At 40.9% G+C, this 60,948-nt stretch overlaps 3 protein-coding genes across 5 annotated transcripts; 1 reads left to right on the top strand and 2 right to left on the bottom strand.

The window, feature by feature from the left end:
* Positions 1–23,597: 23,597 nt before the first annotated feature.
* igf2b (insulin-like growth factor 2b) lies at positions 23,598–31,974 on the bottom strand. Its single transcript, XM_063904433.1, has 4 exons — positions 31,772–31,974; positions 30,748–30,902; positions 29,045–29,222; positions 23,598–27,549 (listed from the first exon to the last, which is right to left on the bottom strand). Exons 1-4 carry the CDS (start codon positions 31,844–31,846, stop codon positions 27,310–27,312), a joined length of 648 nt encoding a protein of 215 aa, XP_063760503.1. The 5' UTR covers positions 31,847–31,974; the 3' UTR covers positions 23,598–27,309.
* A 1,602-nt stretch (positions 31,975–33,576) lies between these two features.
* On the bottom strand, positions 33,577–39,556 carry th (tyrosine hydroxylase). The gene is made up of 13 exons (XM_063907553.1): positions 39,361–39,556; positions 38,883–39,086; positions 37,971–38,145; positions 37,788–37,876; positions 37,602–37,669; positions 37,459–37,509; positions 36,736–36,881; positions 36,497–36,632; positions 36,157–36,226; positions 36,005–36,061; positions 35,219–35,314; positions 34,982–35,115; positions 33,577–34,377 (listed from the first exon to the last, which is right to left on the bottom strand). Exons 1-13 carry the CDS (start codon positions 39,442–39,444, stop codon positions 34,218–34,220), a joined length of 1,470 nt encoding a protein of 489 aa, XP_063763623.1. The 5' UTR covers positions 39,445–39,556; the 3' UTR covers positions 33,577–34,217.
* An 11,744-nt stretch (positions 39,557–51,300) lies between these two features.
* nap1l4a (nucleosome assembly protein 1-like 4a) lies at positions 51,301–60,611 on the top strand. Of its 3 annotated transcripts, XM_063904352.1 has the most exons (15): positions 51,301–51,407; positions 52,372–52,409; positions 52,662–52,734; positions 53,482–53,626; positions 54,451–54,537; positions 55,027–55,161; positions 55,249–55,320; positions 55,422–55,561; positions 55,781–55,926; positions 57,398–57,417; positions 57,526–57,645; positions 57,802–57,837; positions 57,987–58,031; positions 58,505–58,540; positions 58,908–60,611. In XM_063904352.1, the coding sequence occupies exons 2-14, from the start codon at positions 52,394–52,396 to the stop codon at positions 58,508–58,510; spliced, it is 1,041 nt and encodes a 346-aa protein (XP_063760422.1). In that variant the 5' UTR covers positions 51,301–51,407; positions 52,372–52,393; the 3' UTR covers positions 58,511–58,540; positions 58,908–60,611. The 3 variants fall into 3 exon arrangements, with proteins under 3 accessions (XP_063760422.1, XP_063760413.1, XP_063760430.1); XM_063904343.1 differs by lacking the exon at positions 58,505–58,540; XM_063904360.1 differs by lacking the exon at positions 58,505–58,540 and having other exon boundaries at positions 51,377–51,471.
* Positions 60,612–60,948: the final 337 nt, after the last annotated feature.

The following is a 60,948-nucleotide window of genomic DNA, read 5'->3' on the forward strand; positions in this document are numbered from 1 at the left end:
TTTGCTGTTTTTGGTTATAGACAGATGAGAAAAGACCCACTCGTCTATACTCTTCATATATCACCCTTATAGCTCAATTAGACGTAGTTTGCAAACTGAGCATTTGCAGTACCATAATAAATTACGGGTGATCACTGTGTGCCCCTTTACTCTTGCCCTGTCCAAGTGGATCATTGAGCCAACAAAGTGGTCAGATATTGCTAAGCCTAACATCTATAAATATTTGATTGAATCATCAGAAAGGCCAACAGTTTCATTTAAACTGGGATTAAGATTCAACTAACTCATTCAGCTGACTAATGACATTGACACCTTTCACTTCGGCTATCAGATTTTCCCCCAACCCTTAGTGAGCCAAAAAGCTATTTGTTGTCACGTTTGGTTGTTTTTATGCAACTGTAAGTGTAATTCTGACCTGTCTGTAACCTTAGTTTTTGCTGGAGCCAGCTGTTAAATGGGTTTCTCCAATGAGCTCATCAGGAATTATGTTCCATTACAACCATTCTGTGCTTTAGCTATGTTTGTTTTTTATTACTTCTCCACCACCAGTGTCTAGACCCCATCAGTGGCTTATTCCTGTACATGGCAGTTTAAAAAATAAATCAGTTTTCTGATTTTACCCTGCCGTGGTAAAGATATGGTTAGGTTTAGGCACAAAAACAACTTGGTTAGGGTTAAGGGAAGGCCATGGTTTGAGATAAAATTACAACTTTGAATTGGTTAAAGGGAAGTTTTTTGTTATATTTAAAACAATAGAGAATGACCGAGGTCGAGGTTAAAAACAACAACAACGTTAGCTGTCTGTAGGAAACACAAAATAACAGAGGTCTCCCATGTTAAAGTTCGTCAGTTTATTGACCTGTCCAGCCACCCCGACCTCCTCCCTCTGTTGACTATGTGGCACTATAATTATGCAACAGAACTTCCTCTGTTGCTCCAAACAGACAGGCATCATTTCTATGGCCACTAGAGGGCTTTGTTTCCTGAACGTAAACATAGGTTGTATTTGATGCTTTTCGCTGAAATGACTGATCAACTTGGGAGGTCTTGAAGACAAGTGCCAAAAGATTGTGTTGTAAAGTATTTCTTTAACGTTTCCCACATAATCTCAAATAAATGTTTTTTCTTTTGCCTGAGTTTTATTCATGGGTTTAACAGATTGGCCAACAAAACGTATTAGGATGGAATGAGTCAAATTAAGATCGTTGAGTGTGTACAAGTATGTGTTGGACATGAGGTGTGAGTTTGAGTGAGCTGGACATTATTAGGGTGAAAGGGCAGGAGCTCACTGCAGGATATTTCTTAGTTTATGGTCTGTGGCTTCAGGTGAGTAAGGCGCCTACGCACATCCACAGCGAGTCACAGGCTCCCTGTTATCATCAGCACTCTGTTAAAACTGTAAAAAATGTATCTAATTAACAGATTCAGTTTAACGTCCTGGTTTTTAGCAGCATAGTTTGCACCCTAGAAGATCATATTACTATAGTCACAGTGGGCAGCTAGAAAACGTATTTACAGCCAGTCGTTTAACTTTCAGAAAGCAGGATGCTTCATAGATTCAAACACTTCCTGTTGTGGTGTTTACTTAGGATCCCTCCTCATGCATTATGTGAGTGGCCATTTGAGGTGAGTGCTCTTTTCTTCCCGGCACACTTACTTCTTTGGCATCTCAGGAGAGCACAGGAGAAGGTGAAAACCAATCAGACGGCATGCTGAGACAAGGGAAAAGGACAGCATACAGTAGGAAGTTTTCATGCAGCCTGCTCTGTTTATGTTACACTTTTAAACTTTGAATAGCTTTTTAAATATTTCATGAGATTTGAAGTGAATATCCACGTCTTTGCACAGAATGCTACTCTCAGGTACAGCAACTGCATCTCATGCACAAAGTATTTCTTCCTCATTTTAGAATGTCAGATGTGAGTAAGTTGCTGTATTTATATGCAGCATTTTTATCTGGTAAGTGTTATCTTGAGTCTATCTCTAAGAGCTGAACGATCTACAAAACACAACTTCCACTAAGGTTCGGGTTCAAAAAAATAATTACATGAACAGAATTATTTTGAGATTGTTTTCTCTTTCTTTCCTAACTGTTAAATTGATGAAATGTCTGGTCAGGCTGCTCTACTTGCTCTAGGTCTAAGGGTGTAGATGAGTGGTTCAGCACCATGGACAGAGACTCAGACAAGTGCACAGTCTGTTAATGGATGTTCTGCTGCTGGAGCCGCCCTCTTCCTCTTATCATCATCACTAATACCATGAAAGGTGATTCAATTCCATTAAAGGAGACCTGAATGTGCCCAAAACTAATGCCGCTGACACTCAAATGTTCAGGTTCAAAATCGTTGTTATGTAAATGAAAACGTCTCATATATTGATTTATATGTTATGTCATGATTATGTCACATTTTCCCAGAAAGTCAAATAGACAATGATAAAAATGGAACAGACTCAGATAAGATATTTGTTCTGAGCCCCGGTCTGTCCTGGCCTCTTGTTTGATTAGCAACATTGGGCCAGGGTTGGTGCCCTAAACTTTTATTTGCTCTCATGTAGACACTTTGCTCGAAATGTCTGATTTACATTTTTTAAATTATGATTTCACAGATTGATTCACATTATGTCAAAAGTTTATTCATACTAAAGCAGCAATGGATTGCTCAATAAGAACCACAGGAAGCGAAAACTGAAGCGACTGCTGAATGTCATTCTCTCACATGATGAATCACTTAATGAAACATGCTATCTTTAGCTCCATCTCTTGCGCCACTGAGTAAATGGCTTTTCAGGAAGTGAAAACACTTTAAAATGGCCCCCTAAAATGTTACTCAATAGTTTCACCATCTTGAGGAAATTCTGCAACAGAAATTTTGCTGATCTCAAAGTTAAAAAGTGCAATAGCAAAGTTAAATAGAGGATATCTTATTTTGGGAGGGGAAAATCATGTCTATTTTGCATTATCAGTGCTTTAACTCGTGAATAAATATAAATATTTGTCTTATGGAAATGTATTTACTTTTTTATACATAATGATGTCAGAAAAATGTGCAGACGTGTTTAAAGTAGATTCCCTGATCAGTGATCTTTGAACCCTGGAGCTCGATACCAGGGTAAGAACTGTCCAGCAGTGGCTCAGTAAGTAGGGGCTTGGACTGGGAATCGTAGGGTTGCCGGTTCAATTTCCCGAACAGAATTGAAATATGGAAAATGGACTGCTACTAGGAGAGGTCCCAGTTCACCTCCTAGGCCCTGCTATTGTGCCCTTGAGCAAGCTGCCCCCTGCTCCTAGTACTAGGATGGGATAAATGCAGAGGCCAAATTTCACTGTGTGTGCTCTGCTGTGAGCATGTATGTGACTAATAAAGAGGGTTTCATCCTCCGATTCTACTTCTACTTCAAAAAAGGCTTTAACAAGAGTTACACAGCGGTGTAGACATCATCTGTCCAGAGGGAAAGAGCCCAAACTCTAAAAACATGTTAGATTTTTCTTTCCCTTTTTATGTCTTTCTTTTTCTCCTTTTCCTTTCATTCCTACTACTAATAATTTTTTTCTCAATCAAAATTTCAATGGAGTATTTCATATTGCTGACAATGAATTCAATGCAGGAAGGTCCGCGGCTGGATGGGGTTCATGTCCAACCTAAACAGTGATTGAACATCCCGCAGTAGATCCTAAGCTCTCCGACCAAGTGAAATAATCCTTAGGATTTCTATTTTTGTCTCCACAATAGGATCTGAATAGCAATTGCCAGAGGCCTAACAAACTCCAACGTATCATGCACAAAACAGTCTTCCTCTTCTTTGTTGAGGTTCAACTCAAACAAAACTGTCTTCAAATGTTGTTGTTGCTTAGAAGCATGGAAAACAACTTTCTTGCCCACTTTTGGACGAAATTCACTTGAACTGAGCTTTGGCTTACCAAGTGTCTGCATTATGCCCTGCAACGAGAGTGAAGAGCACATTTCTGAAGGCAGCTTAAGTCCCAGGCCACCAGGGTGTCCACTTGACAGGTATTATGGCAGGATATGCAGTTACACAGCTCCACTAAGAGCTCTACGTTGTGCACCTGCAAAAGACCCTTTAACTACTCATCTCCCCTAGTCCTTCAACAAAAGACATTCAGTTCAACCGTTTCACTCCGTTCATCAATCTCGTCTTCCATGCCTGGGCACAGCACAGCTCTCTGTTCACCGCTGGGGAGTCAGTGCCAGAGCCACTGCTCATTACAGCTCAACATCTGCACTCAATAACAGGCCACACTCTGCATGAATAACGGCAGTGTTGCAGACATGAGCGAAATGTCAGTCGAAGGCTTTATTACTGGTGGGCAGAGAAGTGTGTGTGTGTGTGTGTGTGTGTGTGTGTGTGTGTGTGTGTGTGTGTGTGTGTGTGTGTGTGTGTGTGTGTGTGTGTGTGTGTGTGTGTGTGTGTGTGTGTGTGTGTTTATGTGTGTGTGTGTGTGTGTGTGTGTGTGTGTGTGTGTGTGTGTGTGTGTGTGTGTGTGTGTGTGTTTGTGTGTGTGTGTGTGTGTGTGTGTGTGTGTGTGTGTGTGTGTGTGTGTGTGTGTGCGTGCGGGCATGCATGTGTGCATGTGTTTGTGTGTGTGTGGTAGGCCTCTCTTCAGGTCCCCACCGCTCTTGTGCAAAGGCTGGGGGTAAACTAGCTTAACCTCTGACCCTGCTCTTCCCCCTGTGTGACCCTGCCCCTTGCCCCTTCCTGAACCCCCTTTTACCCCCTGTGCCCCCTCGGCTTCTGGCAGAGATGGATGAGAAGGAGGCAGACAAGAGATCACACGCATTCTGCACCCCTCCTCAATGAAAATAAAGCGTGTGGCATTTAAGAAAGACTGGGAGAGCAAAGCTTTAATCTGACAGGCTGACAGGCCACAGTGGCCTCAGACAGACCTGGGGAACAGCTGAACAACACAGCGGTGCCACACACAGAGGGGAAAGAGGAAGGTGGGGGGTGAGCAACCTCTGATAGAGACGTTCCACTGCATTCCTCCTGTTGTCCAAGTGAGCTGTAAATATTTGTCAACGACCCGTACATGCATTTACCTTTCCCTACTGTTTCTGTAGGATCAGTCACATATCAGAGATGGCTGTCTAAGCATCAGGACCCGCAGTGACAGCTTCATTCCCTTTATTGCAGTGTTTGGTTTCCCAAAAAGCCCCTCCGGCTTCTTGTTTGCCCTTCAAGTAAAGAAGTAAAACATGGCCTTTCACTTTTACAACATGAAGTTGTGGGAATAATGGAGCAGAGGCGGAGGAGGATGTGGAGTGCTGACCCGCCTGTCAGGACGTCTAAACAAAGAGGGAGTGGAGGGTCAATCAGACAGACGCGGCCCGATAAGCCTGGTCCAGGCCTCCGTTAGCCACTGTTTACTCTGCAGACATACCACTGACCCACAGTCACTTCCTTCCAAGTTGGTCTCAGAGATGGAGAGGGATGAAAGGGAAAAGGGACTAAAATGGAGCGAATTGTGTTGGACAGAAGTTGGACTGGAAAAAACTGTGACTCAAGAATAAAAAAAAAGCAGGAACACTTCTAGATATTGCTATGATATTTCTTTTTTTTAAACGCTACTTTGGGTTTTACAAGCATCGTATGTCAAATAAGGTTGCCATTTCACACGTTGAATAAAAGAAATCTAGCAAGAAAAAGGAGAAGGAAAGAGAAGTACACAAAGGAAATGCAATGAAGGGAGCACCAGCAGCAGCTGAGAGTCGGTTTCGCTGGTGGGATCTGGAAAGGTGATGTAATTTAGAGAGAATGGTTGCGGTTGCCTGAACAGAGAGAGGTTTACTGGCCCCAGGCTGGCCGTCTAGAGGGCACACACATCTCTGTGCAGATACTGGGAAACACAGGACCATAAAACCAAACGAGTTCATGTGTGGAACACCTCGTAAATTAGGCCAAATAGCTATGAAATAATACCCCAAAACATCCATATTAGAGAGAAATCTGTAAACATCTTTTAGGTCACTTTGAGTAAGAACCTGGCAGCGTCTTGAATTACCAGCCCTTTTGATAAAGGGCTGATTTGCCTTTCTTCTCTTCGCTCATGCTTTAGATCATGACTCCACCAATTGAGTCTCCTCATGCCGTTTTAATGATTACCGCTGCGCACATAAACCAGCAAACATTTATCACTGGAGGAGACGTCTCACTTAAAAGGTATTTCCTCAAATATATTTTCTACTCTCACCGTACGGGGGAAGGGGGATGCTGAGGCTGCTCTTATCCCTGATAACATATTATCTATTGGCTTAAGACGTTGACAGGAAACAAATTCCCAGGGATGACAAAAGCCTGGAATGCGCTACAAGGAGGTTGTCTCCCACACTCCCTCAAACCCCATCCACCCCCCCCCCCCCACTTTTTAACCCCCCCATCCCCTTCCCTATGAAGGATGTTTTTGTTGGGTAATTGATGCAAAGGTGCTATTGATAAGAAGAATGAAACATCAAACCACCTCACTAAGGAGTAGACAGGTTGGGAGGGGGGCTTGCGCGGTTGAATCAAACGTCTTGAGAGCACCACCAAAGGGAGGATTAATGAGTCTTTCTTCCCTGTTTCTGTTCTCACGTTTTCTGTTTTCCTTCCCTCTAACCCCTCCTCTATCAGTATCTTTTCCATCCTCGCATGTGTGTGTGTGTGCATCTACAATTGTGTGTGTGTGTGTGTGTGTGTGTGTGTGTGTGTGTGTGTGTGTGTGTGTGTGTGTGTGTGTGTGTGTGTGTTTGTGTGTGTGTGTGTGTGTGTGTGTGTGTGTGTGTGTGTGTGTGTGTGTGTGTGTGTGTGTGTGTGTGTGTGTGTGTGTGTGTGTGTGTGTGAGTGAGCACAGAGTCTGAAACGTAAATAAGGTTGTTTCGTTAGTGCAAATTAGATTATGCAACAACAATGCCGATTTGAAATCTTGTGTAAATCACATTGATGGAGACCTATTGGTTTAATGTGGGATGTAGGCAGCAAAAGGTTTGGTTAACGTTAAGAAACTGAAATTTTAGATTGTCAGGTTTCTGGTTGTGGTTTGAGTTTGGAAGCCTTTGGTCAGAAGATAAACATACCACAACATTTTTTTTTGGCTACCTTGGATCTGGTTCAGGTCATGTCTCAGTTCTGTCATCTTGGCATTCATTCTCTCACTTTTGTGCTTTTTTTTGTCTTGTTGGTATATGCTTATGACAAATGGACAGACAAACTGACCAAATTTTTCCACCTGGACTTTATAAGGCCCAATGCCCGACAGAGTTTGGCGTCTTTCCTGCAGACTGATGTCATAGGTCGAATTCCTGTGCAGAAGTAGGCCAGGGCCCTGTATGATAGCAGATTGCTGACTAATCATAGGGAACGAGTCGGGCAGTAGACAATGATCATGCTCAAAGGAGCTTTGTATTGACAGCGCCTCACCAAGCGCCTCAGTGCTGCTGGGCCCTCAGCAATGGACAGTCCTCATCCCGAGAGGTTGATGCGATTTCAGGCTGGCCTTATCTACAACGTTTTCTGTATGTTTTTGCTTATTCTGCTGGAGGCTACATGTGTAAGCCTTATCTAGTCCTTGTACAGAAGAATCTGTTGGCCGACTAAAGTCCAAGGTAGGCGCACAGCGTCGCCAGTATAGATTCTTTTTATTGTTCTTCCACTGAGCAGATCTCTCACTGCGGCCTCTTAGAAAGAGTGGAGATGCCATTCCATTGTGAGAGGGGGAGAAGAGAAAACAACAACAACAAAAGGAAGGGGGTAGGGGGACTGTCTGCTTATTGTGTGTATTGTGTGTGAGTGTGTGTGTGTGTGTGTGTTGCAGACATGTTGTGTATGCTGAAGTTGCCCAGAGGGGGATCTGGGCTCGCCTGCTCCTAGGGCTGGGCATGTTCCTCGAATGCTGACCCTGGAATTCCACGGCCTGGGGTCAGGACTTTTATTTGCAATCCCACCATACACTATTCCCCCAAACACAAACATCACAGACCTACTGCTGGCCAGGGGAGCCAAATTGCTTCTGGGATTGAGGTATTTACTCATATGCTAAGGCTAGTTACAAAGAATGTGTTGCCAGCAACGACATATCTCCACCAATCATACATACTGATACAGCAAAATCAGATAAAGGGCTGCAAGTACTCTCATGCAAATTATGGTGCCAAGGGTCATTTTGCAGAAAGAAAATGTGAAAAATGTAGATTTTTTAGAATCCATTGATAGCAATGCCTAAAGGCTTAAAAGCCTAGGTGAAGTCAGCTGCAAACTTCAGATGGAGGCAGTTAACAAAGTAGTACATTTTGTTTTTGTTTGCTAAGGCAAAAGTCAGGGTTATGACCCAAAAGAAACAGCGTGAGCTTTGTACGCAGGCAGGCACTCGATGAAAGTGAGAACTACATTGTCACCTGCATCTGGTCAACTGTTTGATTGAATGTTAAAAGTCCATTCACAGTTAATACTACTTTTTGTATAAAATATATATAAATAATGTTGACTTATATGTACATCTTGTTCTGAGAACTTCTTACTGAATTGTTAGCTCCACCGGCTTGAAAAACATTAAACAAACCAACCTCAAGTTGCATTGAGTACACTGGCTTTTGCACTGATTTCAACATCAGTCTGCAAAGCCAAATGTTTCCAAATTTGATTTTGTTTTGAGTACTCTGTCAGTCTATATGGAAAGCAAAGCACCAGAGTTAAACATTCCCCCACAGGACCTCAGGCTGTTTGACCTGTTAACCTGCTCAGTAAGATATACTGTATTTCAACAGTGATGTCTTAGTTATGGTTGTACTGTTCCTTTGCTGCATCTGGTGCAATACATATCTATAGAGCATGTGCTGTGAATCACTGTCAGATGAGAGGTTGTTGTAAATGTCAGCTATAGGGCGGCCAGCTCTACCGCTGTCTGTGTCGGAAAGCTATTTGGGAACCGCTGTAGAAGTGAAACTCCCAGTAAACTGGGCTGGGGGTCAGTGAGCACAGCCCAGCCATATGAGGACAGCCAAGGGTACATTGGGATATGCAAAGCCTCATATGGAAAACAACTTTGACAATGTCGACATAATGGCTTCTCTAACAAGGACCAGACATTTAATGATGCTGAGACGACCTGGCTTTGAGGCAGTAAAAATGGTGTTTATTATATGATCTGGCACACAAGAAAGAGTGTGTCTTAGCATATTCCATAAAAATATATGTGTTGTATTTGTAAGAGGGCCTGCCAAATGTGTCACAGAACATTAAGATCGTATTTATATTCACTTAACCTTATGGGAAAAATCTCACTCTGTAAGGAATTATATTTTATGCATTGTTCTGCCACAAATCCTCCCTGCTTAACTGAACTGTATGGTTCTATATGAACAGTATATCTCAATGACCTCAGTTGCACAGGAGAGAAAAAAACTCATTTAATGATTTCATGTGAAAGAACAGCTAATAAGATGGGAGTGCAGTGATGTACGAGGAGGTAAAAAATAAGTTTATGTAAAGCTTTCTGGATCCAAACAGCTGTATGGTACCTTCTAGAGTTACTTGGACAGACACAGTCAGCAGCTAATACCCTGCATATTGCCTGAATATTGGAAAGAAAATGGCCCACACACAGTATGTACAGTATATGATGTTCCAGCACACCATTGCACCACAGTGAGAACATTTTCAAAGGTCATGCAGGTTCTTACTCGTCCTGCGAATAGCATATTTTCACCAAAGAATATGCAAGGCCCAAAATCTATGTCACCCTCCACAGAGACAGCAGGGAAATAAGAAATGTGATATATGGGTACATCGGGCCACACAAATATGAGGTGATCCACAAAAGAGTCTAAATCTGTTTTGTGTGTTGCTGTCAGTGATGCCATACTGACAATGTTGACAACCAAACCTCAAAAGCTGCACAGGGAACACTTTCCATACCTCCTACTGTTTCCCAGGAATTTGTGTTTAAGCAATGCAAACACACTCCAGCACATGGACACACACTCGCAAGAGTTGTAGCCTAATGAACATAGCAGAGCAGCAAGCCATTACACATACCTCATTCATTTCCTCATACTGTTTTCTGTTATTGCACGCGTACAGCTGCAGACACACACACGCACACACATACATAAACATGTACATCCTCCCAGGCACACAATTTATCAGACAGACACACATAACATCACACATAGTCACAAAATCGCACCGGCTTGCTCAAACTTATTCACCGTCCATTTTTTGTTTGTGGCGCTGTGTTAGCGGGAAGCCCGGCTGTGAGCTAACCCTACCATGTTTTTCTCGTCTCATCTGTTATGTTTGGCACCTGTTGTGTGCAACATGCACAAAAATGCACATCGCTCTCACACAGTCCCACACACTACAATTTTGACATGTGCTATTAATAAATTCAAGAAATATAAATTCTTTCTATTCCACTGACAAAGTATTTGGACATAAATCATTTCTCTTTATGTCCATTCCTCTGGATATTTCCACCATATTTCCCATTATTGAAATATTTTGCTATTTATTAGATCACCCTGTATCCTTAAAGCATCTTGTTTCCTGGTAAAACACTTTAACATTTTCAAAAAGAACATAAGATTTTAGATTTTTCTGATGTATGTATGTAAGTGAGCTGCTTGTTTAAAGGAAGACAGGGGATCAAGCAACATTAGAAAAACAAAGTGACCGCTGGGTGTTATTTTACTCCAAAGTGTTGTTTTTATGGGCCTGTGGGTCTTGCTCATTTTCAACCGTAGAGTGGACAAAGATAATGATAAAAAGTGTTATTGTGCGCTTTAATCTCCCTGTTTTTCTGCTGTTGTCCCCCCACCCTTCCCCCCACTCGACAAAACCCCACACTGATGACACATTGAAGCTGAGCTGGCTGACACATCATCCCTTATAATCAGGCTGCTGGAAAGCACAGGACCCTAGGACCCTCTGGACTCTATAGGGGACACGGAAGAGCAACTCATACTGCTGGAATGTGGACTGGCACAGGTGGAGGGGGACGTTTATGGGAAAAAGGCCTTAAGGCGTCATCCCTGTCCCCTCTGCTGCACAGTTTCCTTCAATAGCATCTGCTGGCAAACCTCCGACAACAACTCTGGATCCTGCGCCATGTTTTGTTTGGCCGCTGTGATTATTTTCTTAGAAAGAACATCTTTATTGATAAAACTGTGTCTGTTGTCCGGAGCTGTTTTGCTCACTTTTCTGTTTGGTTTGCCAGTCCGTGGCGAGAACTCTTTCTCCCCCCTGACTTGCTGAAGATACATAATTGTAACAGTGATGTCTTTGTTTTCCAACTACATGTAGGAACATAGAAATTATATTTAAAAAAGAAACCCACAGGAAGTTCCAAGTCTGTTTGCAATTATGATTCTTGTCATATTTTAAGGATCTTTTCTTTTCCCATTTTTCATTTCATCTTTGTCGGGAAAATAAAGATTACCAAAAATGAAAGAAAAGCCTTCTTGTCTTTTACTTTAGGCATCCAAAATGACCCGCAAAATACTTTCAAATAGTTGAACAGAATTCCTGTTACTTGCATCTTTGAATAGTCAAATTTTTTGAGTTATTTGACAATAAATCAGTTTAAGTCAGTTTGTATCAGGTCTGCTTTTGTATTGTGTTTGTTTGCAACTTGCTATGCTTCCATCTTGGCCAGATCTCCCTTGCATCAGAGATATCCAGCTTAAATTGCATGGGCCTCATTTGACAAAGATAAAGTGAAAGAAATTATAAAAACCTTGGTACCTTAAAATAACACACTAGACATGGATGTGCACGAGGCTGAATTACCCAATTTGCAACCTATTTGCCCTCTTTGGCTGAGCTTCCTGTCTGGAGAAATACTTTTTAATTTTAATATCAGACCAGAAAACACCATTTCACACTAACTTCTATTACGTTTTTTAAACATGACCCAGAGGTAACCCACAGTTGTAAAACAAATAAATAACAATATGATGCAAAGCAATGCCCTATGTCTTTAATTGAACAGTTCACAGTATCTAAAACAAATAAGACAGGGTAAGTGCTAAGTAGACGGATGTATTAAATGTACAACAAGTAGTGTTTTTTTATTTTTTATAAACTGGGTTTAATTAGGACATTGGTCTTAATGCTAACTTTAAAAAAAGACAGTGCCACTTTTTTTTTTTACTTTATTCAACTTTGAAACAATTCACCAATTTAAATGTATTTCAAAAAGTATTATATTTAACTGCATTTAGGTACATACAGAGGAGTGGCATCTAAATTTGGGAGGTTTAGGTTAGAGCAACAGCCATTTGAACATCTCTGCTGTGCCACCAGCAACTTATTCTCCTTGGATCTGGCATTCAATATAGCCTTAGTACAGCTGAGCAGCCGTAAGAGCAGTAACAGGTGTTAAAATAGTCCAGAGCTGATGCACAGGTACAGTTTGTCACAAACAGAAACTCACAGGTGGCTCTCAGCGCTCTCATTGTTTATCAGGTTGCAGGTGGCCCGACCTACAGGGCTAATAACTGACATTATTATTAAACACACATACTGATACAGGAGAGAGATGTCTGACACTCAACACAATATTTATTTTAAAACATTTGAAAAATAAATTTGTTTCAGCATGGAGCGGCAATAAAGACAAATTGTTATTTGCAGCGATGGCCTGGCAGTAATTGCTACAGGCAGCAGTTGATTCACTGAGCACTCGTGGAGCTTGTAAGCATCAGTTTGTCTGAAGTAACATCTCCCTGTTTGACCTGGCCTCAGACGGCGAGCTAACTCTCGCTTTAATGATAATAATAAGACTAACATGGTATAGCCTCTTTCCCTCGGAGCCCACAATTACTAGCCTGGCACACTGCGTACGCACACAGTCTGTCTGGGGACCAAGCCACTGGATAATTCCTGGTTACCTGTCGCTGCCACTTCTCACAAACACACTTAACACACATAAACCAGCGAAAATGGTTATGAACACACATGCACAGACATGCGTTCAGGAGCATGTAGGAATTATCCCAACATGTATAGAGAGCCAAACATGGGTTTGCTGCTAATTTTCCTACCCAGAAAATATCTAGTTAAGGTGGAAGCACCACTGTTACCTCATGTCAAGGGGTCATTCAAAATCCCAGAGGTTATCTGCAATGAGTGAGTCATGGGAAACTACTGATGATGTTCTGTGTTAATTGACGATAAAACAAAAGCAATTTCTTTTTTTTTGGAGCGTTGTGTTTTTATCGTGATTACTCTCAAGTAATATTATTTAGAGACTGACTTTGATGGCTAAAGTCGGATTTCTCCTAACATCCAATAGTGACTGAGCCAGAAGCTGATTGTGTGTAGTCTTAAAAGTGACTGAATATCAGGTTTTTTACTTTTTTTTTAACAAAAAATGTTGTTAATATGTTTCGGTTTCATTCTGACTTTTTTTTACTCTTTAAGTATTACAAATAAAGATATCTAGAATCTATTATGACCAACCAGGGGTTTGCAAGTGCTGACATGTAATATTGATATCATTTTAGTCCTAATAAATAACGGTAAAGATGACTCCATACATTTTTGGCCATGATTATTGTGTATACTGTAGGATTTGGTGTTATCTTTAATTCTGACATGTTTTTTTTTAAAGTTATGGAACACAACACAAGTATATGAACACCTACCCTTTGACTATAAGTGTCAAAACAGCTAATCTTATCTAAAAATCACATGAGCTTGTGAACTCAGGTCTACAAAAGGGCTGTAAATCCATATCATAATCTCTTTCTGTTAGTTTTATGACCCAGTCATATCCGCTAATTTAGCATTATCTGGCTGAACATTAATACATCCATTTCTCGTGGCCCACTTGCCCAGTTTATCTCAAGCTATATATTTACTTTTCTCAACAGGACAGCCGGTGGAAGTGATTATTGACTAGAGCAGGTGTAAATATTGAACCATGGACTGGTGTCCAATGAGGTTGTTGGCTGCGTGCCGTTAACCTCCAGCGCTCACTAAGGTAATGTGGGAAGACCCAGGGAGGGCAGGGTGCATAAAGTCGTACGAGCCAAACTGCACTCATACAAACAAAAAAAAAGCACTAATAAAAGAAAGAAATAAAAGCACACACTACTTTCATATTCTGTATTTCATTCATTTTGTTGTTCTTATTAGCTTTGTCACAGAAGATTAAACGCCTTCAAAAGATTTTCCACCTCACAGTAGCGGACAAAGCTTGTTTTCCTCCCTCTTTGTTATAATTAACATTTTTGTTGTTTCTGTTTGCTTTTTATAATCTTAATGTTAGTTCATGTCCTTTTACGATCCCTCAAAGTTTTTTCATCCCCCATTTTCATTTTATGTTATAGTATATTTCCTCTCATAGTTGTATTATTATATACACAAAGAAAGAACTAAAGAAACTCCATGAAAAGCTTGTGTTGCAACATTGGGATAAAAAAAAAAAACTCTCTGATCTGAGGTTGCCCCTTATTTTTACCACATGTTTAAATGGATTAATTCAACTTGGTAGTTCTGCACACACACACACACACCAATATATCCACAAACAGTTTCTCTTCATTGTACAAACTTCCAGGTTTTGAACTCGGTAACACCAGTGGTCAAAAGTGCGTCTAGCCCTTTTGGATGTACGCCGGCTTTTTCTTTGATCAATGCAGTAAAGATCAGAATGGTGAATGCTTTCAGTCATAATATCATCTTTTCTTTTCCATCATGTCTTGCATCATTGTGCATATATTCTCCACTGTGGCACAGTTTACTGGTCTCCCATAGGCAGACCATTAATTGCTTGGCGCCTCTCAAGAAAAAAACTGGAAAAAAGCAAACAAAGAAACAGTTTTGTTAATTGCCTGCTGCTGTTGGCTGCTGATTTGGCCCAAGTAGTAATGCCAAATCTTTTGGAACACACACAAACATCATACTGCCACCCATCATTAGCAGGGCTCCGTGAACTTGTGTGTGTGTGTGTGTGTGTGTGTGTGTGTGTGTGTGTGTGTGTGTGTGTGTGTGTGTGTGTGTGTGTGTGTGTGTGTGTGTGTGTGTGTGTGTGTGTGTGTGTGTGTGTGTGTGTGTGTGTGTGTTTGTGTGTGTGTGTGTGTGTGTGTGTGTGTGTGTGTGTGTGTGTGTGTGTGTGTGTGTGTGTTTGTGTGCATGCATTCATATTTAAATGTGTCTAAAAGTGTGTTAATGTAGGTATGTGTGCTTTGGATGTAAGTTTGTTTTGACATGACTGTTTGTTTATGTTTGTGTACCTGTGAGAATACGCGTGGGTTTTCACAGAGAAACCTTTGTCATCACTTGTGTGCCAGACTGGTGGTGGCACTGCCATTGTATCTAACTGCACACACAAACACACACACACACACACTCACACACACACACGTATATATATACATAGTCTTTCAGTTGTGGCATTTCTGGATAAGTTCCCATCCGCATTACTGAAGCATGAGAAGGAAATTGACAGTCTTGGGCTGAAGGATGGCACAGCAGACACAAACAACTGCTGCCAGCTTCCATGGCAGGTCTCACAATGGTTTGTTGCAGCCAAATGGCACAGTTGCAATGTCCTTCTCCAGCAATTTCTTCACAAATATTTGCACTCTTCTGACGTGTTTTTGTCTGAGTGTGTGTGTACGTGTCTGCGTGTGCTTTGACAATATCTGAAATGTCTGCCATTCTTAGACAAAGTAGTTGTTTTGACATTTCAAGCAAAAGGTAATCATGTCATTTTTTCACAGTGTAGCATCTAGGGGAAGTATATCAATGTAGTACCGGATGATGCGCACTCTGCCAGTTCCTGAATCCTGCAGAAATCTTTACACAGAAGGACAGGAGTTGCAGAAAAACAAAGAGGAAAAGGGTCAAGAAGAGGAAGAGAAAGAGAGCGATAAAAGGAAACAACTCGGTAACCCCTGGACCCTGGCAAGGAACGAAGAAATGGAGCTTATCTTGTTTATGTGGCAAAGATAACTAGAATGCTCATCTGGCCAGGGAGAGAAACCTCCAACATAGCTGTATGCTGACACTGAAGACTAAAGACTGGAGCCTGTGTGTGTGTGTGTGTGTGTGTGCGTGTGTGTGTGTGTGTGTGTGTGTGTGTGTGTGTGTGTGTGTGTGTGTGTGTGTGTGTGTGTGTGTGTGTGTGTGTGTGTGTGTGTGTGTGTGTGTGTGTGAGAGCATGACAGCTGGACATACAAATGCTGGCACACGCTCAACTGTTGCACAAAAGCCCAACTCAACACTTGTCATTCAAAAGCATGTAATAACATCCACAGGGATCCGTGTAGGAAAATGGAAAAACATGCCGAAAGTTAGCAGAGTCTGCAACCCCCACATCGTTGTTGACTTTTCATTTTAGTCAATCAAGTAGGAAAATTCTGTGTGGTTAAGATTTAGTAACTTGAAAAACAACAAATCTTGTTGTGAATGGAATTTTTCCAGCTGTCGTCAGTCCATAGATATGAGTTTAGAAGATGGCCCTCTCAGTGCTACTTGTGTTGTTTATCTCTACCTGAACAGAAATAATATTACCAGCTACTCCAACAGAGAGTCATCCAACAGAGTTATTTGAAGTGACGGATAGGTATGGATCATGGTCTGCCTTGTAATTAAGAGAGATTGCTATTTTCCCCTAAGAATGGGCTCTCCTATCCTGATCTGTAATTATATGTTGTTCAAACATAGAGGGGAGTGTCCCTGGTTATTGTGCAGCCCACTTTACCACCACAACAAGCGCCAGCATCACTGATTGTCTGCCTGTTTTTTAAGTGTTGCACCCTTCACTGTCTTACAATGTGCCTAATGGATCCTAGCAGGAAAGCATTGCCTGTTTGTGTGTGTGTGTGTGTGTGTGTGTGTGTGTGTGTGTGTGTGTGTGTGTGTGTGTGTGTGTGTGTGTGTGTGTGTGTGTGTGTGTGTGTGTGTGTGTGTGTGTGTGTGTGTGTGTGTGTGTGTGTGTGTGTGTGTGTGTGTGTGTGTGCCCAAGGTCGAGCCCCGGTGACCTTCACATAGTGACATTGACGTGCAACAATGATGAATGCCCTGATAGAGTGAAGTAAGGACACACCTGGATAATGTTAAAGTGAGAAACTCAGAAACTTAAACGTTACAAGATGCTGACCTCCTTCTTTAATTAAGTGCAGCGTTCTGCTTTTAAACATTTACTGCCACCCACTTCACTCTTCCTGCAACACCTTCAGATAGATTTAGCCTTTAACTAATGCATGAATATTTCACAAAAGCAGAAAGTGATAAAGGTAAGCTGTGTTGGAAATGTATTTGGTGTTGGCTGATGTCTTTCTTTAGTAGGAAAATACGAATAGTTTTATTTCAAAGCTTAGTTTCCACAGAGTGTAATATTTGACCCCTGTGAAAAAGTATAGCCCAGGCGGTCTCTGCACCACACACAGAGTATGTTTCAGTGTAAAGCTGTGACCCCCTTGTTTTCCAGTCAGAGGAAATTGTCATGCAATGACACAGTGACCACACTGGAAACCACTTCCCCCTTTGTTATGATTTTGTATGGCTTAACCACCTTTCCCATGTTCTTCAGAATTCAGTATACTCCACACATATTGTTACATCCACATTTGCTGTTTCTCCCATCTCTGAACTTTCAATGGTAGGTTGACCAAAACACCAAAAGCCCATTATTGCAAAACTTTACAAAAATAGCGTCAAAGGCACTCATGTGTGAGAGGGCAGAATGGATCCCTCTCGTGCTTTCAAGGCGATGATCAGTGTGATGCCCCTTGTGGGTTTCATCATTAGTGTCTCTGCCTCTCACCTGCAGGTCACTAATTAGATGAAACTCAGCTCACTTGGGCCCAGTGTGCTACTACTTAAGCTCCTGCAGTAGCTCTAGTCTCCCTCCTCTCACTCCTGGCTGCCTTAACAGACAGAGTTTTGTTGGCCCTTTTGCTTTCTTTGCCCTTTACAACATTGACACCCACACACACAATCTTCACTCATGCTCATAACACACACCACTGACTCTACTAATTATCACATCCTATCTGTATGTTTTTTGGTATAATTTGCCTAATAAAATGTTGTTTAAACTTAAATCATGGTGTTGTCTCCCTTTTTGTCATGACTGCCTGAGCCAAGTCATTTAAGCTTTGTAAATATTAAATTGTTTAGATACTTCAGGTAAATTGGTTATTTTTGAAGATTTCATTTAGCAGGTTCAACTAAGTGTTGCATTTGTGCTTCGTAGTCAAGGCGTTTTTTTTTTTGGTTGTTAAGCTCTGTTTTTTTCTTGTTTGAAGATACACCATGTGTTCGTTGGAAGCCTTTGTTCGTAAGGTAATGTTGGTTTGTTGGGTACCATTCAAGCAAATAGCTGTTACTGTTTGATGCACTGGGAAAAGAGATATCTTCCTCAGGTAAAAGTGTTTTCCCCATTTTCTGTTTTCTTCTTAGTGTGGTGGGAAAGTGGCTAGAGCAGTGGTCTGGGGGGCACATCCACATCTGCTGAGGGGTCAGCATTTTATGGTTGCTCTGCCAGGCTGTTGGGCTATAGTGCATATATACCCACCACTAGTAACAAATGAAGACTAAGGGTGAAGCTTTAGCTAGCTTTCGCCTAGGCAGTTGGAGGGAAACTCTCTGTTAAGTGCACACAGGCCAAATTGTTTCTGTATTGGTCTTTCTGGTGATGGCTTCCATGTCAGAATTTTTGGAGACGCCCTCAGTGGCCTTTGTGAATGCTTGTAAAAAGGATCAGTTGTTAGAAATAGCTAACCATTCTGGCATTGTTGTTGCAGTAAAAAGTCGTAAGGATGAGATAATAAAGGCAGTTTTGTGTTCTTTATTTGAGCAAGGGGTGTTGCATAAAGCCAAGTCTTGGGCTGAGTCAGTGCCCGGGACAGTATCTGTACTGGCCGTTGGTCACGCAAAAAATTTGACTTCTGATCGTCAGAAGGAGCTATTGGCTTTTCAATTTGAGCAGAAAGGCTAAGGAGGCAAATGGAGCGAAAAGGAAAGTTCGAGTTGGAGAAACCTCGGCAGGCAGAAAAACTTGAGTTGGAGAAGATGAGCAGGACACTGAAAAAGCAAAGTTGGAGTTGGAACTATATAAGTTGCAGTTAATGAAAGAGAGCACTTTGTTCTTGGGGCGAGATCCTGATCTTGCAAATGTAAAAAATTGTCCAGATTCAGACATGGTGCTAATGCTTTACTGTGTCCTCACTGGAAGTGCCCAGCTGTATTTGGTGAGGTTGACTTGACTCATGACACAGTGAAAGCAGCTGTGTTAAAAGCTTATGAGTTGGTTCCTGAAACTTATCGTCAGAAGTTTAGGAATTGGGTTAAAGGGGATGAGCAAACCTATGTAAAGTTTGTCAGAGACTTAAACCTCCCATTTTAGACATTGGTGCTCTGCAGCTAAAGTGGAGTCTTTTGTGGGTCATTGTGAGCTTTCAAAATTGGAGCAGTTTAAGAATGCCATCCCTCGGCCCCGGCCGTGGCGCAACTGGCTGGGGCACCTGCACCGTACGCCGGCGATCGATTCCCGACCCGTGGTCCTTTCTGGATCCCAACCCGACTCTCTCTCCCACTCTCCTGTCACTCTCCACTTTCCTATCCAATTAAAGGCAAAAAGCCCCCCAAAAATATCTTAAAAAAAAAAAAAAAAAGAATGCCATCCCTCAACGTATCGGTACATATGACAATGAGCAGAAGCCCTCCATTGCACTGAAAGCAGCAGAGCTGGTACATACATACTTACTGTTGACACATAAGGCCAGTTCTAGTGGGGATTGGAACGCTAGTGGTTATGCGAATCCATGCAGTGGCATGAAGTTTTGCAAAGCCTGGTCACTTTCGTAATGAGATTACTAGGGTGTGCAATTACTGCCGTGGTGACGGTCATTGATAAGACCAGTGCCTGCTCTTAAAGCCAAAAGGTAGGCCCAATCTGTCACTACATGCCCCAGCTAGGCTTTGTTCTACAGTTTTAGAGAAGACTGTTGCTCTGACCTTTAGTGGCTTTTGTGAAGTGTTAGGTAAGACAGGTTGTGTGTAGCCAAATGGGTTTCTGGTTGTGATCCTTTTGAAGTCAACGCCATTGTGTCCTTGGGGGGCCATGATAAACGGTTTCCGATAAAGCTACTCTGTAAGCACTCATTTGTCTTGGGCTCTGTGTTGCCTTTTTCATCCTAGACTGCAATGGGTGATTACTTGCAGATGAGAGGGATGGAGATGGGTTGGATTCCTGTGACACGTTATCTTATGGGGCCCTTGTTTCTGTTGGGATGCGCCCTGAGTTACCAGTAGAGAATGTCTCTATGGTTCTGGGTAATAATTTGGCTGGTAGTCGAATGTGGGCTGGTGTTCCGTCACCCCCTGTTGTTCCGAAGCCTTCGGGGTGTAAGGTTTTGGAGAAGAATAATCTGGATTTGCCAGGATTTCTTCCGGCCTGAGCTGTTACCCGTGCACAAAGCCGAAAAGAGTCTGCTCCTGAGTCATGGGGTAAGGAATGGGTGGTGCCTTCTGAACATGTGGTCCCACTGCCTGAGCTCCCACCATCTGGTTTGAAGGACTGGGTTGAGAGCCAGAGGGCTGACTCTTCAAATGTCTGAGTTGTGGGATGAGCTGATGCCAGTTGACAAGGTCAGAGATTGAGCCCTGGGATACTTGGTTCAAGGGGATTTGCTAGTGCGCAAGAGGGTTCCCCTGTAATGGTGACTTTGTGTCAATACAGACATAGACCAAAGATTGTTTCTGCAGTTCTTAAAGTGTTTCTCTCATCCTCATTGTTGCTCATCCTCATAAATAATTTAATATGATACAAAAACAATTATGACTGACAACTAAAGCCATGTAAACCGCAAAAATAAACATAGACTCCGAGTAAATGTGATACCCTCTTCCCTTCTCCTCATGCAGTTTTACTGTGCAAAATCCACTAAAACTTCCAATTCATTGTTTATGTGTCAGAACCTACGGTTACATAATTAGGAAAGCCTCCTCGCTGCTCCTGGTTGATTAGGAATCAACAATTAGATAGTTTTGTGGGGCGCTGAAGAAACACAATCACTTCTTTATACCCTGGCTTTGCCATAACCACCTCGGAGCTCATGCAAGGACTGAATTATATTTTATAATACGGAATAAAGCTCTTTCGAGGAAATAATCTTAAGTTTCAGAGTAATTAATGAAAGAGGGATAGGGAGAAAGAGAGATAGAGCAGTGGATGTTCACACTGCACACAAGAGTGTATACTATTCCAAGGGGCCAGTACAGTTTGTCCCAGCCTTAGAAGTTCTGTGGTATGACCCCCTTTCCCTCTGATTCTCCCTCTCTCTGTCTCTTTCTCTCAATCTCATTCCCCTCTCTCCATCCCTCTTTTCAGTCCGCAGCAATTAGAGAGGCAAAGTGGGAAAAAAGGAATGTGTGAGCACGCTTTGTGAGGATTGGGAGAAAGAGAGAGGGAGTACAAGAGAGAAACTGAGAGATAAAGAGAGAGGGGGAGATGAGAGAGACACAGAGGAGGGGAGGAGAAGAAAGGAGAGGAGAAGGCCTGTCTTAATTGGCCTGTGTGGCCACGCTGGGCTGTGATGGTCTGGGCTTGCCAAACCCTGTGCCTCAATAGTTGGCCTGGCCTTACATGCATCCCGTGCATCCGGCCAACCACAACTAACTCTAGTGTGCTCTTTGGCAGTTTCCAATGTCAGGCCTGGGAGAGTTGTGCCACCCACATCTACACTCTGCTCCACAGTTCAGGAGGCCTCTCTTATGGGGATGGATGCGTGGGTTTGATTCATAGTTTATTTGGCTCCACCAGTTTCGGTTGAGTTGGCATTTCTGTGCTCTTTCTATTGTTTTCTTATTCAAGACAAATTATGTTATGCCTAGGTTACAAATTTAGATGCAGATGTATATTTAAATCTGATATTAAGTTAAAATGCGCCTAGCCAAAATACATGCATACCTTGGCTTGGACACAAAATGAAATACTTTTCTGCGTTACAAGTCCAGTTCTGTTAAGGTTTTTGTGTGTCAGTCATTATTCACTCTAATCCAGACAATACATGTCTAACTACATAGACATCTCCTCTTTTTTTGTTTTCAATGCCATGCCAATGTGGCTCAAGATCAAACCTTCAAACCCAACAATCAGGGAAAACAAGTATAAGTCTTGGCGCACTGTGGATCGGTTTGGCTTGTTTTGGTTGACTTATGTTGTGCCAGACCGAGACCCGTCAGGCTCATAGGTGACGTGACTAGCCCTGAGGCCTACAGTGTCCCTGATCTCATTATCAAGCTCTAGAGAGTCAAACTAGGTATAAACACCTGCAGGGAACAAGCTGATTCCCAGAGAAGCTGCTGGAGAACACACACACACACACACACACACACACACACTCACACACACACACACACACACACACACACACACACACACACACACACACACACACACACGCACACACACACAGAAACATACACATCAGTCAATGGGTAAGAAAAGTAATTGAGTGAGGGTGTGTTATTGGGAGTGGCACTTGAAAAAAACTGCACTAATAATGAGTCTATCAATAAAGGGAATGGAGTCATTTTGAAGAATTCACTAGCTGAAAATGTGCATGCATGATCAGTATGATCACCAATTTGTGAGAACTTGTGCAGCCTCTAGCCATCCTTCAGAAATTAATTCTTTTTGACAGCATCCACTTCATGCTGAGTGTTTTTCCCCCCTTTTGAGGGGGACATAGCAGGGAAATAAGGTTTCATGAGACAGGCAAAGGTGATTTAATTGAGCGATTTATCATCAAAAAACATGGAACACAAGCTCCTATACCATGATAGCCGACCAGCTTTTCTACTTTCCCAGAAGCAACACATGTGCATCTCATCACAGCAGCCAGAATGTTGCGCTAACTCCAAAGAAGGAACGAGATTTCTGCTCTTTTGATGCCAACCTTAAACAGAACACAGAGCTACAGTAGCAACTCGGCTGCACCAAATTAAACCCAGTGCCCGAAAAACTATTCCATTCTGGGAACAAAGCTATTGCACCGTAAATCTGCCCGGTAACAGACATCACATGAGTTGGTATGTGCATGCATGTCAACAATGAAAGGTCGTTCCATTTTCAGAATACGCATGTGATAATTTGAGACATGTCGGTTACTAAACTTAGCCACTGAAGTGGATCTTGCTCCATTAGTTAGCAAGCCGCTGGAGGATGGTGTGATGGATGTACGGATGGGTGTGTCTGAGGCAGTGAGAACAGGTCAGGTTGTGTGGCATGCAGTAGAGGACTAAGGAGTTATGGTGTGCCTGTTTGCCACTCTGTGAATGCTGATTTACCACTTTGGCACACTTTGCCCTATCACAGAGCAGGAGCAGACGCACAGATGTGGACTCAGGCTGAGATGGAGAGAAAAAAAGATGCGAAAGAGGGAGGGTGGGAGAGAGCAAAGACAGGGTGCTAAAAGCAGCTGGAGGTTCTCCGCAAGGACTTAAGATGTAATAAATAATTTACAGGGTACATGTGGTTTAATTGATATAAAAATACTTCAAATGGCTCTCAAGCTCAACAACCAGGAGTGTAAAAATATGTCAAAGACAAGCAAGTAAACCAAACAAAGCAGTACATATTTTAGACATTATATGTTTGATAAAATGTTTTTTTATTGATATTAAAAATGAAAGTACATGAATTGTGCATTTCGGACGTTCTAGCGTGCAGAGGTTAAATCAATAAAATACACACAGGCTGAGTGAGCTACTGACACAGAAAAAGTTGCCATTGCTCGGCAAGGTATCTCTTCATATTCAGCGAAAAGAAGTAGTTGTCTTCACGCCATTAATAAGAACACTAGAGTAGCCTGTTTGAACATTACAATAGTGAATGAATGCAGTCCTAGCAGGAAAATATGAAATAAAATAGAAAATAAAATAATTTTATCAATAATAATAACAATTTAATAATAATAATAATTGCACTGCCTGCTTTGTTGCACAACTGAAGTAGAATATAATTAGAGACAGGACGCAGCCTTGATAATTGAGATCTCTCTGACAGAAAGAAGATTTAAAGTATTGGCTTGACTCTTCACCATGATGCATGCACAACAGCGGAGGAAAACTATATTGTGGCACAGAATGACCTTGTTTCTGACATGGGCTTCAGTGGTTTTTTCACAAAGAGCTAAATCATTGTGGCCAGGTAAGGGCAACAACCTCAGCTGCTCTTTCACAACAAGATTATCACTGACACTCAGCAACTACTGCACTTCTCCCTCGGAGAGCATAGATTGTTTAGTTTTTGTATCCTGAGTGCTTCAGAAATGGTTAAATGTGATAGCCCTTCATCAAATGCATAATGGATGGGTTATTGGATGATTGTGGAGGGGTCAATGGTAGGCTAACAACTCTGCTACCCCTCGCCATGCAATACATACTGTTGATGCGTACGATAAGGGCCATTGTCTTTTACAAATAGAGAAGAAAGAAGACAGATAGATGAATTGAAGGACAGACAGACAGACAGACAGACAGACAGACAGACAGACAGACAGACAGACAGACAGACAGACAGACAGACAGACAGACAGACAGACAGACAGACAGACAGACAGACAGACAGACAGACAGACAGACAGACAGACAGACAGACAGTGAGGTTTAGACAGGTGATACGCTCTTTTGGTGACCTTTGATGATTACTAGCATCATAGCAACGTCATTACCTCCAATTAAGGCATCAACACAATGACTTGTGTAAGTCACATGTAAGCTTAACACTAAAATCTACAACCGACCGGACAGTTACAGCCTCATGACCCAAATCAACACGCGAAAACATCAGTGGCACTGGCACGTAGGCATGATGCTCTTTAGAAGATCATAGGACACCATGTACAATTAAAAACACATGATTTAATGAAGGACTGATCATTCTCATGCCATCAATACTAAAGTGGCTTCAAAACATAGTGGGTTTGAGTACAATCAATGTTGAACAGTTATTTGTCTAATAATAAAGTCACTCATTAATGCTTTCTTTTTCACAGATAAACCCTGACAGGCTTCTGGAAATCCATGCAGACCAATGTATTCAGAGTATGTGCCTATTCCTGTGACATAACACGCCTAATCAATACAGGCTATGCTGCTGTTAAAATATTAATTTAAAGTATCTATGGCAAACGGAAAAGGAAAAAAAGACATTATTTTTGGTACAAAGCATCTACAAAAAAGCCTTACAACTCCAATTGGAAAACAGAGATCATACAAAATAAATCCGTCAGTTGAGCATCAGTGCTACGTATATTATTTGGACCAATTTTCAAATATATTTTATAACAAAATAAATAATGCCTTTATACAGTGCCCTTATTTGTATTTCAACAAACAAACAAAAAAGCTTGGCGGCTCATTACGCAAGATACAGCTCAGACTAAAGGAAAATAACACAACGTCCCTGGAAACTAATTATATATCTATATATCTATCTATATATATATATATATGTATATATATCTATATATATATACATATATATATATATGTATATGTATATATATATAAATAAATATATATAGATACAGCTCCAGAAAACTTAAGAGACCACTTCAGCATTATCAGCTTCTCCAGCTTTACTATATATAGGTATGTCATTGAGTTACATCATTTCAATTTTTTTTATTGTATTCTATAAACTACTGACAACATTTCTCTGTGTTGGAATTCAACAGACAGTAGAATGACTGCCATACATGTAGAGATTGAGGTTTAAGAAAAATGTGGAGTGGTCTCTTATTTTTTTCCGGAGCTGTATATAGATGTATATATACATATAGATATATATGTTCAAGTATTTGTTTTCAGGCAAAAGCATGTGAATACTACTGATATACAATAAAAATAAAATGTTAGTTGACATTATTGCTGTTTTTTTCCCTTTGAATTGAAATGTTGTGCCTTTCTTTAGAACTGTAAAATAACATTAACAATAACCATAGAAAGAAAAATAAAAGCCTAACTTGAAAAACAGGAATGTCACGGTACCAGAAACTGACGGGGTTTTCCTTTTTTTGTTCATTGAAACATTGATATGAAAAGAAAACAGATGAAAGACAAAATAAAATAGAATCATCATTATCCCACTTGTTCTTTGTCCATTCCAAGTTACTTCCTGTGACATAAGTCTGCAAAACCATGGCAAACAGGAAGTTCTGTCCCAGAACTGTAGTACTGTCCAAATCCAGGCGTCCACGGTGTCCCATATGTCCCCCACTACTCCCTGTGTCTGCCAGGGACAGGAGGAACAGGGACTGGGTTTCAGGTCCCCATTTGCCGCTTACGCTGGCAAGCTAGTGATGAGCAGCCGCGAGCACTCGCTGTGAGCCTAGATGCCGATACAGCCCATTTCTTTTCTCAGTGACACTTCCCCTTGACATTGCCACTGCCAGGAGCTCCACCATATCCTTTATCTTCCTTTTTTCAAAAGTCACACTTTCCTTAAAACGGAAAGTTTTAATATTCATTCAAAGAAAAAAAACGTGCTTTTCAACCTCTTCTTTGAGTCCATTCCCAAAGTTAGCACCATGTCATTTTTTTAAGCTACACGTTCATTGTTCATAAAAAAATAGTGCCATTTTTTTTCTTTACTTTGACGTAATCCGTGGCAATGTGCAATTTTGCAGACTCTTTTCTGCTTTTTGTTTGTGATCAAAAGGTGCTGGAACAGGAATCTAATTTTACAAAATAATTCCTTACAGTGTGGAAGTCCCTTTATAGGTAGAGGTGCAAACTAATAAGAAAAAGAACTAACAGAGATTTTCTTTTTGCCTCAGGAAAAATGATGTGGAATGGATTCTTTCATGCAAGCTGCTCTTCACTTTCAGTTGTCTTCAACAAAGACAAAAAAACATTCCGCTGGGTGTCCTCTTGACACTTGCAAACCACAGATCTCTTTCATCTTCTTTTCTCCCTTCCCTTTTCTCTCTTGCTTAAGGATCCACCTGAATTGCATTCAGCCGAATTGTTAACTTTTTGTTCATCGTTTGTGTTTGTGCCTTTTGTGTCAGTGACTGAAAGAGAGAGGGAGCGAAAGAGTTCAGACAGGAAGAATGTGAAGGCATGTTTGTGTGCCGGAGGAGGGTGGGTGGTTGGGGTTGAGGGGGGGCATTTGAAAGGGCCAGGGGGTCAAGAAGTAGTGGATGAGAGCAGGGGGAGGGATTGGTGGGCTCGGACAGGGCAGGGGAGGTCAAAGAGGACTGCCACCGAAATGACGTCAGAGACAAAGCTATAATCCCCTAGTCTTTTTTTTTCCCTCGAAACTCTTGTCTGTGCAAAGGGCTGGCTGCGGGCTCATTTGTGGTTGACATAGTTGTCCGTGGTGAGCAAGACAGGCGGCAGTTTGCTGGGCAGGCTGATCAGGGACCTGTGGAAGACTGCCTGTTCCTGGGCCTTGATCTCCTCAGCTTGCCTCCGAAACTTCTTGGCCCTCAGGATGGCGGGGACGCCCCTCCGGAGCCGCTGAGCCGCATTCCTCTGCCACACTTGGTATTTGGAATACTTGAGGGTCACATGCTGCTTCCTTGGGACTTCCTATTGTGACGTGCAGGCAAAAATAGAGGAAAAAGGGAAAAGAGGGAGTTCATTAGCTGTGATAAGATACACTGCAAGTGCTTATTACAATGGAGGAAAGCCTTGTTTGTTTTGCAAAAACATTCAGTCATTGTTTGGCCAGTCAAATGGAAATCAAATGTCATTCTTGTATTGCCCAGCGTCACAACAGACTCGCCTTGCCTCAGACTTGCCCTTGTTTTGGTTTCCTTGACTGAGAGAAGCTGTCAACAACTGTTAGCTCAGCCTCTTCAACATACTGTCAAAGCGAAGGGCGGTCACTCGCCTTATATACATATGAGGAGCACAGCACTGTTCACCCAACGACCCGCTGAACTGACTAACCCTGTTACGTGAATCGCCATATAAACGCAACGTCATTCCACAACCTCTATTCAAACACAGCAAACTTTTTTAAACAGCCCTAGGTGTTTTGCTGAGCACCCTAGATTGAGACACAGTGGGAGTGGTAGCAGCGGGGCTAGAATTTATGCGCAAGTAGCCAGTGCTCTGTCTGAATGGCTTGTTTTGGTCCTGCCACTTGAGGAGTGTTTATCCCCCTTCATTCACTCCAAGCCTGCACAATAGCCTAAGAACAGCTGGCCCTCAGAGCAGGCTGTACCCATCAACTCTCCCTGCCCACACAAACTAGGGACATGTCCCAACTAATTCCCTTGCAGTCTCTTTTTATTGTATTTTAGACAGAGGATACTTTCCTCTCGACATTTGCAATAATTCATTTTGGGTTTGTTTACCTCACTAGCAATCTCCAACCACTGATGCAGATTTTCAAACAAGTCAAAGCAGAAGCCCTATACACATCTTTCCAGCCTTGTCTAAAGAAGGGTTGAAGGGATTTGAAGAGTCCTGGAAAGCAGCCACAGCTCGGTCTTGTGATTACAAAGACCTGAAATGCTTTGATGCATGTTTGTGACACATTTGGGAGAAGCTCTGCTGGCCAGGTCAGGTGTTTTTGACCGCACAGATCATAACGCATGCCAGTTTCGGGAGCTTGCTGTTCCGTGACTAATCATTACACACTCAGAACACACTGTTTGTTACGGACCAGCAGTCTCTAACATGTCACAGACTTTCTCATTCTCTCTTACACACACACACACACACACACACACACACACACACACACACACACACACACACACACACACACACACACACACACACACACACACACACACACACACACACACACACACACACACACACACACACAGGAGCTTATGTGATGTGACAGCCTTGATGTTTTCCATGAGGCTCAGCACTTTGCATGGAAGCTAACTGCTTACCAATGTCAATTTTAACCAGATAAACCTGTCTTTGTGTGGGTTTCAGTGTGTTCTTGGTGGAGACATAGGGGTTCAGCTCAGAGGTGAATGGAGGCACAGGAGATGGATGGACAGATAAAACCAAGCATTAGAACAGTTTCCCATACTGGTGTGTTGTTGTTAAGACGTACCTGTTTTACTGCGGGCATCACTGGTATGACCTGCAGAGAGGTGGCCGACACGTCCCTTTCGGACTTGGCGGGTTTGGCACAGTACTGCTCCAGCAGGTTGAGGTCACAACTACGGAAACAACACTCCTCTACGATCCCACGGTTCTGGCTGCGCCGGTTGTTCCCCCTGCTGGTTGGCCTACCTGAGGAAAAACACAACAAGGGATGAGGACAGAGCATGAGGAGGGTGAGGTTATGCCTGAGAACACAACACTGGCATCAGTAAAGAATCTAGGTTGTTTTGCAAGGATTACTTCAACAATCATAGCAGTACATGGAGCAAAGAGGATAAAAGGAAATCTATGACCAACTGCAACAAATCTTTCTGTTTGTAGAGGATAATCTGATTAGGGCTATCTGGAAGTCCCTTAATGAGTGAATACACAAGTAAACACCCTGTGCTGCAGACACCAAAAAAGAGTGATGGATACAGACAGTTAAGCTCTCAGACAGACCTTTGGGTGAGCAAATACATAAAATGGAAACCGTGCTGTGACCTTGTCCTTTGTCAAGTCAGCACAGATAAAGAGGATGAGGAGAGAGAGGAGGGGCACAGAGGTAGATGAAACAGGAGAAATTGGGATCAGTGCAGAGAGGGAGAGAGGATGTGTGACGTCAAAACAGAGGGAAAGAATGTGAAAGAAAAGAGGAGGAGAGTAAAGACACTTGAGAAAGGTATAGAAGAATATGATGAGGGGGTAAAGGGTGAGCATGTTGCTCTACTAATAAAGGCCTTGTTTGGAGTCCTGCGCCCAAATCTCCTGAGAGAGACGGCTAGATTTCCTTGCAGGAAGAGGAACATGAGAGCAAAAGAGAGGGTGATCCTAAATTGGATAATGATCTTTCCGATTGGTGAGAAGCTTCTGTGGTGGGCAGCCCACAAAGAAACTGTCAAGGTGAAAGCAGAGGGCGGGACTATATCTTAATGAAATAAAAATAAATTGCAGATATAATGAATGAAGGTGAGCTCATGTATGTCACAAACACTGCAGAAGCTTATCCATGTGTGGATTAACAACCACCACAATGCATTCTCATAATGCGTTACAGTTATCCCCATCATCACTACAATGGAAACAATAATCAGAATTAATATTAATGATCCTTCCTCTTAACCTGACATCAAAAACAGCCCCCACCCCCACTTCCTGGATCATCAGTGTGATCGCCTGGCCTGGGAACACTGGTGCTGAGGTGACTGGTATGCCTCTTGGGGTGCTATTACTTTACTGGTAAACAAGCGAACCATTGTGTTGCTCTGTGTCGTGTGTGCCTTCACAGCTAGCCGGCCTTTCATATGCAATGAGAGGTATGGGCTGTAGGCAGAATGCGCACACTCAGCAGAGCAGCCTGGACAAGGTCTTGAGACACAGCTGGCTATAATCTCCTTCTCACTCTTTTCTGTCTCTCACTGTGTGTGTGTGTGTGTGTGTGTGTGTGTGTGTGTGTGTGTGTGTGTGTGTGTGTGTGTGTGTGTGTGTGTGTGTGTGCGCGCGCGCGCGCGTGAGAAAGAAAAATACCAAACAGCATACCACACAGCCACAGACAGAGCGATAGCCTCAGCTATCCAAACAGATGTGTGCGAATGAACAACAGAGGGACATAAAAAAGCGAAACGGCGTTCTGTGCAGGGCATTGTGCAAACTTGTGCCGGGATTGAAAACCTACTGAAATAGAAGCCTCTGTCTTCACAGACAAACTGCAGCGCATCCACCAGCTCTCCCCCACACAGCGTCTCCGCCGAGGCTATTTCCACAACGTAGAGCGTGAGGGCCAGTGCAAACAGCAGCGCGCGACTGGACGAAGACATCTTCTTGACCTGAAGGCAACAAAAAAACACACAAACATATTTTCACCATGAAGCACCGGGTCATCAAAAGCAAGCACAATACAGAAGTCATAAAAATATAATTATCAGATGACAGCCAGATGTTGCCTATAAGTTTGCAAAGAAGGGATCCCTTATTTTACATTTGCATGCTTGTACAAGACTATTCCAGTGTCAAATGCCATATATATGAACCTACTTACTTAAATAAGGCAGTTGCGTTCAACAAAATGATATCAAATGCACATCCAACCCCCTTCAACTGCTATCACCCGCTGTCATTGTGTTGCACCTGAGAGAAGTGCTTATTCATAGGGAAAAGGGAGTACGGTATCTCTGCCGTTCACACTCTTACACAACTCCCCAGAAGTTGCAAGACCGGCTGCTCGATAGTTAACTATCTGAAAAGCCGGACTCAGCATATATTTTCCCCTTGCTCACCCTGTGGTGAGCTCACTGACCCTCAGACCTACCGCCCCCTATCTGCGGACTGAAAAACCAGCTGTTTGCTCTCAGTCCAGTGAGCGGCGCTCCGTCCAGATGGGAGAAGAATAAAAGACTTCACAACCCGTTTCTCGTGTTCTATCATATCAGGCAACCTGTTGCACAAATGCTTCACGGCTTCAAGCACACTCCACGTCATTTGTCGGGAACTTTCTCTTTTCCTGCATGCACATTAAAACAGATGTCCGGTTGCTCATATTGCACAAAAGAAAATGATGCGATCAATGCATCTGCTCAGCCCGAGGCGGTATCCCACTTATACAGCCAAGAAAACATGGTTATAACCCTGCCAGACGTCTATGAATACACGCGCAGCACAACCGGAGAGTGTAAAACTATTTGTTCCCTCTGGTTACCTTCATTCTGCTGCTCTCCGTTCTCCGGCAGGTGTGGCAAAGTGATTGGTGTCCGTGTCTTTGCTGGGTCTCCATGTCAGTTGGCAGTAGTCAAAATGTTGGGGGTTATTTGGTTGGCAAGATTGCAGGTGAGTTAGTTTTCCAGTTGGTGAAGCTATAGAGATGATGTGTGAGAAGCTGTCCCAAAGACCAGGCGACAGGCAAAACTTCTCAGTGAAAAGTATTATATACCAAACACGCCCCTTACACCCACACCCCACCCCTCGCTCCTCCTCTTCACTGCTGGTAAAAAATAAAAAAAAAATGGTACAGGGACGTTTTATGGAAAAGTGCTTAAAGGAGAGAAAAAGCAAAAACGAGAGGGAGAGAGTGAGAGTTATAAAATATGGAACAATTCCATAGGCATTTTCCACGTTTACGCACTGTAACCTACAATCACAATGTTTACACACAGGACGCAGACTGAACAAGAATAGACGTAATTCCTCAGACTCCAAGAAAAATGTCAAAGTCTCCGCCCTGCTGCAATTAAGATTAACATTCAGAGTGGAAGAAGTGTGGCCATGGTCTGCGGCTCTCTGACTCAGATATAGATGCAGTCACCGGGGTCAAATGTGAGTGTATGTTGATTTGTAGGTTACCTGAAGGCAGCAGCAGCAGGAGCAATGGCTGACTGTTGCAGAATAGTCAACTGTTAATGCTGCATCTTTTGAGGAAGTGAAAAATTACTATAGATAATAATACAAAAAAGTGTATCAATGCATCACTCATACTGTGGATGACTGTTAAGATACCAGCAGAAAAAAACTACAGATGTTGCACAGGAAGTGTAACAATAGACACAATTGTCCTGCATGCATCAAGCTCCAAAGTGTTATTTTACACAAAGGTAAGCTTTTTCTTTTTTTCTTTTCTAACACAGTTTGAGGGTTCCCTTATATAAGTGGGGCTTCTGCAGATGGTAGGGATCCGGACATGTCTTCAGACTCAGACTGACACCTAGTGGTCCTGGGAGTGAACCGTTTGTTTGTCTTGCAGCTTTCAGCAAGTTGGTTGGAGCATCATAAAGAACTGAACAGCTGCCCACTGATACCTGAACACCAGCAGCTCTGTCCGGACAAATCCCCTAAGGTTTATTCTTTAAAAGCGTTCATTCATTTATCTCTAATGAATATTCATAAACAGCACTCCTCCTAATTGTCCACAATAGCACATGTATAACGCTGGTCGATTGGTGATGATGATGATGATGATGATGATGATGATGATGATGATGATGATGATGATGATGATGATGATGATAATGATGAGCTTGCATTCATGTAGGTATTTGTGGTCATGTCAATGGTGGTGATGCAACACATTAATATAATAAAACATGTCTTATATTTGTTAAAACATTTGTTTCTTAAGCTATTTCCCTTAACTTCCCAGAGGTTTATCTTGTAATGTACATGCGTATTAGCTTGTTTTTAATATTTAATGATATTGCAAAAAGGTTCATTTATGTTTAAGGCAGGCGGATAGCATTAAGGAAATATATTTATTTAAAGGCTTAAATTGAATATGCTGTGAATTTGAGACCAAGAATGCCGACCTTGCTGCACTGCTCCCTCTTGTGGCAGACAAATGTCCTAGCCAAGTATGATTCAATGTTGGTCTGTAGGATTTGTGTTTGACACATTATCAAGCAATATATGGACAAATCATAAATAAATAAAAGATGACAGATCATTTTATATTTACCACCTTTCATTTTTGATGGATTATTTTTTTCCTCCAGCAGTAGTTGACAGTTCATTAAATGGAAAGTATGTTGTATTATTTATTTTACTATGCGATACACTTCAAGACAGAAACAGCATGACACCAGATAAATCAATACATTTAGAGGCCATACTCAAATACTGAATTCACATATCTGCAAAATAAAGCCTTTAACACACAATATTTATTCTTTTCTAAATAAAAGAAATGTGATTTAACATTTAATAATTTCATAAATATTTTGTATTTGTTATACACTTTCATATTTCGTTTAATCATTTGTTTCTTTGAATTTAAAATATAATAATTGTACTATACTCATTTAGTATTCTTTTTATACATTCATTACCACAATTCCCCTTATTTTGGTTCAGATTTTGACACATTTCTCAAACAACATATTTTTTATTTATTAGCATGAATGGCCCAGACAGTAAAACCCAATCATTTCACCCAGCGAGGTGTTAAACATCTTTGGAAAGCCTGCGCTGTGAATTGAGGTTTTAATGGTTGCAACATTGTTGACCTACAAGCAAGAAACAACTCTTCAGAAACAGCTTCATACTGGAAGTACAGCACAGAAAGATGAACACATTGGTCCTGATCACAGGTCGGACGTCTCTGAGCGCAGCAGAGAGGAAGCAGGCAACAGCAGGGCGGTCGCAGAACCGGGTCATCATCATGACAAAACACTGAGGGCGTCTGTCAGCATCTTGAGCTCGTCCTTCACTCCGTCCAGGCCTGCTTGGATCTTCAGCGGGTTGTCCAGCACCTCCACACTGCTGGTGAATGGATCAAACCTCACGGAAAAGGGACGCTTGATACCCGCCACGTAACCCCTTTGTCAAATATACAAAACAGTTAGATCCCTTAAAAAGTTAAATATGAGTATATGAGCTCTTCATAAATGCAGAGAATTGACAGTCAACTTCCTTGACTAGAAAAAAACTCCCCAAGTTGTAGTTTATCCTATGCCTATGCATTTATGCACTTAAAAAAGACTGGATTACCTGCTTGTGTCACCACACAGGAAATATATTCAGAATGTACTCTGTATAATATTGACTCTGGCCCTATGTTTCATCAAACATTTCCCGGGCAGATATTCTCTCATCATGTGTGTCAGGGATGCCACATTTTATATTTTAATAGAAACCAAATGTTGTGAAAACATTCACTAAAGCTACTTGTTTTGCAGGCAACATTTGATCTATTTGCCAAATAAAACTCCGGCATTTTGCCTTGGTAAGAAACGCTACATTAGTAACAGCTGTCTTTTGGCGGCTAGGGCTGAAGTGTGTGGCCTCAGGGGCTGGCTGGCTGTTCTCTGACCTTGTCCTTGCACAACCCCAACTTTTTGTTTTTCTCTACTTCTCTCTGTCTCTCTATGTTCTTGTGTATTTGTGCTTAGGTTTGAATAAGATAGCATGTATGAATCAGTACCTGAATTTTTCCTTGGCATCTGCAAAACTCTCAGAAATGAAGTAGACAGGCTGGTACGTCTGGTCTTGGTAGGGCTGCATTGCTGCAGCCTCTGGTTCAAACTGCCTTGTCTCTGGTTCATCAGACAGCGAGTGCTGGATTAACATAAAAGAGAAGATTGAGAGTTACCTGGCAGCTCAGATGGCTTGGAAAATTATTTTATTTTAAAGCAGATAACATAGACATGCTGGAACGTACCACAAGTTCTCCATAAGAGGAGAGTAGTCCAGCTCCATAAGCCCTCACCTCACCATTCTGTTTGCATAAGCCATACTCAACAGTGAACCAGTATAGCTGATGGGAAAAACATAAAGAGAATGACTGACAAAAAGAAGGATACTGGGGAGGATTATTGAATAATTCTTTCACACATCTTAGGCGAGGACTGTACAAAACAGACCATAGTGGTCTGTGAGTCAAAAAAGGGGGGGCGGTTATGTTTTTTCTCTTTTGGCGTAAGGGAGGATAATCTAAGTAGGTTGTCGGATCTATCCTTTTATTTTCATCCAAGATTTATATTTTATCAGATTTCTTGTGGAAGTTTAGTAATGACTCCCAAAGTGACAAACAGTATATGATCGTTTGAGAGTACAAGCGAAGCGAGCGCGCTGTGAAGCGTTTGAATCGATTTAAACATGTTGGTAAATAAAAACAAGACCATGTGGTTAGGTTAAGGAAAACATCAACGTTTGTTGTTTTGGTTAAAATAAGTATGTTTGTTGTATAACTTTAGTGAGGCATCTAAGTTAAGAACATTAATATATGTTAGTGAAGTATATGTTAAGTACGTAACATAAATTAAGTTTTGGAAGTTAGAATGGTTTAATGTTGACCTTTGTTTGTTTGACCCGTACATGCAGCTCAGCCTTTCCCTAGTGGTCTTTTATACCTGACTTCATTTTTTTCCTGTCATAAATGCTACAGCCACTGGAGGGCACCAATCAAAAATGAATGTAAATATGTGTTGAAGGACTGAAGTCTTACTGAGGACAGTTTCTCAATATCTTCATCCGAAGCCCCAAGTGATGCCAGACCAAGGTTCTGAAGCACATAATAAAAAGGTTATTAAAACAAATAACACAGCATGCATCATGCAACATGCATTATAAGTCTGCTCAGGACCTCCACCCTCTTACCTGTGAAAACTGGGCAAAAGTGCGATCAGCCAGCATGGGGACATGGCCCAGCAGTTCATGTACACAGTCACTAAAGAAAAAGAAAGAGAGAGATTACATCACAATTGAAAAACCCTACACAGATACGTTTACCTAAATACAGACTTCAAGATACTAAACTGTGTTAACAAGAGAAGTGAAGACAGATGTGTGTTTTTCTTGCAGACTTAACAGGAACTTGAGAGTTAACTTCAAGTTCATTGTATATGTTCGCTTTATTATGATTTAAATGGCAAAGGACGATATGTGGGATGAGGTTTGATGTGATGAGCCAAACAACAGAAGTCACAGTCATGCTCACGGCTCTGGAGAGTGCATAGGGGACGAGGGGTGTCGGATGTATTGGGTGCACTGGAACACCCTGAATGCCAAACTGGCCAGGAAATCTCTGGCAGAGAGCAGACCTGCCACTGGACGGAGCAGGAACCCTGTTCGCTCTGTATGAGTGTGTGTTAGGGAAATAATGAAGAGGCAAAGAGAAAGAATATAAGTAATTATATTGACTAAACACTTCGGTGTGGTTTTTTAACCTTTCTTTACCTTTGAGGAAGCATGACACGTCTTCCAACTGGGGAATGTTGTTTGGACCATACCCACAATGCCTTTCCAGCAGATGGAGGGCGTCGAGGTATTCACTGCAGGCATGTGTAATGTACAATTCCCTCAGAGTTGAGTAGACTTCCCTCCTAATTCGAGATTAAATGACATTGAGGTTTTTTTCTTTAACAAAAGAGTTTCAAGCATTGAGGAGTGACAATCAACAAGGATACAATGAGCTGTAAATATATAATTACAATACTTTGGGGACTGTTTATTTATACCTTCCTCTGCATCCATTTCTATTTTAAAGTATAATTTGTCTCAATTCCTTTTAACGTCTCTAATGTAAAGCATGTACAACTATTTTTTCAAATAACTTTCATTGACTCAAACATTTTCTTTTGGCAAAACTGAGCGCATCAAATCAATCATACAAGTATAAATTCACTTAAATGTAAACTATCACATAAAATCACGTTTCAGTCTCGCTGATAAAATCATGTGCTGAAGCTGGCACTCCTAGAATGCTTTGAAATTGTTGAAGCCTTTGATCTGAAACAAATTCATCAAAAATACAAAACGAATGTTATCTGTCTTAAAGACAACATAAAAAGGCCTGGGTGGGAAAACAGGCAAAGAGTTGTATTCAGTGTATATTTAGATATCATGCTTTGTGGTGTAAGTTACATCTTTTAACTGCATTCTAAATAAGCCTGCCCTTACCATGTGGCAATCTCCATCTCTGTGTATTCCACTCTGGGAATTGTCTGCCCACTGAGAACGAAAAAGTACACATGCATCAGGGTTAATCAAGTTTTTTTTAAATAAAAGTCTGTGCAGCATTCAGGCAAAAGACTGTATCTCACTGTCTGTATCTGAAGGCGATGTCTCCGATCATCTTCCTCCTCTGCCTGTAAGCAGGGTCTGTGTAACCCTATTAAATCAAATATAGGCCTATCAAACACTGATCACATTTTCTGTTTCATGACAAAATAATCTGCAGAATATTGACAATTCTCATAATGCACGCTACTGGAAAAGTAATTACTTACAGGATGGTCTTGATCCAAGTCTGGATCGAATTTTGTGACCAGATGATGACATTTATCCAGATCTGCTATTTTCTTTGGGAACCAATGAACTAGTAGAGAAAGTAAAATAGAAAGGTAATTTTATCCAATACAATATTCAATAGGTTTCAAATGGTTTATAATTAATTAAGTAAATGATGTTACATTTGACTTCTTTGGTGGTTTTAACGTCCTCTGCATTCCTCTTGATGGAGCTGATGAGAGTACTGACATCTGAGAGGTGCACCTCACAGCGGACAAAGTACTCAAGGCCTTCCCCGCTGTCCTTCAGCTTCCGGCACGGTCGTGTCTCCAAATGTTGAATCTTAGCTTCAAATGTCTGAAATAAGGTCAAGACACTTAAATGTCACTGAATCAATTCTAGATTTAATTCACAGTATGACAAAGGAAGGATGCAATTATGCAGCACAGTATTTGAGAAAGTATGCCAATATAATGTGCAACAGTGACTTTCAAATATTAGTGAGAATAGAGAAGATGTGTTCGATGAATGACGAGGAAGATAAGCTAAACAAATATGCAACAACTAGTTTGAATACTTATAACATTGCAACATATTAAAAAGAAAATGTAAGAGGAGTTTTTTTCCTTCGGTCATGTCTGCTTACATAGGTACAGACCTCACCAAATAGGTTACCTATATTACCTATTTTTTTGTATTCTGTCCAAGCAATATAGACCATCTATGTATAATAGAATTGATGATTTAGAAGTCGTATCCTATAGATTATCAAGCTCTCACTGTCTAGAAAAAGAGATGTTATTCAGAGTGAGAAACCCATGAACATAAAAATGTGTATATTTAAAGATTTAAACTCCATTAACTCCAGTTAAAGGGAAACAACACCAACCAGTTGGATTTATGACAATAATAACACAAAGAAATTGTCTAATAAATTATGCCATTTTTATAGTGTTATAAATGCCTTTTTAGTCCTTCATCAATTGCATCGTATAAATTCGTTATAAAGTGTGACCTAAGAAGTACACCACACCCTTTCGTCAAAAGCTTTCAAACACACAAAAAACATACTTGCAACTTCACAAGAACTATACCTCGAACACTTTGAGTGTCCTCGATAGTGCAGGTGTCTTGGAGCTTCTTAAAGTGAAGAAGAGGTTGAGCAGCGCTTTCCCATTGTCCTCCTCAAACACTATCTGCTCGCTGGCCTCTGCAGCTTCTGCCGCTGCAGCGGCGGCTTCCCTCTCCTTGCGCGCGTCTTCGATCAAGCTTTGCCGTCTACCGAGGAACCTTTGAGACTGTCCCAAAAGAGAAACAAAACTCTTGCGTACTGCAGATGTTTTGATTTTCAATTAAAGTAAACATAAGACAACATTTTTCAACAGACATACAGCGGGCATCGTGCATAGTCACTGCGTAATTGTCAGCTTGCCAAGCACTCTGCGCTCAATAACAGTTGTAGGTGGTATTCTGGATATAATTCAGACACATCACTGGTCACAATATGCCAAATTGTTAATGGCTAAATTAACAAACTTAAACTTAATTTAAACTTAAGTCGATATTTCTCACCGTGATGGAGTCAGACCTCTCCAGCTCAGATGCTGCTCTGCGGAGGCTCTTTGTGGAGGACGTGGAGCTGCTTGACAGGGGCATCTCAAGACGCAAAAGTATTCTCTGGCTTTGTTCTGCGTGTCGAAGTTAAAGTGAAGTGGCAGTGCAGTTGTTTTGCTCTCTAGCTCTGACAGGCTGTGCAGTGCGCCCAAAGCGTTTCCTTTTTTTCAGACAGGTTCCCTGTTTTTATGGAGTCATTTGTTTGCAGTTTATGACGTCAAACGCTAATGCGGCACTAAACAATCAAAGCGCAGACTCTCAATCCGGAGCCGGATACAGTAACCTACACCTTTTGTAAAGACTACACTCGAGAACATTTTTATAACGTTTGGTCGTTTTTTAGTGGTCTTCAGAAAATGGCAATGAGGGTTTCATTTACGACAATTGTAACAATTTTACATACATTTTCAGTTAGCAATTATGATGTGCTTTATTTTGATATTAAATACAGTTACCTTCACGAGTTCTTGATACTGATCGTTTGTGAATGAAACAATATGTATATTTTCTTAATTCATACTTATTTAATTAAAAAGACAGGTGAAATTTAGTGAAAACAACCACCAGTTTGCAATAGTAGTCATATATAGACAATAATTAAAGCTATGACCTCAGGGCTTTACATAAAGGTTAGACAAGAGAAAAGTCAACTGGAAAATTAAGTCACTTTATCAGTTCAATCCAATCTCCACAGCTCTTCAGAAATTAGATTTGATTGTGAAACACACACTGACATGTGCACACCCACACACACACACACACACACACACACACACACACACACACACACACACACACACACACACACACACACACACACACACACACACACACACACACACACACACACACACACACACAAACACACACACACACGCAGATATATATAGAGAGAACAACACCTTGTTTTGCTCTTTGGGCCACTCTTTCAGTTTCTTTTACCTCAGCAACAATGACATCAAGTGCATTTGTTGCAATCTTGGCTGAGGACTTTGGTGGTTAACATGATTGTGAAGTGATGTACGGTGCCCACAGGCTAGCAGAGGTAAAAGGATTATCTGTGGATCTCAGGCCACTTGCTGCCACAGCTGCAAACCTTGCATTGGTGCAGAATAGGCAAATGTGCCCCAGTGTGACTCTTCCCCAAAACCTGAACATAAGGTCTGAAAATGCTAAAGAGTAGTGATGTGGCCCCCGGGCCAGACAACAGCAGTTCTGTCCTTTATTGGAGGATGACAGAGTGATTATGAAGAAAGAGATATAAAGCAAACAGACAGTGGAAACCACCTTTCCACCCTCTTTAAGCCTATTTTCTGCATGGAAACAGAGTAATCTGGTTTATCTTTAGAAATTATGCTTTTTTATTTGTTTTTTATCTTGACCGTTTTACAAAATTGGTCTGACACAAAAGAACAACAGGCAAACGTTTGACATTTACCCAGAGATAGTAATTATTGTCAATGTTATGGTTTGTTTTATCTATGCCTTTCAAGCAGTTTATAATATTTATAATGCAATTACAAATTATACAAATGATTGATGTAGGAGAAAAGCATTTAATTACTTGCTGCTATAATTGTTTTCAATTAATTGAGGCACTGTCATGGAAATTGTGGTATTTAAAGGTTTTTGAAAGGTAACCTTTAAGAAGTGCAATCCTTATTGACATTTTTGAGAAAATATATGCTTTGATGTATTGGATGAAATGTGCGCTGCAGTAAGACAGAGGGAATAGAAACAAACTGACCTGGGGTCATCTGGTCGACCTCATGCGGCATTCTGAAGCAGTCTATTATGTCCAGGGTTTTGGTTTTTAGCAGGTGCCTGGGCCACGTGGTGTTTTACGACATGTATGTTTTTAACTTTTGCTTTCTTATTCATTGAATGGTGCTCAAACATTCATTATGTTTGGGGCATTTGGTGCCTCCCTTTTCACTCTATGAGCAACTGATGAAGAAAAAAAGACACATTAAAATATTTAACAATGTATGTTTCAAAAAATAATAATAGATTATGGTGGAGTGAGTTACAAAAGAGTATTTCAAACTAAAGAAACTTTATGATTGTGAAGTGCAACAGGTCTATTTAACTGCAACCAGATTGTGTGTTTGTGAGGAAGGACAGCAGAGCTACAGGCTGAATCAAGATCAAGATAAACTACACCGTCCAATTGTCTGCTTTAATCTGTCAGCCCTGTTTATCAACTGGTTAGTGGAAATCACCCAGAGAAAAAGCTTCCTCAATGTACACTTCTCCTTCCATATTTTTGGGGTATCTCTGAAAAAGATAACCTGGCCTCAGGTGTACAGTATGTTGCATTTATAAGTTTTTTTAGAACGGTCATACAGGACAGAAGATTTACTCTTTACCTATCATATGGAGTTATTGCAATTAAACCGCCCTATCCTGACCAGGACTCGACTTGAACAATCTCAATGAGACCTTCCTGATTAAATAAAGGTTAAGAAGAAACCCAACTATACCCACCCTGGCAGTCTGTTTCACAAGGAACAAAAAAATGAACCCTTAATTGAATACATTGGGTGTACACTTAGTTTATTTTCTTTAAATCAAATCTCAACTCTCTGATATTCCTCTAAATATGTGTTTCTCAACTTTTTTTCTGGGGTCAAAATGTCAAATATTATAAAAATGATGCATTATGTTTATAACATTTTTACCCTAAAGTTTAAAGGGTTGCCAAACATCTGAGGTGTTTCTGTTTCTTTCTGTCACAGGAAGATTAGGATGTTGGGGTTTGATGATAGCAGTTCTGGAAATAGAGTTACTATATTTGAGGCTTCTAATGATGAAGAATGCATTAATTAATCTAATAACTGGACAGCTGAACTGGTCATAATAATAAGGAAACTAGCTCAGAAGTAATCAACCTTTATTGGGTCCTATGGTAAAGATACTGTTCACTGCCCCAAGAGAATTTCGGACTGACGAGGGAATATTATGTACCTAGCTTGCCTTTGCCCTATAAACTTCATATTTTCCCTACCAGGAAAAACATTTACATTTTTTAGGGGCACACAAATGTCATGAATATACATATTAAGCAGGGCACTCCACTTGATCAGAGAGCTTTGAAAGTTGTAAGTTGGATATGAATTACCCTGAAAAATGATTCAAAGTCTAGCAGATCGTAACATGAACCCTTTCCTCAAGAGTCTACGCTGTAGCTGCAACGGTGTGGCAAAGTCCTTTCTCGCCATACGTAGCGAGGCTGACTCATTGTCACCAGCCAGTCGACCCCCATCATTGCTCATACGAGGTATCGAGGCTACCTTTTGTTGGAAATGTTACACTTGAAGAGGCGACATCTCTCAGCATCCATTCCTCTGTGTTTATCCAATTCCATCTTCTTTTCTGCAAGTGTTGGACATTTGCACAAATGACACCAGGATGATAATTATTACAATTATGTATTGATTCAGCGGTTCCATTGCGGCATTGTGAGTGTCAGCTTTTCCCTGCATAATTGTGGGACTTAAGAAGGGCTAATTGCAGCTAACGCGACCAGCTGGGCTATTATTTATCATCCTCCACATTCTTTTCTCTCTCCCGCTGCTGAACAATGCTGGTCACCTTTGTGGGGGTCATTAGACTCATCCAGTTGATGAAGAGAAGAGGAAACAGAAAATAAATGTCCTATTAATTGCAATAATGTTGGGTAAACAGAGTAAAAATGAGCATATCAGCTTGCAGTGCCTGGTGTATGTCCAGTAGGAAGTTAGTGCATGCTATAAATGAAAATCTCAATGAGCAGAGAAGCAAAGAAGCTTGCAGTATATCTATGTTTCAGTAGTTCTAGTCTGTGTAGGATCAGCATCGCAGCGCCTCTACCCTCACTGTCTGATGATTCCCTGAATCTCCTAGATAATTACCCGGCGGAGGACCCTGACCCAGTATGTTTTATCCTGCAGCAGTGGGCTGTCAGCTCTGAGACACAACCAGGAAGAGTTTGTGTTCTACAAGGATTACCTGAGCTATTCAACCTTTCATTTTTTTTGTTTGAATATGGGAAATTAAATATCAAAATAGGCATAGGTTCTAAACTATGAGCATATTTGAAAGTACATGATAATAAATATAGAAATAAGATAAAAATGATGTGTGTGTCTGTTACACATGTTAAATGTATTTCCTAAAGAAAACGCAACTTGATGATGCTTGACACATCCATACTATGTCTGATTAAGTGTGATTGATTGTCTCTTGTGATTACAATCATATAATTGTATGTTGGATTAAAGCTAACTCAAACACACATCTGCAGCGAAATTGGATCATTTTCTTTTCATTTCTTGCTTTCCAAGGCAGAAATATGATAGTTGGTATATATGCAAAGTCTTAAAACGTATTTTTTAGGATTAAAACTTAATCAGATCAACATAGAAACTCTAATGCTGGTAACTGTTTTTAAAATTAAAAAAGATGTTGCAGCGGAAACCAAAGAATGAATGAAGATTTGAATCTTAAAGAGTTCAAACCGGGTATAACTTCAGTGTTTTAGGTATGCATATTTCATATAAGTCTTTCTCCCTACCTTTCTCTCTTTGCTACAGTGCATCTGTGACCGCTGATGACTGTGATTGTCTTCGCATATGTCAAAATACAGCTGCCAAGTGGAATGACTAATCACACAGAGTGCTCCTCCAATGCTTCTGTCCACATGTGTAATTTGACAGCGATGGCATAAAGTGTTCCCGGGGTGGGCGAGTGGTTGAGGGACTGATGCTCAATGGTCCGTCTCTACTGCCGTCATTACGCCGATGCCACGGTGGTCTGGAACTACAGCTGTGGCTATGACACAAAGGCAACACATTACCAACATTACCAGCAGGCTGCTGTGACCCCATCACGGTACAGACTGTCAACACTGGATCCCAAATTAGTCTTCCCATTCATACTTTAAACCAAAATGGTTTTCAATCGTCTGGGCTTTGGGATGAGTATCCTCACACCTGGAGGTACACAATGTGCAAATGCAATTTTAGTTCCCATTTTGACCAATTATGGAAAAGTTGATTAAAGATTTCTAAATCGAGGGCTGTGACTTTGCAGATCTTTTTTTCCTCTTGCAAAAATCAAATAATTAATGGCAAGTACTGCACTGCACTTGTTTAGAAAAGGATCATCTGGCTACAAGAAAAGGCAGAATAGATTAGATATTCAGATTTAATGTCAAGATCTTTTGAAAAATGAAACTTGTACCATATTTTCTTTTATACCAACACTTATTTGTATAGCAAATGCAAACATGACATTAACCTGTTTATTGACTCATCGTTGAGCTGCTTGTATGTAAGAAGTCCAAGCATCATGTTAAGCCTTATCCAAATATTGGCCCTGTGCTGGGGTCACAGAAGCAGCATAATGATGTTGTAACATTGCCCATTCCCCCTCTGGCAGTGGCACACAGCTCTGTGGCTGAAGAGACTCCTAATCAGATTTACCTTTCCCTAATGGGCCCCTGTCATCCAGCAGCCTGGGGGCCAAGCCACTGCAGCCCATGTCGAAAATCAAGCAGCTGGAGCAACAGATTAACTGAACCTGTAGTGTTACTCCTGCTTGTTCTGCAAGTCAAATAAATGTACTTTGCATTTTAAATAGGACATGCGTTGTCAAACATTAAAAACATGCTTTATGAGTAACAATACAGAATTACTACCTCACCCCTTCTCACCTTTACATTAACGTAGCAACAAAGGATACAACACCTCAAACGGTTAACATGCATAATATGTCATTGTACACAGGTTAATTTCAATGCCTGCACTAAACAATTAGTGGCCTCATGAAAGGGTAACAATGTGGATTGCTGTTTGCAGTATATTTTTTAAATCTTCCTTTAAAATGGCATTGGCTGCCATATTTGTGCAGAAAAAATTATGTTCGGTGCTGTGGTTTGGCTGATCCGTTAAATGAACGTATGACATGGGTATTATGCAATGAATCTGTAGAGTAGTTTTCCAGCAGTGGCTCAGTCAGTCGGGGTTTGGACTGAGAGCCGTAGGATCACTGGTTCAAGTCCCTGAACAGACTTGAAATATGGAATGTGGATTGCTACTTGGAGATGCCCCAGTTCAGCCCCTTGAGTGAGGCACTGATCAAATGTTTGTAATCCTGTTTGTGTTCTCCGGGTGTATAACCTAATCCCCAATCAACGCACAAAACGAGTAGAAAATGTAAATGGATATGTTTACCACAGCCTCTTTCCTGCTTTTGGTAATCATATCCATCTTCCATATCCATATCTTTTATTATCGTTAAAGGCTGAAAAATGGTTATTACTTCCTGGAAATAACTAGATGGCCTGGTTCACACCTAAAGCAAGCAGCCATTATGGGCACAGGAGCAGCAGAAGCAGATCTCAGAACAGCTATTTTTGGTTCTGTCCATTTTATGCAAGCTTAAGAAAGTAACTCAAAGCATTTGTCTGTCATGTTGCAGGGAGAGTCAACAATCAGTATACAATTAAAAATAATGACTTCTGGCCTCAATAAAATATTTGAGCTTTTCATGTTTTTCATTATAATTTCACGTCACAAATGTACAGCAGCATGTATGCAGCACATGATTTCTACTGAGAACACTTTTGCAAAAAAGCTGCAAGAATTGTATTGCATGACATTCCAAGGTGTAAATGAAACTGGATTTACTCAGTTTTGATGTGAATGCCTGAATCTGAAAACAGCCTAAACGGTGCAGGTTTAGAAGCATTGACTTTGACTTGATAGCAACAATAAGGAGATCTTGCCAACAGATCTTGTCACTGCAAGATAAAAAAAGTGTCGTCTTTCAGGGGTTCTTTAAAAGAGTGTCCCACGACTCTTACATTAATTAAGCGAGAAAATTCTGACTTAATCCACATGTAATTGAATGATTAAATTACAATCTTGGATTTCTCTGTTTCCTTTGAGTTGGTAGTTCATAAAGTCTTTCATCAATGGGCCATTGGCTCGCTCACCATTGTTTTTACCTCATAAGACATTACTTAGCAGACATTTATTTAATGAAAATCGAGAAATGTATTTTAAATGGTTAGTGACTTATTCCATCAATAATGAAAGTGTCAAAAATATGGTGCCCTTGACAGAAAAACCTTAACTGTCACAATTTCAATAAACCCTGTTTTGTTGTTCAAAATGTTGATGCTGAAATTATAGGGAAAAAACAGGCACAAGTCAATTACATATTTCAACGCTACAACACTCATTGTGTGTATGTGTCTGGGGGTGATAGTAGGTGTTATGGGTTGGGTTTTTTAGCGGCTAAAAGGTTTAGCTGTCGTGCAGAATCAGGATGATGAAGACCGCAGAGGACAACAAACAGAAAACAAACAAACTAGATGCCGTGATTGAAATGCTTATCGGTGCAGATGAAAGTAAATTGCACTTAAATCATGTAAGTCATGAGCAGAGAACTCAGCCTTCCATAAGTTGGATCGATGGCTCTGCTGAATTTGTTACGCATGCAGGGCCCGTCTAAAGCAGCCACCTCAGAGGAGATATAGTATTTCCGCTTGCAATTTTTCCTCCCTTATCCCCACCCGAGACCCCCTCCTGTGAATAATAACCACAGCTGTGTCAATGTGTGTGTGTGTGTGTGTGTGTGTGTGTGTGTGTGTGTGTGTGTGTGTGTGTGTGTGTGTGTGTGTGTGTGTGTGTGTGTGTGTGTGTGTGTGTGTGTGTGTGTGTGTGTGTGTGTGTGTGTGTTTGTATGTGTGTCTTATTTTGATGGATTTTTACAATCAGTGTGTATATGTGTGTCTGTCTGATTATGGTGTACAGATAGGCCATTACCCATGCGTTACGAGGAGAGGTGCTTAATGGACGGCAGTGGATGCAGGGGCAGGATGGCTCATAAATGCTGCCCTGTCCTACCGGCCATATCAATACAACCATCTGGGAGTTTGACCACTTCATTCACAAAACCAATACCCCAGTGGAATGAGATGGGTCGACGTAAACGCTGTTGCTATGTGTTCAATCATCAAGAAAAAGGCAGGGGCTATCATGACATCCACTTAAAGAAGGATGTCAATTCTTGTCTTCTCTTCTTCTGTGGTACAAGTGAGGACAAAAAAGTAGAGGACAATATATTGCAACAGAGGAATTGACTACACCACCTTGGCTTCCAAACCATAACCAAAAGTTATTGATTAGATAGCTTTTAAACAATACAAAACTGTAATCTTTCTGGAGCCTTTATTTCCGCATTGAAATCACCAATCAATGCTGAGGAATTGACTATCAATTTAGAAAAAAGTGAAGACAATTACACTCACAGGTTCAATCACTCATTTATTGTTTTTATCCACTCATTTTTATTCATGGTCACGGGGGGCTGGAGCTTGTCCAAAGATTGTGGCAGAACATCATGTCACCAGTTGGTTTGCCTGTTGATAGTTTTCTCATTTTTCTATACGCGTATGTGTATTTTGCTAACGAACAAGATCAAGCATAGTAAAGATCGGAAGAATATGCAAACTATCATAATTAAAGACGGTAAAGGCAGAGATTTTACAGTATGTATTGTTTCTAGTCAAGTTAGATTACAAACTGATAGCCAAAAAATATCAAAAACAGGATTAAAAAAACTGCTCGGTATGGGTCAACGATGAAAGTCACTTTGGTTTATAAAGCGGAAACTCACAAATGATTTCAAGAGGATTTAATGTTTGAACAATATTTTATCATATCTCCAACACTTAATTTCGATAAGGAAAAACTTCACAGGAAGTGTTTAACAGAAGAAGAAAAACTCAGGAGAAATTGAGGTAGGGCAACAGGATAGGGGTACCATTTCCAGAATGGAGAGACAGGCTATATGTAGGTGGCGAATGTGCAGAAGAGACAGAAGCCTGTAACAGATAATATTAAGGAACAGCAAAGTCTTGTGTGAGTGTTGAGTGTAAATGCATGGCTGCTAAGTGGAAAAATTGAAAACAAGAAAGAAGACTGAGAGAGGGCATAAGAGAGAGCAGACAGTTTAAGGCAATCTTAGTGACAGATGACACGCATTTGACCCTTACAGGTTTAAGTCAGCAAGAAGTAAGATTTGCCTTTAGGCTACACTTAATATTACATCATCAAGCCAGTGGAGTCATGGAAATTGTGACTTATGCTGATCTTTCTGTGATATTTCCTTCCTCTCACAATCAGCTATTCAAGTCAAACAGTGATGTACAACAGAATGAACTCATTTATTCTACATTTTAATATCCATTTTGGAGCATTTCTTTATTGACATAAGTTGAATATAGTGCTTGATTGTCTGTAAGACATCAGCCAATCTGCAAGAATGCACAAAAGTTGATGAGAGTTTATATGACATCTTCTTTATGTACAGTGCAAACACTTGCACTATCACACAATGAAAAGTGTGCACACACAGCTGGGCAGAGCCCTGCGATTAGAGAAATGGAGATGCACCACATACATAAGATTGGAGCAGCCATGTGTGTGTCTCTGCCCACACTGTGGAGCAGAGTACAAAAGACTGAGAGGGGGTGTAATCTTAGAGTTGGGGACAGGCTGAAGCTGTAAAGTACAGCTGCGTGCGAATTCTGCAGGTGTTACTATTGTCTTATCACAGTCACTTTAATGTCTGCAAAGGGTCGCAAAACTATCAAAGGCTTTCAAATACATGCATTTAAGTTAGTTCTAGTTTGTAGATTTATTAGAGGCAACCACCTAATCAACATACTGTAACACTGAGATTATAATGCACAATTCATTCCCTTATAGATTTATCCACACTTTACAAACAAAAACATGTCTACTTGCTTACATTTTTAAAATACGTGATTACTGTACACTTGTTTTGAGAACCCTGGCTCTGGCTAAATGCTACACAATCACATTTGATTTGTTCTCTGAGTACAAAGACTGCTGGTAAATGTCACACTGACAGGCTTGTGCCTGGTCACCACAACCGTACCCTAAGGGGCCTCATTGCTGTCACTTCCTCTCAAGTGTATGGACTACGCAGTGGTTGATAGCAAACAGAAAGAAGGATAAATCGTATTGGTTTTATGTCTTTAAGACAAAAACGCTATTTCTGCAAAAAACACATTTCCATAGGGGAAAGAAAACGTTCATTTGTCAATGTAGAATACTACATATAAATAGACGATCTCCTTGAAGACATGTTGGGCCATTTTCAAATAAATCCCACGTTTCTAAGTATGTATGATGCATAAAAGGGCATCATACATATATCATTTATAATGATGAGAAAATAAAAGCAAATATGCCTTGATTTGATCACAGCTTTATTATCACTTTGAAACCTCTCCGTCACACACATCTAAAATCCCTCTCAATAGCATCTCTTGGACACAATACAGCTCTGATCTGATAAAGCAGCTTAATATTAGCTCTTTTCCTACTGCGTCATACATGAAAGAACTAAGAAGGAGTACTTGATGCCTTTTCTCAAACACAACTTCTTATTTTAATGAAGGATAACAAGTCAACAAAGCCTGTAAAATAGTTAGGTCAGATCATTTTAAGGCATACAACATATTTACACCTGCCAACTAATTTATGCAATGTACAAACCCTAACTCTTGTACCCTGATGGAGTCACTGTCTCCTTGACGAAGAATGGGTATATCAAGCCCTCTTGTGGTCTAAAACTAAATCTGTCTGATTCTCAAGGTTTTGCATGAAATTGTCTGCCAAATGAATAACAATAACGAATAACAAAAATACACTCAAAACATTCAACAATTTAATTGATTTCTAGTATCAATCCCATACAAACATTTCACAAAAAAATGTGATTTCAAGAGTATTCTGAAATCTTACTAAGCCCCAACATGTTGTTAATGGATTGCTATTTATACTGTTTTTAGATGCAGCTTTCAAATAAAAAGTGTATGACCATGCAATGTAATAAAGCTGTAGTGTTTGTGGGTGTTCATGCAAGCAGTGACTTAATCAATGACCCTTGCTGAAAATTGGGTTGACCTCTATTGGGATATTATGGCATAATACTATGCTAACTAATTAACCTACATAGTATCCCCCCCCCCCACACACACTTTTTTTTTGTTTTAATGGTTGTCATGTTTTTGTAAATCTTTTTTTGACTATGCGTCCTTCTTCCAGGTAGTCAGAGCATGAGTTTGAGAGTTTGTGATACCTGAACCTGCTCAGCTCAGGAATGTATAGCCTACAACACCTCACCCTGCTAAGGCTCTGTGTGACCTTTCTAAGCTTTTTAAGTTAGAAAATATCCTGTGTCTTGTAAAAGATTAAGAGATTTGATTGCTGTGTAAGCTGTACTATTACAAAGAATGTTTGTACTACTATGTATGCATTCTGATTGAATTTGGATTATGTTTTTCACCTTCTTAGGCTCGTGTTATCCATTTTCTTTCATTTTTTTCAGTACGTGAAGGTATATTTAAAATAAGAGTATATGTGAGCCTATGAATAAAACTAAAATGGATCACTTAATGTTTACTCAGGTTTTATTTGTGCTTTTTAAAACAGTGTTATGTAGTCGTGTGTTTCATTTTTGGTCTATAGACTACTGCGTGAATATGCACTGAAAAGCAGATTTCCCTGTGAATAAAATCGCTTAGGCCTAATACATTTTCGAATCATAATGGTCTAGTCAATATTTGTTTTTCACTTTTGTTTCATTGCCTTTGTTATTAGGGTTATCCAAAAGTACTCCTAACGGAAATAAAACAGTAAGGTAAATGAATCAGTTTTTAAAGTAACCCTCCCAACCCATATTTGTGTAACCATTGATTGTTTATCTTTTATTAATATTATTTATTATTTGAGAGGGAACAGGTGATATTGTTGATGTTTCCAGGAATAAGATTTTGGAGACGCAGCACTTGAAGGCAGCACCATGCGCTCACCAGCTGTCCAATGAGAATCAGCGATCCTGGAGCGCGTGTGTGTTGCTCGTGGGGGTTGAAGCGAAGACGCGTGAGCGAGGCGACCAGCTTGAATTCCACTCAGCTAGAGGTAGGAGAGACAACACAGCTTGTAGCTACAGCTTAATTAATACGAACATTTGCTGCCGTGTTAGGTAAATAATCAGTTACGTTACGATCTTACTGACTGATGTGACAGGCCCCTGGTGAACTGTTTTCAAGACACTTTGCGCCGACTGTTGCTTTTATTAACCTGGGAGCTAACGGTAGCTTAGCATTAGCTTGTCAATGCGGGTAGCAGAAGGCTAGTAGCTGCACCGTTAACGGATCGTTTTATCTACATACTAGAAAGGCAACCCCTTGTTGCCTCAACCACTCACTAGCATACATTATCTTAATTGTCTTGTTCGAATGGGCGGTGGAGGGATATTGTAAATGGTCAACCTTCGTACTTGCTGATGGCTAAAGCATTGTTCATAGCACGTTGACTCGTAGTTTCATGCTAACTAGCAGGCTAGTCAGGTTAGCCGCTGTCAAATCTTTGGCACCGCCCATACTAGGTATTTATTTCCATGTGCCCGTTGATAAGCCGATGTAAGAGTGTAGGTGATATTGATAAACTTGTATCAGTTGTCCAATGTGACTGTCAAAGGCCGCGATAGTTATGTAATATGATAGTAAATATTGAGATGCTAACTTTGGTTATAGCCTAGCCCATGTTCTATTAGCATGGCATGCGTCATCGGCCTGCGCTTGCTCAACACCAGTGTTGCTGTTGATGAGTCGAAGTTAGCTCAGCTGTATGTCTGCTGCCAGGACTTCCAAGCTCGCGCTGAATTAGTTTGTAGCGATGGTAAAATCAACAGGGTCTCCAAAACCTATGATTTTCTAGGCAATGTCAACATTTTAAAGCACACAAGTTACATGTAGAAACATGGTCAGCCCAGTTTATTTTGTTAAAAACTCCCTCTGATGGTGCCGGTTATAGCTACTCAACCACTGTCTGTGACTTACACACGAGTAAATGTCTAATGCAACTGTTCTGTTTTTATTAGAGGGAGGAGCTGCCACTTGGAAATGGAAGCCAATAAAGGTAAAGGAAGTCTTTTTTAAACCTAACTTACTACCTTAGATGTTAAGTGTGGGAAAAGTTGGGTCAACTGTTTTGATTCAGAATTTAACATTACTGTTTATATGCCTGTGTATGTCTTCTTCAAAAAGAGTACACATTTAGTGGAACTTTAAAATGAACATGTTTTAACGACAACTGTGATGGTATTAACATAACACAAGACAGGCAGATAGTTTGTGTGACCTGCTAAAATGTGCTGTTTTGGTTTGGCAGGTAAAGGGGAACAAGGGATGCAAAATCCTGGTGGGCAGATGGACAGACCTGTCAGCTTCCACTTCATGGAAAGGTCAGTGCTGTTGTGCTATACTTTGTTTGTGTTACATGAGATGCAGTTAAAATTTATATAATTCTCCCTGGTTACCACATGCTCATTTTCTCACCAGTTAACTTAACATAGCAATTATTAGCAAAACATTATTTATTATTCGCCACTGCACGTACAACTGATAATTTAAAAATGTTTTGGGTTACAATTGGCAGTTGCATATTGATGTGTTAATTGGCACTGGCCATAAAGGCAGACAAAATATATTTTTTAAAATGTTTTGGTGGCAATGCAGTGAGCTACTTGTGATCAGCTTGTAATTGTAAACATTCAGGAGTGTAACTGTGATATAGTCTGGTGGTTTTAGTTTGAACCTTTTTGAAATACTCAATTAAGTACTCCAAAATCAAATGTATGCAATGTCACATCTACAGTTATCTAGGTGAGGTTGAATACATTAAACTATTCTGTCATGGACAACTCATGTTTACTTCTTTCTCTGCTCTAGAGAAGAAGTTGATCAATGAGATTATAGAAATAATGTTTTGGAAAGATATAAATGGTATGAGATTACCATGCTCAAACAGAAAAATAAATATTTGCCAATCTCCAAGAACATGTTGTGATCCATTGGTGGTGACTGAGGACACTCCTCAATAATAATAATGTGTAAAAATAGTAAGTGTTTCACCTCTTAAACATAGATCATAATATCTTTCTTTGTACTATAAATGATAAACATCATTTCCCATGTTTCTCTCCTCACAGCATGCTTCCCAAAGTAGTGAAAAGGCGAGTGCATGCCTTGAAAAGGCTACAGGTGCAGTGTGCTAACATAGAGGCCAAATTCTACGAGGAAGTCCATGAGCTAGAGAGGAAGTATGCTGCCCTCTATCAGCCAATGTTTGACAAGGTACGATAAATAATATTTTCTTTAATTTACCTGTTTTGACTGTAACAGCAGATGTAAAAAAATGCAACAAACAAGATCTCTTATTTGGAAAGGGATCCAACTTTTTTTTGTTACCTGCACTAATGGGTGGTGAAATGTGTCCTTCTGGTCCGATCTGAGACCAGCCAGGATTCATCCTTGGTGCTAAATTAAAAACTGCCACAACGAGTAGTCGACTGTTCTTTTTCAGTCAAGGCTATTTCCAGAGTTAGTGACAAGAACTCAGCCATTCTTAGTCACACTGAGACTGACAGCTGTAGTCCGGCTGCAGCTGTCTTGTGTGTGTGTGTGTGTGTGTGTGTGTGTGTGTGTGTGTGTGTGTGTGTGTGTGTGTGTGTGTGCACTGTTTGTGTTGTGTGTGTTTGTTTGTGTGTGTTTGTGTTGTGTGTGTCCACATGTGTTAATCTCTTTCTAAGATGGTGTTGCTTACACTGGGCTAGCTTAAAATAATTCAGCCGTATGGAATGAATGCTTGTTTATATACAGATTTTTCACACTAATATTCCCAGATCCCTCTCTAAGTGATTAGTGTTGTCACAATACCAAAATGATGTCTTTGATACAACACCTGCCTTAATTATGTTGATATTGATACTATAATGGCCACTAATGCCTGCACTCAGAAGAAGCATGGACGCAACTTAGAAATACAGCTATTATCAAAATACTTAAATATCAATGAAATGTGGTATTGAATCGTATTTAAAGGACTGTGTTACTTTCATAGTTTTGTGTATTCCGAAATACTTAGTGATAGACTTTGTTTTATTGTTTGTGTGTCACAGAGACGAGACATTGTCACTGGAACGGTGGAGCCCACAGATGCAGAGTGTGAGTGGCACAGTGACAGAGAAGAAGAGGAGGAGCTAGCGGTAAGCACACACTCAATTCTGTTTTCCTTAAAAGCCTGATCAGTTTGCAAAATAATTCTTCTGGTTTTTCACAGCAAAGGAAAAGATAATTTTATTATAGCCACAGACTGCTTCAATCTCATAAATAAAACCAACGTCCTGCAAAGATCAATCAGGAAAAGAATCACCAACCAACATGTCGACTGTGGCCATCGTATAGCTCAGTGGGTAGAGCAGGGGCGATATACTTTGCCTTTGCCGCGCGTCTTCCCCTCTGTCTCCCCGTTTCTGAATCGCACTATATTAAAGGCACTGGTTGCCCATAAAATTCTTAAAAAAAACATGTAGACTGTGACAGTTTATGTAGCTGTAATCTTGCTTTGATCTGTCTCTTTGCACACACAAGAGCTGTGTGTTTTAAAATACCTTGGTCTCAAGGGCACTACTCCAAAGCTTATCAAACTAAATGTAGATGTGCATTCAAACGAGTGCTGTGCTCACTTCCTGTAGGAGCAGGTAAAAGAAAAAGCTTCTATTGAGGATGCAAAGAAAGAGGAAGCCAAGCCAGAGGAAGACCCAAAGGGCATCCCTGAGTTCTGGCTCACCATATTCAAGAGTGTGGACATGCTCAGTGACATGCTACAGGTACGTTTAAACATGCCCCCCCCCCCATAACAACCAATTCCTGAACAGTTGCATTTGGCTTCGAACTGACCGTTTGTCTACCACTAGGAACATGATGAGCCCATCCTAAAGCACTTGAAAGATATTCAAGTCAAGTTTTCGGAGCCAGGACAGCCAATGGTCAGTATTATCATGCTGTAATAATGAAATAGTATCATTCCTAAGTAATAAACTCAATAATTGAGTAAAGTTTAAATAATCTAAATTGTTCTTTCTCCCAGAGTTTCACATTAGAGTTCCACTTTGAGTCCAATGGCTACTTCAACAACGCCGTGCTCACTAAAGTCTACAAGATGAAGTCGGAGCCCGACGCAGCAGAGCCTTTCTCATTCGAGGGGCCCGAGATCATCGACTGTGAAGGGTGAGAGAGAGCACACATGCTGCGGTGATGACACATGATGTTGCGGTTTAAGATAAAATAAACTGTGTGGTTTGTGAAGCCTCTCTCTACACTCTTTCTATATTCATCTCTTTTTGACTTTACATCCCACATATCAGCCTCCACTTGGCACGTTCATTTCCCTTTTTTTGCATCCTTGCTTTAGACTGCCTCTCACTCCTTTACATCTCCTCTCTGTAGCTGTCCGATAGACTGGCACAAGGGGAAGGATGTGACTGTGAAAACTATTAAGAAGAAGCAGAAGCATAAAGGCCGTGGCACTGTTCGCACTGTAACCAAACAGGTCCCCAACGACTCCTTCTTCAACTTCTTCAACCCCATCAAAGGTGAGGACACACCCTCAGAAACAGAGCTGTACCAAATGTAGAGGCTTTTCTAGCAATTCCTTCAGAGAAAGGACTCTTCTTTTCAAATGCATTCATCCCTTAGTCCTGTTGGCTTTGTACACGACTACACTAGCTTGACAGTCAACATGTTTGTGTTTTAATCTGCAGACGTTACGGCAACATGCATGTGAATTTATCATTGGTCGCTGCATTAAGCCGAATCAACAGCAGGTGGCGGCAGACTCTTAAACTGTGAGCAGGTGGAACCGTCTGCCATTCACTGATGTTGGAGTGTGTGCATGCAAAAAACACTTTCACACAATGACTAACTCAGAATGTGAGGCAGGGTTGTGATAGATCTATTAAAAACAACTATAACACACTAAACAGATTTTACTTCAATGACAGATGGGTGTGTGGTAAATGTAAAGTTCAGCTAGTGCACATTCTTAAGTGTGAACGAAAGAGGTTGAAAGGAATACATCAAAGGAAGAATTCAACAAAATAGCAATCTTCAGCAACAAAAAACACTTGGCTCGTTACATTTTACAATAAATCTTGTAGTTTATTTAAATAATAAAGTCAAACCTTTTAAGACATAAAGTGACTTTGAGGGTGTGATAGCCTTCATCTAAGGGGGAGGTCTGTCTAGGAAGGTTAGGGCTTTTTTAGTTTTGTTCAGTCGTGTGAAATACACCTTGAAGTGATTCATGAGTGTCTCTCAAAGGATCAATACGCCTTGGTATAATTACTGTATTGCCTTTCCTGTGTAGTTACCTTACATGTCAGACATGCCTGGGCGTGTTCTGACTTTGAGAAGTTGATCCGATCACCCATTGGCTGAGCGAAAGTTTGTTCTACTGTTTCAGTCACAGCCCCGGTATATGACTGGATGGTATAAAAAGCTCTTCTTAAATGTGTTCAGGTGTGCTGCTCTGGGGTTGGGATGTCCATTAGTGAAAGAGCCATCACTCACTGATCATGTCGACATGCATAGACGGTGCAGTGTGAACACAGGCTATTTGACTTTATAGACGCAGCAATAAGCCTTAGCGTTTTGAGCTTATGCTGCTCATACAGTAGAAAACCCCGATGATGGACACCATGTTGAAATTGTAATGAGCACATCACCTTGTATATTTAACGAGGCAGTTTCCTCTTATTCAGTATTGTTGGAAGCAGAGGAAGGATGGGGGGATGTCACCTTAAGTCAGTGCAGGACGGTGGAGCACAGCTGCTTCTGCACAGCCCGCCACTCTCTGTGGATGTGACCTCGCTTTGGGATGTCACCCATAATAAGCGTGGTTGTTGCCTTAAATGGGCTTTTAGTTGTGGGTCAATTCCAGCTGATTCAAAGTTGCAACATTGAAAGCTATTATAAAATGACGTGCTGTTAAAAATATCACATTTCTTGTCATTATAAAGCAGTGTTTTGAAGTGCTTATTGCTAACGTTTTCCATTTCCTTCCAGCTTCACCAGAAGGGGAAATGGTGAGTAAAATGTAGCGCATTAAAATCAGCAATGGTTTCCTTGAGTCTTCCATGACATGAAGCTGTGGGGTTTGTAGCCGTGCTAAAGGGTCTCTCTCTGTTTTATAGGACGAAGACTCTGAATTCACCCTAGCCACAGACTTTGAGATTGGTCATTTCTTCCGTGAGAGAATAGTTCCCAGAGCCGTGCTGTATTTCACCGGAGAGGCCCTTGAGGATGACGAGAGCGTGAGTGTTTTTGAACCGACACGCTGTTTCACGTGGATGCAGAAAAAGCCACAAAATGGGATATTTACAGACTGCAAAGAATCATGCAAGCTACAGTTGTCAGCACTGGTTTACCATGTGTGATTTCACTCTGACTCTCTTCTTTTTTTAATGCAGTTTGAAGAGGAGGAGATGGAGGAGGGAGATGAAGAGGTTGGTAATACCATTTCCCCAAACAAACAGTTTGATCTTTTATATGTCAGCTATTCACACAACCATATCACAAAAGCAGTCATTGTATATTTTAATTAAGAAAGGGAATTTTGGGAATACCTTTTTATCCTCTCTTCTTTGACCCCCAGGAGCAAGATGAGGAGGATGACGACGACGATGAGGGAGACACCAATGTCAGTATAAATTCTTACCTTTTTTCTGATTTCATTTATGGTGCCTCTACTTATGATTTTTATCAATCATTTTCCTAAAGGTTATTTTATTTTGATCCCAGTTTTAAGCACCATGCTGCATACGTCTTATCCTGCTCCCTCTCAGGCCATTGGATGCTATCGTTTAGTGTCATTCTGTGAGAGCCGTTTGTTTAGTGTTTAAGTTGGACTGAGATATTTCAGTCTGATGGTGAGCAAGTGCATAACACGGCTCATTAGCGGCTCTAACAGGAGAACAACAGTGCTGCTTGGTTGTTTGTCCCACGTTTGTTTTGGTGCCTGTTGTGCAGGGTGTCGGTCCCGTGATACCTGCTGTCAGCTCACTCACCAATGTCTCACTTGGCTCACCATCTCCTTTCCCAATGTGACCATTGATTAAACTTGTGCATATTGTTGTCTCTCCCTTCCCTGGACCCCCTCCCCCCCATTTACAGGCATAATCACTCATTCTCACCCCATGCAATTTCTAGGTAAGGGAGAAATAAGGAGGGCGTCCCAAACACTTTCTCACACTGTCTAGTCCTTTGGTCTTTTATTCTGGCTGTCTCTCTTTTACTACACTCTGGATTCTTCCATAGTACGAGGTGTTTAGGACCCTCAACTTACACCTGGGTAGACAGCTTTTTTTCTCCCTGTCCTGTCTTTGCTCTTTATCTATCTTTTAGTTTTTCCTCCTTTTGTCCCATCCCAGGTTTCTAACATTGCACCCCTTGTTGTACCCAGCCAGGTGCTTCCCTCCCCTCTCGTCTGCTTCCCTTAGCCTCCTTTCTAGTTGCTTGTTGATTTCCAGTGGCCTCATTATCTCACTCTGGTTTCCTCTGTGTCTATTCCCAACAGAAAGAACAGCCCCAACCTGCCGAATGCAAACAGCAGTAACCGTGGAGACCTGGTGGAGACCTGCTCTCTGTCGAATCAGTTCTTAGCCAATCAGCGAGTCCTCCTACCCTTGCAGGCCACGCCATTTTATGAACTCATATGAACGCAATAGAACGCAAACCAAACTGCGTTTTTTACTATGTGCATGACTTCTTTTCTTTCGTCTTGCGCCCATCCAACACTTTTATTTGGCTTCATTCAAAACTCATAGCAGGAAGGGACTCGACTCTAATAAACTACCATGTCATCACACAGGGACAGTCTTCTTCTTTGGTAAGGTGGAGCAGGTTGCTACTGCCAACAACCTCAGAACATCATATTGAAAAAAGCATAGGAAAGAAATGGATCCCAACTTTAGTTTCCATGGAAATAAATCAGTTACTCAGGGTTTTTTATGCCAACAAGAGAAATGCTAGTTCACCAGGAAACTGCTGAACAAGTCTGACTTAATCTTTCACTGGGGTTGCTGAGGTGTGTTTCTTTTGTTATGGTATTTTTTAAGAGGCATACAATGTATCATTTTGAATTTCATTTACTTTTTAAAATGTTCATTGTCTTTTCATTGGACTATTTATTCTAGTGTCATGCAGCTGTATGAGGTGGTGCATTTCAGGAACGCTTTAGGCCAAGTTAAACGCTTATTCTCATTGGCTCAAATCTTATTTGGGCTTAACAGGTCAACCCTCGTGGAAACTGCCATGTCATGTTTTTATTATTGAAATGAGTTTAAAACATTTAAGATTTGTCCTATATTAATACCGCTCACTTCTGCCCAGCTCTTCTGGGCTTAACTAGCATTTAAAATAGCACTTGAATGGACACGTAACACTAACTAACATCATGTGACAGGCATATGGTTATACCTCAAAACTGTCATTAATATAGCTCTTCAGTTTGCCACATCACCCCTGGTTGTTCATGAACTTAAATCTACAAGGATAAAAAAACAATTGGAAAACTCCAGGCTTTAGAAAAGTTGAAATGTCTCTGCATAGAGAAATGCTCCACTTCCGGTCCGCATTCAACTGCAGGATAACTCACTTGAGCAGAAAAAGGGTCTGACCCTCAGCCTGTTTTGGTTGCTCTGTCTTGTATGCATATTGTTCTAAACAAGAGTTTAAAGTCAGTGATGGGACAGGGTGCAGGATGTTTGGATCAAATGTAAATTCTGTTGCCAAGAAGCCAAAAGAAATACAAAACCCACCGTCCTTTTTTATTCAACTGTTTGCCAATTGTCATTAACAGTGTCATCTAATTCTGCGTTTAAAGTTGTTAAAAAATATATAAATATTTCCGTTATTGTCTAATGATTCAGTAGAATGTCTGTGGAAAACAAATGGAAGAGGTTGCCAATGTATTTTATATAAAGCACTCAATGCAATGATTTCGGCCGTTTGGGTGGACTCCTCCGCCTGGTGTCTGCTCAGCTGGAGGCAGTGCAGCGAAAATACCCCCCCCCTCTTTTTAAAAATAACGATTGTAGACCTTCTTCTTGGGAAGATCTTTCAGAGCCACGGTTTTAATCTTCAAATTTACCACATTGGACCGTGTGCTAGCAATGGCCTTAACTGGTTCTTATTCACAATTTGTTACTTGCGCAATATTTCTTTTCAATTTGTACAGAGTTAATTAAAAATATTCTATTAAAGTTGTGCGACATGGAAACTTGTTGTCATTTGTCATTTAAAGGGGCCCTATTATGCCCATTGTCATGTTCATATTTGTATTGTGTGCCTCTACTGTGACGTGTACATGCTTTAATGTTCAAGTGCTTTGATGGGATGTCCTTCCCCTCAGCCTCACAGGCAGCTGGAGAGTATTGCAAAGCATTTTTATAGTCCCACACATTTAGTCGATGTCCCGCATTTGATTGACAGTTGCCCATTTAAAACTTGGCTTTTATCCAAAGGTGTTTAGAAAACAAGAGAGGGCTTTCAGCAGTAGCTGTGTCAGATGTCAATCAATCAGCAGATAAATGCATTTACTCATGGTTGTAGCCATG

This window comes from Eleginops maclovinus, chromosome 2, assembly GCF_036324505.1.
Source record: "Eleginops maclovinus isolate JMC-PN-2008 ecotype Puerto Natales chromosome 2, JC_Emac_rtc_rv5, whole genome shotgun sequence".
Taxonomy (NCBI): domain Eukaryota; kingdom Metazoa; phylum Chordata; class Actinopteri; order Perciformes; family Eleginopidae; genus Eleginops; species Eleginops maclovinus.

Excerpts from the sequence above, each read along its gene's own strand:
- igf2b (XM_063904433.1), bottom strand. The coding sequence starts at position 31,846 with ATGGAGACCCAGCAAAGACACGGACACCAATCACTTTGCCACACCTGC. Across the intron at positions 30,903-31,771 it reads CGGAGAGCAGCAGAATGAAG|GTCAAGAAGATGTCTTCGTC; the intron begins GTAACCAGAGGG and ends TGTTGCCTTCAG. Across the intron at positions 27,550-29,044 it reads TGATGCCCGCAGTAAAACAG|GAAGTCCCAAGGAAGCAGCA; the intron begins GTACGTCTTAAC and ends ACGTCACAATAG.
- th (XM_063907553.1), bottom strand. The coding sequence starts at position 39,444 with ATGCCCCTGTCAAGCAGCTCCACGTCCTCCACAAAGAGCCTCCGCAGA. Across the intron at positions 35,315-36,004 it reads ATATTGAGAAACTGTCCTCA|CTATACTGGTTCACTGTTGA; the intron begins GTAAGACTTCAG and ends TTTTCCCATCAG. Across the intron at positions 34,378-34,981 it reads GATGCCAAGGAAAAATTCAG|GGGTTACGTGGCGGGTATCA; the intron begins GTACTGATTCAT and ends TATTTGACAAAG.
- nap1l4a (XM_063904343.1), top strand. Across the intron at positions 57,418-57,525 it reads CTTCACCAGAAGGGGAAATG|GACGAAGACTCTGAATTCAC; the intron begins GTGAGTAAAATG and ends TCTGTTTTATAG. Across the intron at positions 58,032-58,907 it reads ACGATGAGGGAGACACCAAT|AAAGAACAGCCCCAACCTGC; the intron begins GTCAGTATAAAT and ends TATTCCCAACAG.